The sequence below is a fragment of the Ursus maritimus genome, unplaced genomic scaffold, assembly GCF_017311325.1.
Source record: "Ursus maritimus isolate PB19 unplaced genomic scaffold, ASM1731132v1 scaffold_17, whole genome shotgun sequence".
NCBI classification, from domain to species: domain Eukaryota; kingdom Metazoa; phylum Chordata; class Mammalia; order Carnivora; family Ursidae; genus Ursus; species Ursus maritimus.
In genome coordinates this window covers 40,085,795-40,155,851 of record NW_024424119.1, presented here as the reverse complement: position 1 = coordinate 40,155,851, position 70,057 = coordinate 40,085,795, and the positions used below count along the sequence as shown (strand labels likewise).

The following is a 70,057-nucleotide window of genomic DNA, read 5'->3' as shown; positions in this document are numbered from 1 at the left end:
CAAAAGCAGCCCCCACTACAACAGGCACTTCTACCGTATTGGTTGCAACAGCAGTTCATGCGTATCGATAGTAAGTAGCTGAGAAGGAATGCTTTCTGAAGTTGGGTGTGGAATACTGGGGTAAGCTCCTGTCTTTTCTCAATAAGCCTCTGTTGGTGAAAATGAGCTACACAGTTAGACTGCAGAGTCCTTCCATAGGCGGAGGAACAGTAATGCTTTTTAACATTTCAGTTAGAGAATTCTGCACATAAAACTTTGAAGAGCCATTGTCTCGTGTACTCTATAGGAAGTTCTTGCACCCTCAACAACTGCCTTCCTAAGTGCTCACTCCACTGAGATATTATGAATAGATATTTAGAGAGTAAAGAAGTTTTATAAGAGGTTTAAATTGTAAACTGTTCACCTCTATCCTTTTCTTGAGGCTGAATTACAAGATCCCCCACTTTTATGTTACAGAAGACAAACCTGGTTTTACTTAGTTTAAGGAAGTATTAATACCTATTATTTTTCTTGCTTCTGTAGCACAAATGGTCAGTATGTAAAGCAGGGCAAGTTTGGTGCTGCAGTCCTGGGGAATCACGCAGCCAGAGAGGTGAGAATGCACCCGTGTCTCGTGTACATTCAGGTGTCCCAGATCATGCCGATGAGCTAGTTTTTACCTGGAGACATTGGGCGCCAATGTCTCCTGTGTCAGAGGATTAGAATGATTGTTCGTGTTGAATGTGAGTTTTTAACGTGAGGTACGTAGTAACATTTACAGTCACATCTTGCTTACTGTTGTGCATTAAGACAAATCCAACCACGCAAAATCTTGAAGTTTGACCTTTGTGATATGGTACTAAAGACTTTGGAGAGTTTTAGAGTAAACGGTTTACCAAGGACGTCCCTTCGTTAGGTAATGAAGAACACTTAGTGTTCTGCTTGGAGTAGTTTGTCTTTATGCCTGAATCAGTGACTGGTGTTTATCCTTTGAAAGCTTAACAGTGAGGTGGGCAGTGGATCACAGAGCATACTATTGGTTTGGGTCAAAAAGAAATGTGGCTAGAAGTCCTGAGACTTGATTGCCTTATGTGGGTTGTATCTAGCTTCAGATTCTGCTCCAGAATGTTGTAAACATTTTTGAGAGAAGCCTAAGAAATTCTGGAATTTCAAAGGTCCAGTGAACTAAGGGCCACGCTCCTAAGACACTCTGAGACACAGATAGGATGACCTGTTCAGGGTAACTAATGTAATAGACAACACTCATTTGTATTAAAAACAAACAAACCCGGGGCACCTGGGTGGCGCAGTCGTTAAGCGTCTGCCTTCGGCTCAGGGCATGACCCCGGTGTTCCGGGATCGAGTCCCACATCAGGCTCCTCCGCTGGGAGCCTGCTTCTTCCTCCCCCCCCCCCCCCCCCCGCTTGTGTTCTCTCTCGCTGGCTGTCTGTCTCTGTCAAATAAATAAAATCTTTAAAAAAAACCACAAAACAACAACAAACAAAAGCCTTAACTGGCAATTTGGAAACACATATAAAAATTGTGGGACTAGAATAATGAACCCCCCAGAAACCCATTCCTAGGCTCTGAGAGTTATTACTCTTATTTCGTCTTAATTCCAGCCTGTCTTCCTTCTCCAGCATACAATTTTAGATGCAAAGACTTCAGTATATATCCCAAGGATTTTTTCCCGTAACATAACCATTATGCAATTATCACCTAAAAAAACCCCACAGTAATTTTTTGATCTCGTTCACTACCAGCTAGTGTTCAGATTTACCTGATTGTCTCTTTTTTCCAGTTTTTTTTATTTTTTTTATTTTTTATTTTTTTAAAGATTTTATTTATTTATTCGACAGAGATAGAGACAGACAGTGAGAGAGGGAACACAAGCAGGGGGAGTGGGAGAGGAAGAAGCAGGCTCCCAGTGGAGGAGCCTGATGTGGGGCTCGATCCCATAACGCCGGGATCACGCCCTGAGCTGAAGGCAGACGCTTAACCGCTGTGCCACCCAGGCGCCCCTCCAGTTTGTTTTAATCAGGTCTAATAAGGTCCATACATTGCGATTGGTTGCTATGTCCCTTAAATCTTTTATTCTCCCATCCAGAGGTAAATAATATCTAGTTGTCCCTGATTTTGTCATGTAGTAGCCATCCATGATTATTATCTGGTTGTACTAATTCATTAGGAGTTGCCATTTGGATTTTAAAAATCTGGTATCAGGACTTAAGCACCCTTCACCACCGGTAGGAGGTAGTAGGACGTGACAGGCATCAGTTCCCACTGCAACAATGATAAAAAAGATAAATTTGCGAAAATTATATTTAAAACTCACTGGAGAGCTGTGGAAATGATGAGGACTAGATGAACTAAAATTTCAGAGAGGGAAAAGCCAACGAGCTGACTCTTTCCTTTCCTTGATTTTTTTGCTGATATGATGCCTAGGAGTGGACTAAGCATCAGGTATAGCCCAATCCAAGAGGCTACTGGGGGAAAGAGACACTGGCAGAAACTAGAGGAGCTCCAAGCACAATATTGGTTTTTCCCCTTGAGACATTTGCAGAGTTCTGGGATGGTGCAGAAGTCCAGGGGCTATGCCAGAAAGGCAGAGGGAAACTTCTGTCATCTTGTGGTGCACAGGAGATAAAGTCCTGCTATAGGGTTGGTACCTGTAATAAGCAACGCAACAACTTTCCTCTCAATACATTTGCTAGATTTTGAACATCATGGGGAGGAGGCGAAAGAACTCAGCTGAGGGGGTGCCTTGGTGGCTCAGTCGGTTTAAGCATCTGACTTTGGCTCAAGTCATGATCTCAGGGTCCTGGGATTGAGCCCTGCATCAGGCTCTCTGCTCAGTGGGGAGTCTGCTTGTCTCTCTGTGCCTCCCCCCACTCCTGCTCACTCTCTCTCTCTCTCAAATAGATAAAATCTTAAAAAAAAAACAACAAACTTCAGCTCAGAATCTCTGATGGGCAGCACTTTCAGGACCAAGGAGTCAGAGAACTTCTAGGCTGTCAATCAAAAGCCAGGGAAGATAATACTTGAGAATAGGGGACAGCCCAGAAGTGAACCAACTCTTGCTAAATCTATTATTCTTCCCCGAGCAGTTCAGTCTATGATCAGATTGAATTGAGGTTTCAGCCCCTCATTCTATCTGCCTAACATAGGATGGGGAAAGTCTTTTCTGGTGCAGGATTGTATATGAGCTGCCATAGTCCTTCCCTCCCTACTGGAATGAATTTTAATCATTTGCTTTACTATGATGGTGTGTGTGTGTGTGTGTGTGTGTGTGTGTAGTAAATATATATGAAACATAGTATTTGCCATTTTAACTATTTTGAAGCACACAGTTCAATAGCATTAATTACATTCATGATACTGAGTAATGATCACCACTATCTTTTTTCACTTTTTCATCACTCCAAACAAAAAAATCTGTAACCTCTAAGCAATAACTTCCCATCCTGCCTTCCCTTATCCCCTGGTAATGTCTAATCTACTTTTTGTCTTTATGAATTTGTCTGTTCTTGATATTTCATATAAGTGGAATCACAGTATTTGTTGTTTTGTGCCTGGCTTATCTCAGTTAGCATAATGTTCTCAGGATGTATCCATGTTATAGCATATATCAGAACTTCATTCCTTTTTAGGGCTGGATTATATTGCATTGTGTGTATGTAACACATTTTATGTATCCATTCATCAGTGGATGGACACTTCTGGTTATTTCCACCTTTCAGCTATTGTAAATAATGGTACAGTGAGTACCTATTTTGAGTTATTTTGGGTATATACTAGAGGTGAAATTGCTTTGTCAAATGGTAATTCTATGTTTAGCTTTTTTTTAACATTTTATTTATTTATTAGAGAGAGAGAGAGAAAGGGAGCACAAGCAGGGGGAGCACAAGCAGGGGGAGCAGCAGTCAGAGGGAGAAGCAGGCTTCTCCCTGAGCAGGGGCCTGATGTGGGACACGATCCCAGGACCCCAGGGTCATGACCTGAGCCAAGGACAGATGCTTAACTGACTGAGCCATCCAGGTGCCCCTGTGTTTAGCTTTTTGAGGAACTGCCAAACTATTTCCACAGTGGCTGTACTGTTTTACATTTTCACAAGCAATAGATGAGGGTTCTGATTTCTCCACTACCTTGCCAGTGCTTCATTATTTTTCCTTTTTTAAAAGTGGCCATTCTAGTCAGAATGAAGTGGTACTTTTTCTGTGGTGTTAATGTGCATTTCCCTAATGACTAATGATGTTGAGCATCTTTTTCATGTATGTGTTGGCCATTCATAGAGCTCCGATCACCCTCATACCAGTGAAAACACCAACAAAATAGTTGCTAATTACAGTAAAAGAGTAAGGAGGGCCAAGATGAGAGGAGATGAAAATGGATAGTGAGAAGATAGAATTTAAAACCTAAGCTTTAAGGGATCAAGTGAGTTTTGAGTTTTATGCCTCTTTGAAGCAAAACCCTTGACATCTTACTGCTGATTTTGTATTTCCTTTTAACTTGTTTTCTTTTTTTTTTCGGCTGACCTTTACTTGAGTACAGTATAGGATTCTTCTTTATATCAGTCAACAACAGTCAGTTACTGTTGCCAGGATTCATCTGAACTTTGAGCTAATGGTAAGACTTCCCATGTTGGAATCACCAGCTCCTTTGGGTTGGGTTTATAGGAGATTGATCTGTATGTACCTGATGGACATTAGATCTACGGTTTCAGCCCCTGGACATCAGAGTGAATATCTTAACAGAGCCTCTCGAAAAGGTCTCTTGGCAGCATTCTGGGAAACGGGGTGGTTGGTGGAGGGTAGGAGGGAAGGAGAAAGTTCCCTATCTCTCTCTGGGTCCACCTGAATCAAGGCTCTTCTCTGTGAATTTAAGCAGTCACATTTTTACACTCTGCTACCTGTCGTTGAGTAATCCCAACATTTCTCCTTTCCCCAGGTTCGGCCCAATAACTATAGCACTTTTTATGATGACCAGAGACAAAACTGGTCCATCATGTTTGAGTCAGAAAAGGCTGCTGTGGAGTTCAATAAACAGGTAATACCATCTTATTCTTCTTGTGAAAGGCCAAACACTAGCCTGGATTTCCCTTGATTTCAGGAAACTGTATGGAAAATTCATAACCTGCTATATTTTGTTAGTGACAAACATTAAAAACCCACTAAATTTGTCACTTGAGCTTATTGTATTTCAAGGAAATAATAGGAATACTTACTGAAATTCCTTCAAAATGAGACTTTAAGAGAAAAAAGGCTTAATGCAAACTTCTCTAAAACATTTTCCACTTCATAAATTATCTTAAGGAATTAATAAAACTATCTTTTAAAAATAGTGTTTTAAAAGAATTTTTACAAAGTTAAGTGATCCTTGTAGAACATTTAGAAAAGCATTTTTTTAAAAAAATCACTTGAAATCTTACTGCCCAAAGTAACCACTATTAATGTTTTCTTTTTTTCTATGTGTAATGTACATGAATAGATATACCCCTTTAAGAGTTCAATATCTTGCTATATATTTCTTTTAACAATGTATAATGTGTCTTTCCTCACCTCATGAAAAATTATTTGAAAACATTTTTGAAAGTTGCATAGTATGAATGTTCCTTAATTTATTTAACCATTCCCTTACTTTAGACATTTAGATTGCTTTCAGTCTGAAATAAATGATACTATAGCAAGTATTGTTGTATATAATTCTGTGTCCTTCCCCCCCCCCCCCAATCATTTCCTTGGGCTAAATTTCTAGAAGTGGAAGACTGGGTCAAAGAGTCCAAATATTTCTTGGTTCTGTAGACAGTTTGGCATACTACTTTTCAGAGAGTTTGTACTATATCACATTCATATCTGTTCTCTCACTATACTTTGTCAGCATTTAGAATTATTATTATTTTTTTAAGTCTTTCTTGCTTGGTAAAAAATGACATCTCATTGTTTTAGGTGGCATTTATTTGATTGCATTAATGAAATGCAATCTTTTAAGAAAATGAGTAGCAAATTTGTAATGTAGACCATGTTAAAAAAAATTGATGGTAAAGTAAGTATTCACGAAGATGTGTTTGACTCTTTTGTCTAAGATTTGTGTTAGGATGATATGACTAAGTATGTAGGTTGTGGACATGCAAATCTGGGAATGTAGCATGGTTTTATAAAGGGCCTTTTTTATAGTTTATTGTCTTTAGAAATGCCTTCTAAAATTGTTCTAGAAGCTCTCCTTTCTTTCATGGGTTCCCAAACACTGAAACGGTAAAATCCTTAATAGTAATGCTAGCTAATGGTTGTTGTGTACTTACTGTTATTTGCCAGGCACTGTGCCAAGGACTCTATTTGTATTAGCTCAGTCTTCGTAACTACCCTAGGAGATATGCAGAGTTTTTAATCTCCATTTTATAAAATGCCTGTATGACATAAGGTTCACAGAAGTTAAGTTATTTGGCTGAGGCCACAAGTTAATAAGTGGCAGTGTCCAGATCTATATCCAGACGGTCTGACTCCAAAGCCTTACTGTTAGGCACTTTGATTCCTGGCAAGATTACTGACTTTGGAAAGGTTTACTTCTAAACATGTAATCAGTTTTGTTAATGGATACCACTGTTTGGAAAAGAGCATTAGCAATAATGGAGTGAATATTTACTGAGCTTAAACTAAGTTTATGCTGCTTTGATTTCATCTTGCAGGTGTGCATTGCCAAGTGCAACAGTACCCCCACCCTAGATGCAGTGCTCTCCCAGGACCTCATTGTAGCAGAGGGCCCTGCTGTAGAAGTTGGAGATTCTTTGGAAGTGGCCTATACCAGCTGGCTCTTTCAGAATCACGTGCTGGGCCAGGTAAGGAAATGCAGCCTGCAAGTTCATTTGTAATTGAAATAGCACGAGGACTATTTATATGTAAGATATTATTAGTATGAATTGCTGTTGTTGGCAAATAGAAATCTTTTAGGAACTCTGCTTTGACTGTTTTGGGGGCATAGTCCTGAGATGCTAACAGGTTAAATCTGCTCAGTGCCACTTTGTCTCTTCTGTTTAGAATGGAAACCAATTTCCTAAGTATCATTTTTGGTAATTGTTCATGTGTATGTCTTGTCCTCCTGTATTAGTTTTAAACTTGAATTTATTCTTATGGGATTAGGTCTTAAAACTTTTTAGAACTTCCTCACAGTTGTTTGTTTTTTGTCTAATAGATACTATAAATAGAGTGGACTTGTGTTTTAATATCCTTAAGCTCTCAAAAGTAGTATGATATAGAAAGAGCTTTAGACTATGAGTCAAAAAAATGTACACTCAAGTCCCAATTTAGCCATGATGTGAGTGAGCCTTTCTCTTCAGGTCTTTTAAGAACTCCCCCAATATATTTGACATTCCTTATTCTGAGAATACTGTGCTAATCTGTATTGACTATTACATGATTGCTATTATTTTTGAAATTGGCTGACCTCATTTACTTTGATCAAATTACAGGTTTTGGACTCTACTGCTAACAAAGATAAGCTGCTTCGCCTAAAATTGGGGTCAGGAAAGGTCATCAAGGTACAGGCATAACTGTGTTCTTATATGGCTTTATCAGTTGTGGTGGGGTTAGATTTAATTTGTAAAATTTCTTTCTTTCCTTTTTTTTTTTAATGTTCCTCCATTTGTCTCTGGTTTGCATAGTTTCTTTTCTTTTTTTTAAGATTTTATTTATTTATTTGACAGAGACAGAGACAGCTAGCGAGAGAGGGAACACAAGCAGGGGGAGTGGGAGAGGAAGAAGCAGGCTCCAAGCGGAGGAGCCTGATGTGGGGCTCGGTCCCGGAAAGCCGGGGTCACGCCCTGAGCCGAAGGCAGACGCTTAACGACTGGCCACTCAGGCGCCCCTAAATTTGTAAAATTTCTAACCTGGGTGTATTTTGTGAGTCTGGAAAGGATTGGTTAAAAAGTAGGAGGAGAAAAATGTGTTACATTATCTGGGAGATTACTTGGGAAGTTTTTACCTATGAGAATATATTGAAGATAGGGACATTTGTTTAATCCTTACCCTTTCTTTTTCATTATGTGACTCTGAGGAAATTATTAAATCCTTCGTGTAGCCTAATAGAGGAAGAGACGAAACTGTTTCTTCTAGAATTGTATCATAATGGGTGATTCTTACCTGTCTGAGATGCTTTGAGTCAGCACTTCCCAGTCATTGTGGGAAGCAGCCACCACATAGCAAGAGGAACACTGGAATTGGAGTCTGAGGACTTGGCTTCACGTCGTGAAGCTTTTCTTTACCAGCTGTGCAAGTGTTTTATAGAACAGAGAGTATTTTACACATGTGGGGTATCGTCACGTCAGGACGTGTCGATGCTCTACGAAGCACTCATTGGCGAAAGTACTCATTGCCATTTTGCAGGACAGAAAGGTTTTCTTCATAGCTTTGTTTATGCCTTCTTTTCCCAGAATCTTTTGGAGACTTCTTCTTGCAGGAGTTAAGGCATGACCTTTGAAGCTACACAGACCTAGTGTTGCATCTTGGCTTAACAATTTACCAGTGATCTAATCTTGAGCAGGTTGCTTCACCTCCCTAAGCCTCAGTTTTCTTACCTGTAAAATGGAGATAATGCTCCTACCTTACGAGGTTATTTTAGGGATTAAACAACATAATGTAAGTAAAGCACTTACCAGAGTACTTGGAAAATGTTATTTCATGAATGGTAGCTTTTATTTCTCTTTTAATACCATTGTCCTATCCTCCAATTTCTCTCATCACCTAAGATAAGCATATTTCATCTAGCCCTGGATATGCTGGCTTTTACAAGGGAATAGAAGCAGTATTCTAGATATTCTTATAACCAAGGGGGGATTATAGTTGAATTTGATGTCTCTCCAGAGGTCTAAACCTGAAAGGATTTAGGAGGAGAGGAGCCTAATATCGGGGATTTCATTTTGTCTTATGAGGAGGCTTGTGTCCTGATGAGCTTTTCCTCTTCTCTGATTCCTGAAGGCCTGGGAGGATGGGATGCTGGGCATGAGAAAAGGAGGGAAGCGATTGCTTGTCATCCCTCCAATCTGTGCTGCTGGCTCTGAAGGGGTAATAGGATGGACTCAGTCGCCGGACTCGATCCTGGTGTATGAGGTGGAGATTAGACGGGTGAGTGAAATTGTGCTGTTTTGTGTTTGATGAGTCCTTTTTGCCATTAAGTAAAATGAATAAATATGTTTGAATAACAAATTCAAGGACTTTCTTTCTTTCTTTCTTTTTTTAAAGTAGAAATGGTGTAGTTGGAAAGGGCAACAGCTTTGCAATCTAAAGACCAAGGTTTATGTCCTTCCTGGCGCACTATTTAGAGTCTAGAAGAGGTGGTGACTGAACAAATCATTTTTCTACACTAACCTTTTTATTCTGTCTATAAAATAGTGATTCCTACCCAATGCACTTGCCTTTGCTTTAGTAATTCCATGGCTTATTGTATTGCTGTGTTCACGTAAGTATGCAAAGATACCTGTACGTAGATAGAGATACATAGTTTCCTCCTTCTGCCACATTATTTGTCATAGTAAAAACTGGAAACAACTTAAATATCCATCATTAAACAACTGGTTAAGTTATGGTCTTTCATGGAGTAGACTTTTATGCAGTTCTTACAGAATATCCAAAATCTATTGTTAAGTGAAATAAGCAAGTTGCAAATCAGTACATATAGTATGATCTCTTGTATGTGTATACAAATACATGTGAACATATAAAAATGCTTATATACAACTAAATATATAAATATATTTACAGTCATACACATATACATATTTGTATATCTATACATATATATGCCCATATATTCATAGAAAATTTCTGAAAGTGTTAGAAGAAATGATAAAAAGCATCTTGGAATGGTAATGGAGTTCAGAAACTTTTTCTTTTTTATATTCTCCCCTTATTTTCCATTAAAAAATGTTATCAAGATATGTATAATTTTCTACAATAAAATTTGTAACAAATTGTGGTTAAATAAATTAACGCCCCCCTCCAAAAAAAAAAAAAGACCTTGTTTGCTTTACACTGTGTTTGTTAGGTCTAAGTGTGATAGTGGTTGTGACTATAAACTACAAAATACAATACAGAAAATAAATACTATAGTTATCTTTATTGTGGCTATTGTTTCTGCTGCAACCAATGATATGCTTTTCTCAGTGGCTCTTTCCTAATTGAACACCCTTATCTCTGCTGGGTCATTCCAACCTTCTTTTACTCATGTGCTTGTAGCTGCCTTTTTCACAGCTTTTATATTCTGTCTCAGTTTTCCATTGAGTTTGAGGAAGTCATGATGGTTTTAGATAACAAACCAATTTGAATCCATCAAGACTGGCATTTTGTAACCATAAGGCAAAAATACGTCATTGCTAATGGCAAGATTTCATTCCTTTTTTATGGCTGAGTAATATTCCATTGTTTATATGCACCACATTTTCTTTATCCATTCATCAGTCAGTGGACACTTGGGCTGTTCCATAGTTTGGCTATTGTTTAAATTGTTGTTTTTTTGTTTTTTTTTTTTTAATTTGAGAGAGAGAGCGCACGCACAAAAGAGCACAAGCTGGAGGGAAGGGCGGGGGTGGGGGTGGGGACAAGCAGGCTTCCTGCCAAACATGACCTGAGCCGAATGCAGGCACTTAACCGACTGAGCCACCCAGGCACCCCTTGGCTATTGTTAATAAATTGACATGCTTATTAAATTGACCAGTCTGTTACAGAGTGATAATACCCAGTGTGATGAGTGTCGAGAGAACATTACACACTACTTGTGGAGTATAGAGTAGCTTACCCTTTGTGGTGTGAAATTTAGTGGTATATACTAAAAGTCTTAAAAATGAACATACCTTTTCTCCCAACTGTTTAATTTCTGGGAATTTATACTTTGGGAATGATCATGTGCAAGGATATAGATAGAAAGTTATTCATTGAAGTATTGTTTGTGATGTGACAGGAAAATTATCTAACAACCAGGAATTGGTGAAATATATTTGGTAGCAGCATAGGTATTTAAGACTTCTGTCCCCAAGATCTTTTAGAGACTTTTTTCCTGTAGATAATGGCAGGTTTGGACATGACCCTTGAAGTTAGACATAATGTTCATTAGTTACAAGTGATGTAGATTAATACTTAATAACATGGAAATGTGTTACTAAGTGAGTGAGTGAAGCAGGTCACAAAACAATATGACCCTTTTTTATTAAAAAAATATACAAACACACACACAGACATAATATAAGTGTGAAATAGTGCATCCCAAATTCTAGCCGTGTTGCATCGTGGTTGGATTGCAGGTGATTAATTATTATTGTTGGCTTATCTACATTTTCTGATTTGCTACAGGGGAACAGATAATGACTTGTGTAGTAAAGAATAAGTAAAAGAAAGGAGGGTGGAGAGGGCAGGGTGCCTTTTTTATAGCCTGTTCCACCTGTGGTTGATCGCTCCTTAGGTCAAGTTTGCCAGAGATTTGGGCTCTGACGGGCACAGCGTTAGTTCGCGGGATTCTGCGGCCCCTTCTCCCATACCAGGTGCTGACGGCCTCTCTGCTGACCCTGTTGTATCACCACCCACATCGGTGCCTTTCAAATCAGGGTAAGATCCTACAGTTGTATCATGTTCTTTTATTGTCCATAAAAATGATCCTTAGAGGGCTTCAGAAATCGGGATGGTTGAAAACTAAAATAATTTTAAATAATTGGGAAAAAAATGGAAGGAGACAAATGGGGAAAATACTAGCATCAAGATTTTTCTGACAAAGGATTAATATTCATAGTCTTTAAATGCACTAACTTGGGATGTATATGAATACCTGCTGAGCTCTGGAAGAAAGTTGGGTAAAATGTATAAACGTAAAATATATACCCAAGGGAAAAAATGAAAATAATAAGAATTTGAATGAAAAATTACTCATTTTCACTAGCTGTCAGAAATGAATGCAAATTGAGGAATGGTTACAATTCTGTTTCACAGCCATTGAATTGGCAAACATTTTCAAAAACAATTTGTTTTCCCGCATAATCAGGACTCATGATTATAGATTTGGGATTTTTTTTTTTTTTTACCTCAGCATATGTCTTACTTGGTTTCAGGGAGCCGGCCCTTCGTATCAAATCTAACTCCCTCAGTGAACAGCTTACAGTAAATACAGTGAGTATACAAGTCTGTCTCCCTCACCCCCCGTCTACTGAGAAGGTCATGTGCCTTGGGGTAGGGTAGGTTAGAGACCAAAAAAAAAAAAAAAAGCTACTTTAGTAATTTCCCCTTACTGGGGAGTTCCTATAAATTAGATGGGGTTCTACATGGGCAGACCTGGGTTCAAGTCTTTATTCTTGTAAACTTGTGGCCTTGAGAAAATTATCTACCTTTTCTTTTTTTTTTTTTTTTTTTTAAGATTTTATTTATTTATGTGACAGAGATAGAGACAGCCAGCGAGAGAGGGAACACAGCAGGGGAGTGGGAGAGGAAGAAGCAGGCTCCCAGCCGAGGAGCCCTATGTGGGACTCGATCCCGGAATGCCGGGATCACGCCCTGAGCCCAAGGCAGACGCTTAACGACTGCGCTACCCAGGCGCCCCTATCTACCTTTTCTGATCCTCTGCTTCTTCATTATTAAAATGAAAATAATTCTCACAGCCCCTTTTGCAGGGTTCTTGTCATATGTTCACAAAGCATGTAGGCTTAGAGCCTACATTAAGTATGACTTCATGAAGCAAGAAAGTTTTTATACTCAAGAGATATTTATGAGATTTAAATGAAATAATGCGTGTGGAGTGTTTAGTATTGTGTCTGGCATACTGTAAGAGTTCAGTTAACATTAGCTCTTATTATTATCATAATTACTGCCAACACTGCATACCTTCACACTTTCATTCTCTTAGATGAAATCTGCACTAATTCACCAGCTAGTTGACTTTGAGTTGGTCTCCGTGTTTTCCTAACTGTAAGATGGGAAGACCAGCATACACTTGTAAAATTTGGATTTGAATGCCTTGGGAGCATGTGCGCTGCGCTTTGCTGCTGCCCTGCTTGATTCGTGAAGGCATCTGAGTTGGCTGCATGAGCGTGAGATGAAAGCCCTGTGGCCTTCACCTACCACGTTGAGAAACAGGATAATTGCTTGGAGTGAAATTGGTGGTTACTTTCTCTCCAGCCCTAGTTTACTTGTTTATATTCAGCCCAGCGCAGGAATTATTAAGCAAATAATTGCTCCGGTATGTGTAAGAAGTGATCTCCGAAACCCGGAAGGTTAAGCCAAAGAATTAAGAAAATTAAAAAACTATAATCTCAAATCTTTGAATAGTCACAAAATTTCTTTAGTATCGGTTCTATGATACTTCTAGGCAGAGCTACATTTGTCACCTACTTCTAAGCTTCTGTAACTTCAATAGACTAGTGTGTCTCCAACCTTTAAAAAAAATTTTTTTCTTTTTACAGTTTTTTTTTAATTGAAGCAAAACTCACCATCCTTTTCTTTTCTTTTTACATTTAAGTTTTTATTTTTTGTTTTGAATAGGTAATTACATTCATAAGTTTCCGTTATTAAAACAATGTAACAGGGTATACATTAAAAAGACTCACTTCCACCCCTCCCTCTGTGTACCCCATCCCATCCCACTCTCCTTTTAGGTAACTGCTTTTCTTAGTTTCACATATATTCTTTCAGTGTTTCTTTATGCAGATGGAAGCAGATAGGAATGTATATTTTATTTCTCCCTCTTTTCACAAAATATAGCATAGTATATATATTATCTACCATGGCTTCTACATATTACGGTATATATATATATAACAGTATCTTTCTATGTTAGTGTACAGAAAGCTTCCTTTCTTTTATTTTCTGTAGATTGCAGTATTGTGTGGTATGGTTTATGTAACTAGTCCTCTTTTGATGAACCCAACTTTCTTTGATTATGTGCTTCCAATCAGTCAAGAAAAAATGAGTACACACTCCCTGTATATATATCTATTTATAAATTATATACATAAACTACTGTCCATCCCTGTAAACAAGCTTAATGTCTTATGTTTCCACAGCTTAGAGGTAATTCCAAAATAGAGATGATGATCATCTCTCTTTTTTTAAAGATTTATTTATTTATTTAAGAGAGAGAGAGTGTGTGGATGTGCGCCTGCGAGGCTGTGGGGAGGGGCAAAGGGAGAGAATCTTCAAGCGGACTCCCCGCTGAGCTTGCAGCCCAACACAGGGCTCCATCCACAACCCATGAGATCAAGACCTGAGCCGAAATCAAGAGTCAGACTCATAACTGACTGAGCCACCCAGGTGCCCCGTGATCATCTCTTTTTATACCTAGTAGGTCATCATGTATACCCTCAGGGGTATGTCCTCTCCACTCTGAAGGCTGCACTTTGGACCAGTTAATGGATACAGAGGCTTCTAGCACAGGGGCTATTGTGTAGTCCGTGCCAAGTCAGAGTTGAATGAACCTGAATTTGGAACAAAGAGCTCCTGTTTCCTTCTTCCCCTAATCGCTTCTGAATGTCTGTCTGCTGCATCGCTCCCAGGGTTTTCAGAGGGTACTGTCATTTAAGATGCCTCCCTCCCTTGATCTGTACTTAGTTTTTCATCTGTGTAAAATGAGAAGAATTATGCCTGGTGGGGAGACTTGATTGAAATGAAGTAATACATGTGGAACCACCTTGTCCATTCCAACATATAGGGGATTATTTTTATGGCTATTATTAATTGTGATCCATGTATGCTTCTTGGCAAGAAATTGTTTATTCTCATTTTATAGAAGAAATGGTTTCAAATCTCTATAGCAGGGGGACTTGTTGAAGGGTTTGATGTAAGAGCCAAAGACATAGAGCTACAGTATTGAGCCTTGATTATAGTGATTTTTGTGACTTTCTTCTTTTTAGAATCCTGATACAGTCAAAGCCAAGTTGATCTCTCGGATGGCTAAAATGGGCCAGCCCATGCTGCCCATCCTTCCACCACAGCTGGATTCCAATGATTCAGAAATCGAGGTATGACCCCTCGGCTGTGTTAGAATGAATAGCGCAGATGTTTCTACCTCATGTTTGCTTGTTTGAGATTACTACTTTTTCTGCCTGTAACCCAGAATCATCATGTAGAAAGCTTATATTTAAAATGGTATCGGTTGGTATTGGTACATGTGTTTCCACTGTGATTAGCACTTCCTCCGAGAAATGGAAGCAATCCCACTCATCTGCCTCAAGAATGGGAATTTTTAAGTAGTCCATATATATAGCCTTCTACTAGATTCTCTACTGTCAGTAAAAATCACACTTTGGGCAGCATGGTGTCCAACCCATAAAAGATGCTCAGTTCGTATTGGTTGATTGAATGTTTAGATTCTCTTGGAAAGGTTGGTTCCCCCCGATGTTAGCTGTTACTGAAGATCGCACTGTTGCGTCTCTCGGCTTTGTATATGGTGTGATTGTTTTGAAGTTCAAGAATTTTATTGCAGTGAAATCTGTCGGTTTTTTCCCTTTGTTTTTTGCTTTTGACATTATGCTTAGAAAGCCTTCTCACTTTCAGACATTATAGACATCACTTGTGTTTTCTGAAAATAATATTTTGTATTTAGATCTAAAATTTTAATCCGTATGGAATTTGGTGTATGATATGAGGTAGCTCAGTTCGAACTTAGTTCCTTTCACATTGGTTAGTTCCTTATTGAGTAAAATCATCCTCTCAGTTGAATTGAAACACTTAACAGAGATTAACGGAGATTGATTTTTAGGATTCTTTGACTTTGATGTAAAACAAAGTAAAGGTGATGCTCCTGAAAAAATTTTCTAGCATAGGCTTTATTTTTCATAATTTTGTTTTATTTCTTCCTGGAAAAGCTGTAAGTAGATCTAACATTTTAAAGGAGGATAGGATTTCTGGGGCCTCTTGTTACAGGATTGATTTTTAGCTGCTTCTGGAAATTAAATTTTCATAAGGTAATACTGTTATTAAAATTTTTAAGTGCTTCTTATTCATTGTAGAATGATTTAAATTACAAAGAAAAAATATATTTAACAAAAAGTGCATTCTTCTTTTTATCTTATTGCTTTGTAACCTGATTTTTTAACTTAGTATCGTGAATATTTATGTTAATACCAATATGAATAACATAAATAATATAATTAATATAAGTAAATAAAGCAAAGCATTATTTCCTTTAAAGGCAACTCAGTGTTCTGTTAGATCGATTTATTATTATTCCTTTCATTTTGTTGTTAGACATTTAGGTGGATTTAGAGCTGCAGCGATATAAAACTGCCATGCTTTTCCAGAAATGCATAATGCGTTTTTGAGAATATCAGGGGGGCAAAGGGAAGTTCTAAAGTAAAAGAATGTCAAAGAGATTTCAGCCTTTGAACTGTAGGATAGGAAGTCACAGTATATTGTGCCCCAGGTTTTTCTTTTCCTTGTATGAATTGGGAAGATGTTTATAGGATAACTTTGTTTAGACTATACTACAGTCCAACATTGCTTTGACTTTTATGAAAAGAAAGAACGGGGAAAAACACTCTAAAACCGCATTATCCAAAAAGCACGGTAGTGAGGCGCAGTGAATCCTGCCCTGTCTGATTTTCATTGAGTGCCTTCAGGTCTGTGGGGATGATTTGGCAGAAAAGAAGAGGCTGCACTATTGCCTGGCTTCCCTTGCAAGAGGCCTTTCTTCTGTGGGAACAGACTGGTCAGGTTTAAGGTAGCTGCTGGTTTGGAAAATGATACATTCTGGAGAGGAGTCACTTTAGCTGCTTCAGTCAGTAAAACATCAACAACTTAGGACGTTAGAGGGAATTAAATATACTTAATTATTTGATATGATTTATAGGGAGAAGGGATCTCCCCACAGCCCACACCCTGAACTCTTGCCTTTCCTTCTTCTTTGCCTAAAAACACTGGCTGTAAGCAGGTTTAGGGTGGACAGTCAGCCTCGGTCTCCAGCTCAGGACCCATATACATAGTCACCAAAACGCTTGTTCCTGTTTCAGGATGTGAACGCTCTGCGAGGAGCTGCGCAGCCCGTGGCAACTCCATCCCTGCAGCCTGCTCTTCAGCCGGCGCACCCCACGTTACCGCCGATGACCGCACAAGGTAAGGGCCTCTCTGGCTCTGCAGCCTGGAACTGAGTTGGCGCCAGAGTTAGCATCCTGGCTGCTTAAGTTGTTGGGCTGCATTGTTTTAGTACTGAGCTGGACTAGAGTGTAAAACTTGTCAGTTTGTCCCTGGGTAGGGCGTTTTCAGCCCCGGAGATGGATTTGGTCTGCGTGCTTTGTCTCCTGCTGGGTGGCATTTCCCGTTTCAGAAGCGCGCACTCTGCTGATGAGACACTTCCTGTGTGTGATTGTGCACTTCCTGTCCACCGATGGGACTGTAGGTCTGAGTCCCATGTGCCCGAGAACCCCAGGTTCATTGTACTAGCGTGTTCGTGAGACTCCAGTAGGGTTGGTTTTGGGAGAGCAGGTGAGGAGAGTGGTCAAGTCCGAAGCATGTTGCAGTATGTCAGGTTCTAGTCCAGACTTTAACAAGAAACCAGAGTAAATACAGTAACAGCTTCTTGCTTTATGGTAGCACCTCAGCCATCTGTCTCTGGCCTCCAAGCGCCGTCTCCTGCCTTAATGCAAGTTGCCTCTCTCGACTCGCACTCCGCTGTGTCTGGAAACGCCCAGTCCTTTCAGGTAACAATGTTTTTAAACATATCAGTTATAGGCTGTAATTTTTTAGGTTCTAGTCAGTCTCTCTTCCGCCTCCTGCGCGGTTTATGCAGTAGCAGTTCCCCACACCAGAATTTGTCATTTCCCTCCTTCCTGAACCAGCGCTATCTCATCTCTAAACCAGACCAAGGAATACCTCCCTTACAGGTTGACGTAAAGTCAAAAGGCAAGAACAGGCAGAGCACCGGCACAAGGCCTGGCACATAGTAGAGGCCCAGTCAGTGTTTGTTTCCTTTCCTTTGCACACATGTCTCCTTGAGGGATATCAGTGCAAGTCCTCTGTTCTTGTCTGTGAGAGCTGATAGGCTAAGATTCTGCACCGTACATAGCAACGTTGTAGGTTGAGGGTGTATGGAAAATATAGCTGAACTCTGCTGTTTATCTTCCAAAAGCGATCTCTTAAAGCAGGTTTTTTTCTGTTTTCGCAGAAGGTAGTGGCAGCAGCCTGTCTGCTTCTGCTGTTTGCCAGCGTAGTAGACTCTTTCTTCTGCCCTGACACATTGGATGGGTAAAACATACTCCCAAGGATAAGAGGGCCTCACGTCCTTGGTGATTCTTATTGGAAGGGTGGGAGTGATAGTGAGCGGGCTATGCCCCATTGGGACAGGGCGTATTAGAATTAAAAAAAGTCCCACCATGCCCTCTCCCTACTCCCTAGTGGACAGTTCTATCCCATAGACTAAGATTTATTTATTTTTTTAGTATCTTTCCCTGGAAATGAGCTGGATTTCCTTAACTCTTTTAAATCATCATTTAAAAGAAAACTGCTGTTTATTGAGCATTACTATCTGCTGGGTACTTAGTTTACCAGCTGTGAGGAACTTTACCTATATATCACTCCATCTAGTCCACACAACAACCCTGAGTGGCGTTACTGTTTTCATCTTATAGTTGAGGTGACCAAGGTTCAGGGGGAAATGAGAGCTCTTGATCACAAGACCATCACAATCTTGCAGGGAAGAGGCATTCTTTGGAGACCCGTGGATTTATTTTGGAATCTCAGTGAACACCTGTCCTTTGATCCCAGTGAAAACTCAGCCAAGTGTCTTTATTTGTTTATTTTTAAAGATTCTATTTATTTATTTTTGTGCGCATGCAAGCACGAGAGAGAGAGAGAGAGGAGAGAGCGTGCACGCTCACGGGAGGGGGGGCGGGGAGGCAGGGGCAGAGGAGAAGCAGACTTCCCACTGAGCAGAGAGCCCGAAGCAGGACTCTGTCCCGGGACTCTGGGATCATGACCCAATCCAAAGGCAGACGCTTAACTGACTGAGCCACCCAGGCGCCCTCAGCCAAGTCTCTTCAGATTTACAATTTCTTAGACCATCAGTAGGCCTGACAGCTGGGAACTGAAATCCTGCTTGATTAAATCATAGTGCCAGAGGACTGGGGAGCGACCTGAGACAGCCTTCCCTCGCTGTCTGGATAGGACTTCAGTGACCGGGCACCACTGGATAACGCAGAGAATTCTGCTGCCTTGCCTACCCAGTACCAAATCCCATCTCCTCTGTCTGCAGCTTTAATAAATTTGCGTCTCCTTCCAGTTTAATCTCTTTATTCCATCAAAGACAGATTAAGCAGCAAAGAGAGCCGTGCATATAACTTGGCGTTTTCTCAGCCCTATGCAGGTATGCAAGCCTACGCTTATCCCCACACGTCAGCTGTCACCTCCCAGCTGCAGCCTGCCCGGCCCCTGTACCCTGCTCCACTCTCTCAGTCTCCCCATTTTCAAGGTAGGCCGTGGGCCCTCATCGTCTTATCTTCCACTCTTGCTCTGCTCTCCTTCCTCCCGCCCTCTTTCCATTTTCATTCCAACAGATCTCTACTTTTTTTTTTTTAAACAGCTTTGTTGAGGTGAAATTTATGTATCATACAATTCACTCACTTTAAGTGTATAACTTAAGGATTTTTTCAGTAAGTTTACAGAGTTGTGCAACCTTCACCGAAATCTAATTTTAGAACATTTACATCTTCCCCCAAAACTCCCTCATGCCACTTTCTGTTTTGTTTCTTGCATTTTCTCTCGCCAGCCCTTTTCCGTTGCTCTGTCAGTGTGGCTCTGTAGAGTTTCTAGAAAACAATAAGAGAGTGAAATGTTGGGGGAAATTGGGAGAAGCATGGTAACTGCGGGTGTTCAGTATCTCAAATGAAAGCTACTTTGTTAACATTTTTAAATTATGGAAATCGTATGCTTTTATAAAAAAGTCAACACAAAAGAGTATAAAATGAAAAGTTACTCTTCTCCACCATTAACACCCCCCACCATAGGAAACTGTTGTTAACAGTTACTTGGGTAACTTTTCAGATATCTTTCGTGCATGTACAAGTGTGCATAAAAAGCACACTGACATAAAAAACAAAACAAAATGTAATTTTGTATAAAAACAAAATAAAATGTAAATAGCTGGCATGCTATTCTACCTTCTTATTCTGCAACTTGTCTTTGGTATTAGGACAGTGGTAGGAAGGAGCCAGTATATCCTACAACATAATTTGTGGTGCCAGATTGCTAAGGGTTTCATGGATGCTACCTTTGTCTGGAAACCCTGCCACTTCTCTGTCTGGGAGACCATCAAATCTATCACCTCTGTGAAACCTTCCCTGATTCTTACCATCCCTTCTTCCTCTGTTCCCACAGACATAACTGATTATGTGTCACCAAAGAGTTAATCTTGCTTCTCTTTGTGCTCCTTTTGTACCTGGTACATGGTCCATTTTTTGCACTTAAAACACTCTGTCGTAATGATCTGTTTACATGTGAGTCTCCCCACCAGACTGTGAGCTCGCCAAGGGCAGGAACTGGGTTTCATTCGTTGCTGAATCCCTGGTACGTGGTACAATGCCTGGCATGCAGTCGGACGAGTGTAGAAGCAATCTGAGCTGTTGGTGCTCTGGCAGACCAAAGTGGGCATCCTTGTGCCCTGGACCAGACCGTATCCCTCGATGCATTTTGCAGGAGCAGAGCTTACTTACTGTTAGCTTTGGAGACCTTTTGCCTCTGTGTCCTCTACATCTTCTCTGGACAGTGAATCACCTACAGTATTTCCTACTATATTGGGATGTTAATTTCTTTCTTTCCTCTGCTGAAAGAACTATTGGCTTTTCCTCATACAGTACCCTCTGCTCCAGTTCCTTAAGGTTCTTTTTGGCTTATGTCTGTTTAGGATCCGGTGACATGGCTTCATTTCTCATGACTGAAGCCCGGCAGCATAACACTGAAATTCGAATGGCAGTCAGCAAAGTGGCTGATAAAATGGATCATCTCATGACGAAGGTGAGTGAGTCAGGGTTGGGGCTGTGTTGAAAGTGGGGGAATCAACAGGGGGTACAAGCAGGGAGCTATGAGGGCTATAGGTAAACTCTTTCTTGGTTTCCTGTATTCCTAGTAGTTAGTAGTTATTTCCCTAGAAGGTTAGTTTTTAGTTTGGAATCCAGTTGGCAGAAGAAAACTCTGGCTTATGTTAGAGATTATCTCAGAAACTCATTAGGCCCTTCCAAAAAGGGGTCAGATCTTGGGTAAATTATATTTCTCCATTTAAAAATGTCTCTCAAGGCCCTTCTGTCCCCATGTTTGTAGGTTGAAGAGTTACAGAAGCACAGTGCTGGCAATTCCCTGCTGCCTCCCGGCATGGTGCTTACGATGGAGACAAGCATGATTATGAGCAATATCCAGCGTATTATTCAGGTGAGAGGGATCGAGAAGGGAGCACAGCCTGGAGGTCTTGCCCCCTTCTCTCCCAGGATGTGCTACCTCTGAAACCTCTGCTGCACAGATAGAGAGCATGTGATCGGTGCTACACCGAGTTGGGAAATTCTGGAAAATCCATTATGGCCTAATTTTGTCTAAGCGACTTATCACTGTAGAGTCACAAGGAAACATTTCTTTTGGACCATATTTTAGAATTTTGCTTTATTTTATGGCCATTTATATGTTTAACCTACAAACCTAGTGATTTGTATCCATCAGATATGATTTGATGTTTTAAATATTCTATCTATGTGGACATAAGTTCTAGTTTTTTATCTCAAAATTTGTAACAGTGTTACCTATCAGTTCAAGTTGATTCCCTTATATCTGGCACTTTTCTTCTAAAAACTTAAGTTATACACTGTATATTTTGAATTCAGGAAAATGAAAGATTGAAGCAAGATATCCTTGAAAAGAGCAGTCGGATAGAAGAACAGAATGACAAGATCAGTGAACTAATTGAACGAAATCAGAGGTAATGACAGGTACGGGGCACTGGCTAGAATGGACAAGGTTTCCTTTGTAAATGCCCAAGTTAGATAAACATGTTTGTTTAGGGTAGTTTTATGTGTACTCCTACTATTTCTGTTTCCTGCCTGTCATGTGAATTATTGTTTGTTTTCCGAGAGGCATTCCGGTAGAAAGAGCACAGTAGGCTGTGACGTCAGGCAGACCTGTGTTTGAATCTTTTGTTGTGTGGCTTTGGGTATTTATTCCTCCTGGCCCTTTTTTTTTTTTTTTCTCATCTGTAAAAGTGGTGTTAATACTTAGAACACTCTTAGAAAATACTATCAGCTCTTTTCTCTTCTGTGTGGGCTATTTCATCAACCAGAACTTCACCAATTTCCATATAAAGCCCATTGTGTAATTTTTCTAGATCCTTCTGAAGATTTTGGCGGGCCGGGGGGGGGGGGGGTTGTGGTGTGGTCAGGGGAACATGTTGTGGCAAATAGCATTTCACTTAGAAAATCATTCTTCCTTGTTTCTCTTTTCTAGTGTCTCTTGTCTCCCACATGGCAGGGGGAGGGGGCTAGCGGAGGTAGGTGAGGGGAAAAGCGATTTCTTTTCTTCTCACCTCCCCCTTTCCGTCCTTCATTCCTCCTCACCACACATGCTTCCAGTTCCTTTTCTCTTCATTATGCAAAGCAATTCGTTTCTGGCCCAGGTACCTACCTCCAGATTGATTACTGCAGATCTAAGGATAACAAAATGCTTTCAGATTTTTTTTTTGAAGGTACAGAGCAATGTGCAATAGGACTGAATGTGCATTGGTTGTGTCTGGTATACATTCGGTGCTTGATAAATGTCTTTTCCCCTGTTTCACAGGTATGTTGAGCAGAGTAACCTGATGATGGAGAAGAGGAACAACTCACTTCAAACAGCCACAGAAAACACACAGGCAAGAGTATTGCATGCTGAACAAGAGAAGGTAAAGTAACTAGGGAGAGAAAAGCCCACCAGGATGTGTAGAGCTAAGGAGTGGTCCTGTGTACGTATTTATCAATCTGCTTTTCAGCAAAAACTTTTGCCATCATTCAGAACAGAACTAGAAAGCTTCTAACAGATTTTTACTATATCCACCATCCAGACTTCTGTTTTATTTTCTTTTATAAAGATTTTATTTATTTATTTGCCAGAGAGAGAGAGCACGTGAAAGTACAAGTGGGGTGAGTGGAAGGCAGAGGGAGAAGCAGGCTTCCCAATGAGCAGGGGATGCGGGACTTGATCCCAGGACCCTGATATCATGACCTGAGCTGAAGGCAGATGCTTAACCGACTGAGCCACCCAGGAGTCCCCAGACTTGTTTTAAAGTATGCTTTGCGATGAGTTGACTCAAAAACTATCATTGATCTTAGTAATTTGGTTAAGGTGAGGATTACATTGTTTATTAGCAAATAAAATTTATTCTCTTGACCCAATCAACAGAAAATTCCTATTATGCCTTGTAACAAACACTTCAGTGAAATTTAAGATGGTCTAGCTTATTCCTTCATCTGCATCTGCCAGAGCATTTTAAAGTACTGCTGTCTGGCTTCAGTCCGTTCAGAATGAGGCATTTCGACCTGTTCCTGGAGTAGCTCTAAGGAAGACTCTAGTGGGTCTCGGGCTGGGCTGACGCTCACTCCTCCCATCGCTGCTCCAGTGACACCATTTATCTGGAGTGGAGTCCTTCTAGTTTGTGCTACTGCTCCCCAGCTAGAGATCTTGACCCAACCATCTACTGTTATCTCAGAGGTTTAAGAAATAGTTTATATTTTGTATTTGCTTTTTTCCTGAACACTTGAAGAATTGAGTGGAATGCACTTTATAACCCATGGAGTTTACTTACTTCTCACAGTCCAGTAATGCCGAGGATTCCTCACTTGTGTCTCATGCTATTATTATTCTCTGTGTTCTCTTAATCATAGTGTCCTGGGAAGAAATAGCTCTGACCCCTTACCCTCCAATGAGCAGTGCCGTGCCCTGAACAGCCCCGTCCCGGCTTGACCCCAATCCTTTCTCACTGCTACTTTCCACCATCCCTTGTTTGTTGTAGCTGACTCCTCCGGCCTGGATCAAGGTCAGCAGCCTGTGATGCTGGCTTCACTGAACAGTACTGGAGTCACTTCACTGTCCGTTAACCTTACTTTTTACTATTTCTCCTTCCTCTACTTTTATTTTCTTGCTCTAATTTTCCTTTTTTTTTTTTTTTTTTAAACCCGTAGGCCTGGCAGGGACACCCGAATATATTGTTTGGTTGAGCCGTTAGACCTGTTATTCGGGTCTAGCATGATTACTAGAACTTGTTCTAGATCAGTGGTTTCCACACACTAGTGTCGCTGCCGCAGGATCACTTGAGGTGCTTGATTAAAATACATATTCTTAAACTTCACCTTGAGATTCTAATTCGGCATTATGTAGCTGAGGGCTGAATCTGAACTTTTCAAAAGCTCCTTTTGATTCTGACGCACAGCTAGCTAGGACTTGCTGCTCTTTCTCTTTTGCCGCGGTCTCTGGACATGGCAGCTGGGCGCCTGTGTTTTTTAAAGATTTTTTTTTTATTTATTTATTCGACAGAGATAGAGACAGCCAGCGAGAGAGGGAACACAAGCAGGGGGAGTGGGAGAGGAAGAAGCAGGCTCATAGCAGAAGAGCCTGATGTGGGGCTCGATCCCATAACGCCGGGATCACGCCCTGAGCCGAAGGCAGACGCTTAACTGCTGTGCCACCCAGGCGCCCCTGGGCACCTGTGTTTTTAGGAACTTCACCATGTGATTCTCATTTTGAGCATCAGTGGGGGTGAGTGTGTGTGTCCAATAAAATTTTATTTACAAAACCAGGCAGCAGGCCAGTTTGGCCTGTGGGTCAGAGTTTGCCAACCCCATGAGTTAGCTTATTAATCCACCCACATGATTCTTTTTTTTTTTAAGATTTATTTATTTATTTTAGAGCACATGCGCGAGCAGGGGAAGGGGCAGATGGAGAGGGAGAGAATCTCAAGCAGACTCTGCACTGAGCATGGAGCCCGGAGCGGGGCTGGATCTCATGACCCTGAGACCATGACCTGAGTCAAAATTAGGAGTCAGACGCTCAACCGACTGAGCTACCCAGGGCCCCCATATCGATAAACAAAAATGGTTGGCACAGTGCCTGGCACCTTGTAGATGCTGTGTCTGTAATAGCAGAACGTGCAGTAGCAACAGCGGTGAGAACAGCTGTGATCTGTTAAATCCCCACCAGGTTCTAGGCGCCGTGCTTCCCACGCATCTGTCTGAGAGCATTTCTGGGCTGAGTAGCGCTATGCTTGATGAGCTGGCTACCAGGGATCACACACCTCGCTTGGCTGCTGTGATTTCAGTGAAACTTTGCAAGGCTCGCCCCTTCCTGCTTTCCTTTTGCTCCACTTCTTTCTTGCATGACAGTTGTCCCTGTGAAGGCTGTCCTCCTAAAGGGAGATCATCGAGGTCCTTTCATCCCTGGAGACAGCTCTCTGCCTTCAAATGCAGCTCAGAGAGTTTTGGCTGAGCACTCAGTGGACATTTGGTGAACAGAATTCATTTTTCTCTGTGGCGGGGTTAGTATTTCCACACAAAACCCTGGACTAACGGAAGAGCTATTGGAGGTCACCTGGTTTGACCTTCCTGTTTTATAGAGGTCAAACTGCGGCCCAGAGAGGAAGCCTCACTTCCAGTCAGCTGTGTCCTTTTTCCTTTTGTCAGATTGCCGTTTTGCTTAGGTACCATTTTCCTGCTTCTGACTTGAATGCTCCTTTTTATTTTTTTTCTGAACTCTTGGTTCTCCCTGCCTTTGCTTTCCTTTCCTGTTTACTTGTCCCTTCGCTATTTTCTCTGTGCACACAGGTGTGTTTGGGTGAGAGTATTACTTGTCATGCTTCTAATAGGCCTTTCCGAATAAGGCCCTGAGATAAAAAGAGCTTTTGAGTGACCTTTCACTCTGCTTGTCCTTTGGTGAGCGAGGGACACCCATCCCACTGCCTCCCCTCCAGGGACCTTCAGTCCTTTCAGTGGTCGTAGCCGCTGTGAGGCCTTGTGAGTGGCTCTCGCTCTGATATTTGTGAACTCTAGAGCTGCAGACAGACAAGACGCTCTCTGGTGCTGTGTGAGCTCAGGTCCCATTAGGCCACGTGTGGCAGGACAGTGACTAAAACTTTTATTCTGTTCAGGGCAGATGAAAACCCCTCTTCGCATCTGGAAGTTCTAGCTGCCATTGTCCTCTGTGTTTAACAGGTAAAAACCTAAGGCTACTGAACAGCAAAAATAAGTATCTTAGAGCTCACTCGAAAGGTCGCATACTGTTAAAGAAAAAATTGTTCAGACACTTCCTGAAGCAGTAAAGAGGACTTTATTCAAGGCTATTGCAGTACGAGAGAAAGACTGGGCTCCACTCCAAATACAATAAGGGCAGATGGGGAATTTGTAGCTAAGGAGGGGAGTGAGAGGTCAGTGCTGGAAAATTATTCGGAGGAGACCTCATAGGTGGGGGGATTTTTGCTAAACTGACCTAGTAGGATTCTTGCTAATGACTGGCCAAGGACTGGGATACCAAAGGTCAAGGATGAAGAACTTGTTCAGATATGGGGGGGAGGGGTTCTCTCTGAACGGACAAAGCAGGATTCTTGCTGAAACTAGGCTGGGCAGGCCACAGACGGGATGGGAGGCCAAGGTCAGGGACTCAGAGGAGCCTGACTAAAGTTTGGTCAAAAAGAGTCTTTGTCAGTGGACTTTCAGATACTCATTCATAGCCCGTTTCTTTTTATTTTATATACACTTTTTTTTTTTTAAGATTTTATTTATTTATTTGACAGAGATAGAGACAGCCAGCGAGAGAGGGAACACAAGCAGGGGGAGTGGGAGAGGAAGAAGCAGGCTCATAGCGGAAGAGCCTGATGTGGGGCTCGATCCCAGATCGCCGGGATCACGCCCTGAGCCGAAGGCAGACGCTTAACCGCTGTGCCACCCAGGGGCCCCATACACTTTTAATTTGCTTTATTTCTTCACGTTTAGGAGAGCCAAAATACTAGATTTTAAATGGAAGCTAGCAAACCAATAAAGGCTTTGGAATGTTTAAATCTGCAGGGGCACAGTGACTAGCCTAAGAAGGGACAAGTGACAGAAAGGAGACAACTGTAAATGCACGTCAAGTAGAATAGCATAGGAGGAGTAATGGGAGCAGCAGCATAATAATGTAGGAGAGACGGTCCAACCCCATAAATACTTGTGTGTCCAAGTATTTGGACAGTCAAGACTGTTCACCAGTGGAGCAACTGTTCGCTGCCTTTCTTGTTATCTCATTTCTCTTTGTTTTTATGGGAGCACATCAGTTCAGGTGACAAGAATATGGTATTTGTCACTTGTTTACGATTCCGTTTTATTCACCATCCCCTTAATTGTCACCCTTACCACACAGAGTATCATTAGAGGGTTCTCCAGGGAGTCACTGTGGTTTCATCAGATGTTTCTTGAGAGCATATAGCTTCTGCGAGGCCAGGACAGAGCACCATTTGCAATACGACAAAAAACTGAAGTGTTGCTGTCTTTTTTAGCTCTGTTCTTCCAAGAACCCCCAGAGCAGTTACCCTCCGATGGCTGAGCTTTCCATCATACTTCCATGGGTAGTCAAGACCATTAGGGAAAAACTACAGACTCAGACGTTGATTGCTGTTGAAGGCATCCAGTTCAATTTTAAAATATCCCTTTCTTATTAAGAAAAATACACGTGTATCCTAGAAAAGTTAGCAAATGGCAGGAATACCATTTCTCCTGTATCAGATCGGTAACATTGAACAGGGGACTGTGGCTCTGTCACAGCACCGTTCTCCATAGCTGCATACGGGATGCATGTATCAACATTTGCTTAAGCAAGTCCGTTTTCCAGCATTTTTTTTTCATTCTTTTGCAACTGTAAACAATCTGCATTGAACATCTCGTAGCAAAAGTTTTGTAAGTTTGCACAGTGCTTCCTAAGGACAGATTTCTGCAAGGGAATGCCTGGGTCAGAGACTGGGCACGTTTTGAAGGCTTGATTTTGGCTTCATGCAGGTTGAGCATGCCTTAGCTCCCTTCCTACCAGTTCAGTCAGCACAGAGTGTGTAAGGTTGGGCCATCACTTGGAGACAAGAGACACCCATGTTTGAAGTGGCGTCGTACTTTGTTACTATTCAGGCCAAGGTGACAGAAGAGTTAGCAGCCGCCACCGCTCAAGTCTCTCGTCTGCAGCTGAAAGTGACTGGTCACCAAAAGAAAGAAACGGAGCTGCAGATGGAGCTGACCGAAAGCTTGAAGGAGACAGACCTCCTTAGGGGCCAGCTCGCCAAACTGCAGGCAGAGCTCTCAGGTACGTCCTTGGCAGAGGGGCGGGGACGTTCACCATTTAAACCTAAGGAATTAAACGGAAGGACACCTGGGTGGCTCAATCAGTAGAGCGTGGGACTCATGATCTCAGGGTTGTGAGTTCAAGCCCCATACTGAGGGGTAGAATTTACTTAATTAAAAAAAAAGAAGACTGGAGCGCCTGGGTGGCTCCGTCAGTTAAGCGTCAGCCTTCAGCTCAGGTCATGATCCTGGAGTCCTCGGATCAAGCCCCGCATTGGGCTGTCTGCTCAGCAGGGAGCCTGCTTTTCCCTCTGCCCCTCACTTCCCCCCGCCCCACCGCTAGTGCTCTCTCTCACACACTCTCTGTCTCTCTCCCAAATAAATAAACGAAAAAAAAAAAAAAAAGAATTAAACTCTGTCCTTTCTTCAAATCCATTTGCCTTGATGCTCATGAAGTTTGTGAAGGACTGAGGCAGAAAGGAAAGTAGACCGGTATAAACCTGCACCATCGCTTGACATAAAGGGCAGCTAAAGAACCGACTGTTCATCTGCGTTTGATCAGTGACCACTTTCCCACCTTGGCGAGTGTTGTCCTCAGTGTCTTTGGTACTTGTGTTTGGCTCATAGGCCTGGAAGAGTTTAATGTGTTCTTCTAACTCGTGACTAAGTGGAAATTTAAGAAAGAAGTGCTTCCTGTAGCGCCTGTATCCTTCCTAGAGGGTGGATTCCAGTCCTTCAGCCTGGCAGTCGAGGTGCCTCCAGCTTGGCTTACTTCCTCTTATGTTGCTCAGTTCATCTTGGCTCTGGACATAGTAGCCAGCCTGCTGCAGCTTCAGCCCATCCTGGGGTTCTGGTCTTGCTTTTTATCCATGCTCTTCTCTGGACTTGGTGTGTCCACTGTCACCAATATTTGCCTCCAGTTCTCCAAAATCTCTTTCAGAACATTTGATGTCCTTTAGAATCCTTTACCTCTGAGTACATTGTTATGACCATTATCAGAGTTAGCCTCAAATCAGCACTATTTATATGTCTGTATTCCTTTCTAGAATGCAAGCCTCTGGAGGACAAGGATGGTGTTTTGCTCATCTTTGCAAAGTCCTTTCCTCCAAGTTAGCATTAGTTCAGTACCTGGCATGAAGGTGCTGCTGAAGACAGGGACTCGAATAGAAGAGCTGTGAAGCCCAGCATGTTGATTCATGTACCCTGGTAGATAGAAACAAGTGTGAAAGACAGATGAGGCCAGGGGCAGGGTGTAGCTGGGCAGCAGCAGAATTGGGAAGAAGCAAAGTTCACTTGCCTGAAAAGAGAGCTAAAAACCCTGATGTCAGTCAGTAGAGTGATACCTTAAGGATAAACCCTTCCCTTTTAGAGCATCATCTGGGTGCACCTGAGGGACAGTCTTAGATTTGAATGTCGTACAGGTGTCGTCTTTTCTGCTTTTGTGGTACCCTGTGACAGTTACCCCAAAAGCGCCATAAGGGTCTCAGAAGTTTTCTATACAAACTTAATTTGGACGTGTTACATTTTTAAGAAATATTCTAAGTAGCTTTATTTGAGCTTTTTTTTTTTTTTTTTTTTTTTTTTGGTGTTTTAAAAGGAAGCTCTTGGTAGAATGTCCCAGCTACCAAGAAGGATGGAAGTATCTCATCAAGATGGTGAGACAGGGCCTGGACTAATGCTAAATAAAGATCTGTTCAGTGTGTTAGGCGGTGGCTGAAATGGGATCGTGGCAGTGATACATTTCGAAGGTGGTTTCAGATGACTTGGAATGTTTCTTTTTCATTTTGTGTGTGGAGAAGGGGACACACACATACAGACGGGAACATGGGTGGGTGGTGGAGTTGGTTCCTGACCTGCTCCACCTTTTGCTGGTCAGTGAGGTGGTGCTGAAGGGAGGGAGGGGAAGGCACGTACGTGGTCGAATCGGGAGGCCCCGGGGCGCAGCTCGGCAGGAGCGGCTGGATTGCCAGGTGCCTCTGCGGCTCTGGTTCTGCAGCCAGTCTCTCTGCTGTTGTCCCAGAGCTCCAGGAAACCTCGGAGCAAGTGCAGTCCAAATTCAAAAGTGAAAAGCAAAGCCGGAGACAACTGGAGCTCAAGGTCACGTCCCTGGAGGAGGAGCTGGCTGATCTTCGAGCTGAGAAGGAATCTCTGGAAAAGGTAAGTTCTGCACCCAAGGTTTCTCTGTTGGACCCAAGTGGCCAGGATTAGCTGTTGAATAAATGTTTTTACTTTCCTTTAAAAAATGACAGTAGTATGTACTCATTGTAACAAATACAAATAATGGATAAAAGTATGAAATAAAAAATAAAATTTTTTTCCTGTCTAATCTCAAGCATTAGAGATAACAACTATAATGTATGATTATCCATGCAGTTTGTTTTCTGTGTGTATAAAACGTGTACACACATATTTGTGCATACCTATATGTACGCTGATCATTTTTAAACTGTAATAGGATCACGTTTCATGTTTTTGTTTTTTTTTTTTAAGATCATAGACATTGTACTAATGAGAATGAGAACTTTCTGGGATGCCTGGCTGGCTCAGTCAGTAGAGCGTGTGACTCTTGATCTCGGGGTTGTGAGTTCAAGCCCCAAGTTGGGTGTAGAGATTGCTTAAAACTAAAATCTTAAAAAAAAAAGAAAGAAAAGAAAACTTTGTTATTCCTTTTAACTACAGCATGGTAGTCTAGTCTGTCGTGAGGTTATACCATAACTTATTGAACTACCTACTGATGGGTGTTTATGTTTCTGTTTTTTCGTAATTTCAAGCACGTGCTATATAACTATTTTTTGCAAATTCACTTGAGCATTTCCATAAAATGAATTGCTTGAATTAGAATTGCTGGATCACTTTTTAATGTCCTTTGTCTTCTTTCCTATTGTGATATTAGTTTGATTTATAAGCATTACTGAGGGTATTAATCCTTTGTCACTCATAGATGTTACAAATATCACTTAGTATTTATAGTATCTTTTGTTGTGGTAAGTTTTTTAAAAAGATTTTATTTATTTATTTATTTGAGAGAGAAAGAGCATGAGAGGGGGCAGGGTCAGAGGGAGAAGCAGACTCCCTGCTGAACAGGGAGCCTGATGTGGGACTTGATTCTGGGACTCTAGGATCATGACCTGAGCTGAAGGCAGTCGCTTAACCAGCTGAGCCACCCAGGCGCCCTACTGTGTTAAAATTTTAAGGTCAGCCTAAACTAGCCCCATTGAACAAAGTGGGTCTTTCTCTCTGTTCTGGAACAGTTTAAATATGAAAAGAACAAACTATTTCTGAGATTTCTGTAAAACTCTCTAGTAAAGCTTTTGTGGCCTAGTACCTTTTTAGGGGATAAATCTTGGTCTACATTTTCAGTTTCTTCTATGACTTTATCAGGGTTTTTTTTAAACCTAATTCCTTCTGATTTTGGGGGGCTGTTTTCACTTTTTCATTGTGAGAGATACCACTACAGTGACCATCCTTGTACCACAGTCTTTGTGAACATGATTTATTGCTTAAGATAAATCATAATTTGTGGAATTTCTGGATGTATTTTGAAAATCCTTTCACGGGACTGCTGAATTGCCATCCAAAGAGAACACCCATTTATTTTCCTACTAGCAAGTATGAAAGTGTCCACTTCTCTGTACTCTTACCACTGTAAAGATGTTCCCCATCTCTTAATAGAATGGTAGATAAAGACCTTCTTGTTTTCCTTCTTCTTGTCACAATTTTTGTCACTCAGTAGCCAAGAATGCTAAATATAGATGAAAAATTAAACATCGAATTGTTTCCGGAAGGACCCAGGTCAAAAACTACCACCATTGTCACCATCTTCTGCGTTTATCCTCTGTAAAACAGCTAGAGCTGATGATGGTTCTCTTATTCCTAAGAACCTCTCTGAAAGGAAAAAGAAGTCCGCTCAAGAGCGCTGTCAGGCTGAGGAGGAGATCGACGAAATCCGCAAGTCCTACCAGGAGGAATTGGACAAGCTTCGGCAGCTCTTGAAAAAGGCTCGGGTGTCCACAGACCAAGCAGCTGCAGAGCAGGTAACGGGAAACTGAAGCACTTTGGAAACGTGCCTTTAGGCACATTATTGTCCTTGAAAAAAGGGATTCCAATTGTCATAAGGCCAGAGTCTTCAACCAGCAGACACCATCCTTCAGGCCCATTACCATCCTTGAAGAGAAGGGATTTATTTAGGTAATCAGGCAGGGAAACCGGGGATGGTGACAGGACACACCTGGATCTCTAGTTCATTTGAAGAGACCTTTTTCCTCGTAAGTTCATGAATTCATATTTGTGTGTCTGACTGTTGCGTGAATTGGTGCTCTCAGTTTAGTCTCCTTTGGGGACTTTGACAAAACTGTTTCGCCTGAACCCATAGAGTTTAAGGCCCAGACTCTGAGAAGATCACAGTATGGCCCTGTCTTCTAGCCGACCTGTCTAGACACTCACCCCTTTATCTGGTTGGAGTAGCTTTAGAATCCTGACCACCAATGACATCTGCGTACCTATATTAAAAAAGCACATTTACTTTCAAAGTAATCAAGGTCATTCAAATAGTTGTGTCCCTATTAAATCTGGGCTGTTAGCTTATTCTTTTTGCCTTAGGAAAGAGGGGCTTCCCTAGATGCGGCTGTGCCCCCTGCCCTCATATATGCCCTCTCTTGGCAGCTGTCTCTGGTGCAGGCTGAGCTGCAGACCCAGTGGGAAGCGAAGTGTGAAGAGCTGCTAGCCTCCGCCAAGGACGAGCACCAGCAGCAGTACCAGGAAGTGTGTGCGCAGAGAGATGCCAGCCGGCAGAAGCTGCTCCACCTTCAGGAAAAGGTAGGCGTTTCCCTGGGCCAGACAGCTTAGGCGGCCCAGTTAAGTTGAGGCCAACATGTTGGGTCGTGTAAATCCTTCTGAACCGAAAAGATGTTAATAGCTTGAAAACCAAACCATGTTTGTTCAGCTCTCCAGTTTATCAGTAATCTTTCATGCACTGATTTTGAGAAGACAGGTCCGTGACCTAGAAAAAGAAAAAGCAACACTAGTGTTCTAGAATGTGTTTAATTCCATTATTTGATCATTTATGAAGCAAATATTTATTGAGTGCCAGTGGTAGTCCAGATACTGTGGTAGGGAAAGGGCCTACAAAGAACTCTGCCCTCAAGCATCTCACAGTCAAGAAAGGGAGACGGAGAGAAACAAAGATAAGCATGAAGCAGCTGTGAGGCCCAGAAGAGGAAGTGCCTGAGGGAGCAGAGCTAAGAAGGACCAGTGTAACGTTGGTGAGGAGAAGTGAGATGCAGAAGATGGCAGAAGGCCCCGGGCAGAGGCACGGAGGTGGGGCGGGACCTGGGTATGGTGGGTCACTGGCATGAAAGTGACAGAGATGGAAGATGGTTCAGGGTCATGGTATGAAAACGCCCCTAGCTGGAGGTGGCTTCCTTTCCTTAGAGTATCTAGTTAAAAATCTTTGACTCAAAGATGATGAAGGCCATCTTGCAGGTGAATAGGCTGCTTCTAATGGCCAGATTTCATATGTGTGTGTCACTGGACTCATACCCTCCTTTTTCATCATGCTCTTGAACCTGATTAGGAACAAGGCAAGTGACCTCGGTGGGGAAGCGGAGGTGAAGTTGTGAGTTGAGACTGAGAGATGAGGAAAAAGAATGCCCTGAGTGGGTGGGCCTGGGGTGGGGGGTGTGTGGACACCAGCAGACCTACCTGAGGTTAACACTGGATGCTTAGGATAGTTCTCGTCCTCCCAGTGTCCCGACTTTCACCTGGCAGTCTGGGCTCCCGAGGCCACAGCCGCAGTCTGTTGTTTTGCAGTGTCTGGCCCTCCAGGCCCAAGTCACGGCCCTGACAGAGCAAAATGAACAGCACACCAAGGACCTGGAGACCAAGCCCCACATGTCTGGAGTTGCGGCTGCTGCCACTGACCCCTCAGAGAAGGTGAGCGGGTATTTCGAAGAAGCAACCCAGGTCATATCAAGGGACTGAATGTGCTTATCAGGCCTTCAGGAAGAATGTGGCCAATTTGTTGTGTTGGTAGCTTTTTTTCTGACTTTAGTGGTATACCATTTGTCTGACGTCAGTAAAGATTAACTCTTTGGAGCCTATCACTTTGGTGACAAACCCCAGAGGCCCCTGTCTTGAGGTTTTTGACCAATAAGGGAAGTGTCTCTAAATCGGCACAGTGAGGAATGTGCCCAGCATCGGCTAGTACCAATCCTCTTAGCCCACGGCAGCTCCCGCGGTGGCTGCAGTGCAAGGAGGCATCGGTAAACATGGGCCACAGCTTGCCTGTCCTTGATAACCCTTCCGCCAAATGCTGTTCCTTATTTAACATCGCCCTCTCCACAGAGACAGCCTTTGGCATCTCAGTTCGTGACCAGCTGTGGCGCGCGGTACAGGACCCAGAGGGCTTCCTTTCAGCCCTCCAAACCCCTCTCTGGCATTTACATGCATCGTTTAATCACTTGATTTGGGCAGCATAGATTTTGTTTTCATCTCACATCTTCATGCAGGTCAAGAAGATCATGAACCAGGTGTTCCAGTCGTTGCGGGGAGAGTTCGAGCTGGAGGAATCCTACAGCGGCAGGGCCGTTCTGGGGACCATCATGAACACCATCAAGGTACGGCCAGCTGGTGGTTGTTTCACCGAAGTGGGAACCTTGTGGCTTAAGGGCCTTCTAAGGAATCATAAATCAAAAAGGTATTTAAGACCGTTGCTTAAGGATCAGGATAAGTGGAATGACTCTCATCTGGAGAGACGAAGGCAGCGTCCAGTGAGGAGGAAAGCAGGCGTTCTACCTGCATGAGCAGGTGTGCTGTCAGGGAGCGAAGAGTAGGAGCGTCTGCTGTTTTCCTGTCGATGAGCGTCTCCTCCTCCTTGGCTTTTGAACAGATGGTGACTCTTCAGCTGTTAAACCAGCACGAGCAAGACAAGGGACAGAGCAGCAATGAAGAGGAGGAGGAGGAGGAGGAAGAGCAGCCCCAGACACCTTCCCGGGAGCACTCGGTCTCAGCCAGTTCTCCAGCGCCCCTGAGTAGGGAGTCACAGGAGTCCCCTCTGGTGTCGTCAGAGCAGGCAGTCCAGGAGGCTGTCCCCCTGCCTCCCCAGGCCCTCCCTGCTCCCCAGGATGAGGTACAGGGAAGGGAAGGGGAGCCTGCAGAAGCAGAGGTGCTCTCAGAGAGAAAAGGTGATTCCCTCCCACCCGAACTGACTTGTATCCCCTCCCAGAGACCTCTGGGGCCCCCAACTTCAATTCCCCCACAGCCTCCGGGCCCTGTGCTTGTGGACTCCGAGTGTGAGGAGACACTTGCTGCCAGCCCACTGGAAAATGCCTGCGTTGGGGAGCCAGAAAGCTCCACGAGACTGTCCCTGACTTCACATTCCATGGAAGAGGACCCACTAGCCTTGGGGCCTGAAAGTCCAGGAGAGGAGCCTCAGCCTCCAGAGCTCAAGAAGGATGAGGATGTCGCTAACTCCACTGCTCCCTCTGAGGAGCGAGAAAACACAGAGTCAGGTTCACCAGCTGTCGGAGCAGCAAGTGGACCCAACCACTGTTCTCAGCGTGCCAGGTAGGTCTTCCTGAGCAGAGTTTCCAGGACAGGGCAGCTATATGTGGAGGCTGTCGCTGGCTTTCCCAGGACTGGTAACTCCTCTTCAGAGAAGGACTGTCATATTCACTTATTCATTCATTCATGTATTTATTCAATAGTAGCTACTAGGTAAGAGGCTCTGTGGTCAGCAGTGCAATAGGGTGGTAGGCAGATTTGGTTCTTAAGGAGCTTGCAGTCTAGTGGGGAAGACAGACAAATATTTATGTATTATAAAAGTATGCTTAAAAAAAGTTATTATAATAGAGAATAAAGGGGGAGTTATTCTTCTTTAAGATAGAGTGGTTAGGGAAGAATTCTGAGAAGGTCATGTTTAAACTGGGACCTAAAAGATGGAAAGGAGCCTTCGATGCCAAGATCGGGAGGAAGAGATTGCAGAAAGCAGGCACAGCACATGAAAAGGCCCTGTGGTAGGAGGAAACATGACTGTCAAGGAACTAGGGAAGGCACAGTAAGTAGGAGAATGGTGTTAATCTGAGATTGGAGAATGAAGTAGGGACAAGACATGTGAGATTTTGTGTTACTCTTAGAAGTTTGGATTTTAGGTACTGTGAAGAGCTATTAAAGGAATTTAAGCAAAAAATGACATGGCCTAATGTATTAGTTTTTAAAGGTCACTCTGGCTGCAGGTCATGGAGGGCGTCAAGAGTGCTAGGAGGCCAGCGTGGAGGTGGGAGGAATCCCTGGGCGATTACCACTGCCGTTGGATTCTTTCTCCAGAGTTGGTGGGCCCTGTGGCCTAGAGCAGGAACAGGAATAGCACCTTTTTCTATGACTTGATTTTCTTGATTTTTCCTTCAGAGTCTCAGGGGATGAAGAAGATGAACTATTTAAAGGGGCAACTCTGAAAGTTTCAAGGCCCAAAGCGCAGCCTGAGGAGGAAGATGAAGATGAGGTGGTAAGGAAATCCCAGGCACTGGCCAGTCCTCACACCACCACCCGGGGGCCCTTCCCCGCTGGCTCCGAGAAGAGGAGTGGAGTCTGTGGGTGGCCCGCGCCCTGGGCTCTGTGTGCAGCGCCCTGTGGGAGCAGGCGTGGGGCTGGGAGGGGGCAGCTCGGTAAGCACAGTGGGGATGGGCAGATACCACTTTATTCCTGAAAAAGGATCACAATCTCTGTCCATGCAGGAATGATTTCTACTTTCAGTGAAGGAAGTTGGGCTGCTTAGTCTTGCCTTAGAATGCTAAGGCCTCAGGTTCCCTCAGATCTGCTCAGAGATTATGTCTGTTTTACAATCGGAAGGGACTTTGAAGTTCTTGTCTTATATCATTATTCATAGACAGACTGAGGCTCATAAAGATAATTTACCTACAGCCACAGAGGGAGTTAGTGGCAGAGCTAGGACAGAAACCCCAGGCTCCTTCTAAGACCACCTGTTTCTGGGCCTTTCCGTGTCCTCAGCCTGCTTTCCAAGCTGCTAGCTTGTTTTGTCCTCATAACGTCCTGGGCAGAAAATGGGTTAAGTGCCGATAGCATGACCTCGCTCTACAGAGCTTCAGAGTGACGGCCGGAGGGCGACTTGCTCATGGAGCCTGGATCAGAGCCCCGATTCTTGCATCTGTTGTCCCCACGTGCGAAGTTAGGCTGTCACTGGGGCATTTGACTGCTCTGATGGGAATGTCACTAGAGCGAAATGTGGGTGGAGAACAGAGATCAGCTTCAAGCTCAGCCTGTCCCAAGGACAGAAATGTGAGGTGACTGGGGGCACATTTTTCTCCCCTCATGTGCCAGCCAGAGTAGGCTTTGCCTTTTGCCAAAACATTGGGGAAATGGCTGTGGCGGAGCGAGGAGCTGGCTTGTGTGTGCCAACGCCCTCGCCTCTTGCCTGCGCTCCTCTGGGGGAAGTGCGCCATTTCCTCCCGTCGGCCTTTCTTCCCAAGAATTAAATTTTCATTCAAGAATTCTGAATGTGAATTCTGCACTTAAAAATAAAAACAAGCAGTGAGTATCCCAAGTGGCTGCCCTAAATATAGTTGGAATGTTTAGTTAGCAGTATATTACTGGTATTAATATGAATACTAGCAAGTTAATTTCTATTTCTGGGATACTCTGAAAACTTCACAGACATTCTAATTTAATACTCTACTAATCCAGTGAGGATTTTGTCCCATTTTATAGAAAAGATGACAGGCTCAGCGAGACTGAGTAATATGCTCGAGGTATACTGCTAGTATATGCAGAGCCAGAACTTCAGCTGCAGTAAAACAGAAGCAGTGGGCCACCGTTTAATTCACTACTGTCAGAGTTTAAAGATCCTTTAGTCGATGCCCAGAGAGAGGTACAGGTCTGTTCCAGGGACCCCTGACCGCATCATGCTGCCTTCTGTTTGGCCGGCTCTGTGAAGACCAACCCTGGGCTAGAGTAGCTCAGAGCAGGGGATACTCCGCGTGTGCCTTTCTCCAGCGTCAATCCCTGCTACCCCTGTGGGACCTGTTCCCCGCCGATCCAGAAGAGAAAGGTCAGGAGCTCAAGTCATGAAAAGTGGGGGAGAGTTTCCTCCATGGCCTGTTAATCTCCCTTTTCCTACTACCTTGTGGAGGGAGCGAGGGAAGGGCCAGTGAGATCAAAGGTGTTGGGGGCTGTGGCCCTGTGCTCCTGGGCTTGCTTCATCTCTTGGATTCACCACTTGGTAATGTGGCCAAGCCTCTGAACTCCACTCCTCACATGGTGGGGTCACGTCCAGACCAGACAGGCCACCATAGGCCACAACGTTTCTTCAGATGGAGCTGTATTCTTTCCAACCTCCCTTCGTCTTGCATCTTCTCTCTCCCCCTTAGGCTGCTCTGCTTCTCTCTTTCTTCCTCCCACTCGCATCTCTCCTCCATCGACCCTTCTTTTCCCACACGAAATGTGTAAGTTACTGCATGAGAAGAAACCTGTCAAATCACTACATGTGTTGACAATACAAATAAATCACAAAATTAGCCAGTGTTGGTCATCTTGTCTGTGTGTGGAAGATTGCCTCCCTTCTCTGCCTGCTTGTCTCAGCTTTATCTGGAAGCCCAGGTTTGCTGGCCACAGGCTTAGTCCTTTTGGTAAAACCCTAACCAACACCCTCCTTCCCAACCTGGAGCCAGGAACAGGTGTCGGTTCACATCACCTTACACAGGCGGGAAGGCCATCTGGTGGAGGGACAGGTGAGGACTGACTGCTCTTTCCTGTTTTGTCAGAGCATGAAGGGACGGCCGCCCCCAACACCCCTTTTTGGAGATGATGACGATGACGATGACATTGACTGGCTGGGATGAAGACCCGGGAAACTGGTGCAAAGGTTTCTCTACCGACCCTTCCCTAAGCATGATTTTGCACAGCCAGCCCTGTGTCTAGACAAGCCACAGGGTGAGGTGAAGGTGAGCATTCTGAGGACCGCAGTGCACATACCTGAGTTAGCCAACTTCTGAGCTCCCCGCCCGGCTGGTCCGAGAGGAGTGGGAGCCTGTCTTCACAATGTTGGGGTTCTGCCTCAGAGTCCCCTTGGGAGGAAGGGCTGGTGGGCTGCCTGCAGCCAGTCACCTACAAGAATCCTGCCCTCTTCCAAGCTTTTTATTCTCTTCACTAACTCAGACTGGTCTGCCTCCTGATGCTCAGTTGTGTACCAGCAACGGGAACTGTCGTCTCGGGGGAGGTCTGCCTGGAGGAACCTAGGGTGGACCGCGCTGTCTAAACCCGGGTTCAGTTGACAGCTTTGCCTGCAGTCCTGGGACATGTATCTTTTCTCTGCCTTAATTCTGATACAAGAGGTCAATGAATATTTGAAATTAACAAAACTAAAATAAATGTCTGCAATGAAACTCGCCTCAAGCTCTTGGGGAGAAATCGAATTCGGTTGTAAGGCTGGCTGTGCTCCTCTCTGGGAATCTCCGGGTAGGAGTTGGAACAGACTGGGGTTGGTTAACATGCATGAAACCACTGTGGCATACTCCCTTTGGCACCTAACCCTGGACCTCAGGCTTTCAAGAAAGGTCACTACTCTGCTGTCCCAGCTCATCCTAGGCACACGAAGGCTTAGGGCACCATGGTTATCTGAGAACTGGCTGTATCGTCCACTCATTCTGGCACACTTGGTCGTCTACCCTAGGAAGCCCTGCACAGAAGGTGGCAGGGTCCCTGCATTGCGTTGTCGTTCGTCATGGCACATGATAGATTCTTCACTTGGAGAGCAGCTTCCATTCCCTCTGGACTCGGGGCCAGGACGAGTACAGAGAAGAGTAGTAAGAAAATATCTGTGGTCATTGTACTTATTTCAGGATTTTCCAAAGACCATACAACCAATCTTCAAAAAGGAGAATAATTGTAATAAAAATATTCCCTGGTTTAAAGTGTTTCTAAGAGAGGAGCCTGAATTCCGATGGCCTGACCCCATCCTTTGTGAAAACAGATCCTTTGTGAGCCTGTGTGCCATAAGTGGGGCTGGGAGGCAGTAAGAACCACTGTTCACTAAACTTTGTTGTTGGGCACTTTACACAGACTGTCTCATCTCTAGCAGCTCGGCTTGCAGAAGATACCCCATTTTATAGAGACCAAGGCTTAGAGAGTTAAATTAACTTATCCAACGTTACGCAGCTAGGAAGTAGGAGAACGAGACTTCAGATCCTGGCCAGCCTATTCCGGAGCCTGGGCTCTTGTTCCCAATGGTGGCATCCATCACTGAGTTGGGGGGAGAGGGACAGTGGTGCTTGTCAAAATGCAGGCTCCTGGGCCTCAGCCCAGATCTCCTGAAACAGAATCTCTGCCCCGTTGTGGTAAAACACACAGCATGGGCTTTTCAGCCCCCACTGTCTGCATTCACAGCCTCGTGCCCCGGGGTGCTGTGTGGCCCAGGCCAGTTACCCCGTGAGCCTCAGGCTCATCTGTGCTAATGAGCAGACGGGCCTGGCTCCCTGGCACCGCAGCCTAGCCCAGCCACTCACGAGCTGGGTGGCTTTATTTAACTTCTCTCTGCTTCCACTCCCTCTTCTCTAAAACAAGGACGAAGAGTTTCTCCCTGGTTGTGAGGGTAAATGAGTTAATATTGTGAGGTGCTTACAATACTGCCTAGCACATAGCACTAGATAGGTGTCTGCTAAATTAAAAAAAAAAAATTCAGGTAGAGAAAGTGCCACCTTTTGTGACTTGGCCATGAAGAATGTTGAAGCACTTAATAGTCTAACCAGCTTCTCGAAAGCATAGATTTTTTAAAAAGCCCTCACACGCGTTACCATTGTATCAAACCGAAGAGGTGGCCGATCACCCACGAAAGCGCTCATGTCAGCAGTGCCCCAGGGGAAGGAGCGTTGGCTGGTCAGGACACATAACTGGATACGTTAGGCTCCATCAGCAAGACCACACTGGACCCTGCAAACCCTACCGCCTCCCTCGTGACATGGAGCAGCCTTCCAACTGGCTGCTGAGGCGGGGAGGAATACTGACAGTGTCACATATTTTCTGTTGCAGTTCTCACTGCAAATTCAAAGGTGGTTTTGCTGTATTTTTGCTGCTGCCCTCAGGGAGAGAAGGTGCTTTGCAGTCCACGTGGCAGCTAGTTGTTCTCACAGCAGGCAGCCCCCAGTCAGGGCTTGGTGTGTGAACGTGAGAATGACTCTCGGGGAGTCTAGGTTGTGGGGTGCCTGCCTGAGGGCACAGCGTTTCAGGGCTGGCTTCCCTGAGCACAGAGTTGTCTTCCTAGCAGATGGACAGACTCCGTCTTTGGACAGCCCTCCTGCTAGCACTACCAGCTGCATTCGCCCCCCTCAGCTCCTGCAGTGGCTACAAGGGTGGCGTGTGCTTGCTGTGTCAGCAGAAACCCAAGAACGGTCACAGATTGTTTAAAAATAGTATTTATTAAAACGTCTATTTCTTTTTTAATTCCCAAAGCTTAAGACTCTTTCATCTAGCCCGTGAGGTACTTGAGCAGAGACTTTCCAGTATCCAGCCATGATGCTCTCTCCCTGGGTCTCTCGTTTGCTTCTCTGTCAAGTGAACTATCTGGAGAGTCCCATCTAACTCTACGTGTAATGCTTTGGTTTGACTGCTTACTGCCTCCTGAGTCAACACTCCCCGTGGCTTACCCAGTATTTCCAGTGAATGAACGGTGTTTTCCCACCAGGTGAGATGCGTGAGCAGTAAGTAAGAACTAGAGAAAATGAAGTACTGAATATTCAGTGCAGTTCTCTGTTCTGCATAAAAGGAGCAGGATAAAAGGGAGCACTGGGGTTCTGAAAAGCGCCCAAGCACTTCAAGCCATTAGACTGCCTTCCTCCCACAGGCAGTGCTGTCTGATGGGAGCAGCTCTCTATCCAGAGGATAGGTCAGGAGCCTGGAGAACAGTCTTGCTTCTCGGCCTTGAATCTGTTTGTTACGCCCCACAAGAAAGAGACAGTTCCCAGCAGACGCAGCCATCCATCAGGAACCCGAGGAAGTCATTTCGCTAAAAAATGTTGTATTCATGTGCAAAATTGCGAACCAGGGGTTCAGTGGGAAAAATGAAAAATCTTACTTTGTAACCGTGATCCACAGAACAGACCATCTTTATGTGTCTCAAAGGCAGAAATGTGAGGAAAAGGAGCCAGCTCGGTCTCCATCCCTCAAAGACAGAGGAGCTCAGGAAGTCCAGTGGAAGGTGCTCCTCTGTGTAAGGCACAAATCACGAGGGCAGAAGGGATGCAGCTTCCATGCCCTTCGTCACCCAGAACCCATCTCCCTGGCTTGAAGATCTTTGGAAATTCTTAATCTTGAGTCACAGAGATAAGTTATCATGGGCTCAGCAGCCCTGTCTGCAGGTTCTGGTCTCTCCAGTCTCCCTTGGGTCACAGCAGCCTCACTAAGACACAAAACACCCCTGCCCAGGCCCCGTGCAGGCTGGCTGAGGACAGAGGTAGCTGCAGGGGCCTCCGAACTCCGGGCAGCAAAGCGCTGGCTTCAGCAGAACGTCTCCAGGAGCTGGGAGCGAGGTGAGGAACAGCCATCAGAAGAAACGAGACATGGGGCTGGAAGTTCAGTGTCTGCAAGAGGGGGCCCCAGCTCTCTCCAGCCCCCAGTGCCTGCCTAGCCCTCACCAGCTAAACCATGCTGAGAAGCGGGTAGGCTAGGTAGTAGCCCACAGCAGAGCCGATGATCACGCCGAAGAAGATCCACGTGTTGTACGACATGACAGCCAGCATCATGAAGTAGCCTATGACCACCTGAACAACATGGATTAGAGACTGGCCAAAGTGACAGAAAAACCACCTAGATGAAAAGGAGAGTCACGTTAATGTTGGTAATGAGCTGGTGTCAGGAATTAGGGCAGCTGAGTTATAGGACCACCTTATTTATAATTCGTGTGTTTGACCCAGAAGAGATTTCTTTCTAAAGAGATACATGAGAAACCACGGACTGGGGACAGGGTCTTGTACAAGGAGCCTTGGGTAATCACGTCTCTACTACATTCAGCTCTGAGCTTCCTGGCATCCAAGGCAAAAAGTGAAAATGAAAAGACCTGCATTCTGTCATGTCTGATAAAGGATAATACAAAATCATCAGTAAGGCAGGTATGTTTTTCTTTCTGAATCTGCTGTGGGAGGCAGTATTACAATGGAAAAATCAACTCCCAGCTCGGCTCCTTACTAACTGTGGCTTAGCACAAATAACCTCTCTGGACTTAAATTTCCTCATCAGTAAAGGAGGAATAAGAGTACCTCCCTTGCAGGCTGGGTGTGAACAGCAGAGACGCCTGTGTGAGGAACAGGCAGGCTCAGGAGGCACGGCTGGAGCTGGAGAGAGGGCAGGCGTGAGGGCAGGCGGGGGACCCCACACGGCTGCCTTACCAGCCTGGGATGGGAGGGCGGGAAGCGGGAGCTCCCCCGCAAGATCGGTCCTCTGCTGACAGCAATCCTTACTATCTGTAGGGACAGCTGCAGATTCCATCCTGGGTTTGGATGCCTTAGTGACCTCAGAAAGGCTGCTGAGATTTGGAGGAGGACTGGGTGGACACCGCTGTTGCTGGACTGAGGCCTGCAGCAGAGTTCTGAAGATCCGGGCCTCCCGAGTGGCCGTTCGTAGAGCACTGGCCTGGGGTCAGGAGACCCGAGCTCTAGCTCACCTCACTGCTCACTCACTGTAAGCACTTTGGCGAGTCCTGGTCCTTCCCTGGGCCTCAGTTTGCTTTCTGTGAAGTGGGGATCATGCCCTCTGGGCCCAGCCTCTTTCTCAGGGTGAATGTGAGTATGCTGCCATTCGCCACACACTGTGCCTGTTACCTGAGGTGGGTTCTGCTGACCGGGGCTGAGTCTGAGCCCAGAGAATCCTGGTCTGTCTCCTCAGTGAGCTGGATGGTGGGGATGGACATGCTCACTGCAGCCTGGTAGAGCAGCTTAGCTTTGCCGACCTTGATGCTTTCATACAACACGGCCAGGAGCAGGACCACCAGCACCGAAAGGGCCATGCCTGTCAAACGAAGCTGAGTCGCAGAGACCTGGCCAGGCAAGCACTGATCCCCTTCTGGCAGCTTCCAGCTGGGGCTGGGGATAGGTGGCAGCAGAGCGCCTCCACCCGGTCCCTCTAAATCCATTCTCTCTCTCTTTCTCTCTCTCTCTCTCTCTCTCTCTCTCTCTCTCTCTCTCGCATCTCCCCACCCATGGCCCACCGGGCTCAGAACTTCGCTATCTCTTTCCCCCTCCAGCTCTTTCTTGGGAGGGATGGCCTATTGGGGTATGGCTTTGAGATCAGGAAGAGAAGCCAGGTCTGGAAAAGCCAGGGCCTAAGGGTGAAGAGGTCACACACCACTGCCTCCAGCGGCTCCCCCCCCCTTCCCTGCCCCGCCTCAGGCGGCACAAGTCTCTGTCATGACTTCTTGTTAACGGAAGAGCATGTACAGCAAGGTCCTGAGTAGAGTATGTATAAAGAAAAGTCTAGAAGGAGGGAGATACAGCAAAGGAGTCATAATTACCTCAGCAAACTAGGATATAAGAGATTTTTATTTTCTTCTCATCTAATTTTTCAAAGTTTCTACTGTGTGTATTGCTTTTATAATAGTGGAAAACACTACTAAGTTATTTTACAGAAAACATGCAGTGCTTACGAGAGCTGCTGTAAAATTAGCGGCTAATTGCTACTTCTGTTTTACAAGACGAGGAGCGATACTAAACAGTCCAGCTCTAGTTATTTTATTGGGCTCCCAGGAGGAAATATCTACAAAAGATGCAGGTGGTATTTTAAAATATAAAATTACATGTAATTACATGCGTGTGGTATGAATTCAACTGGGACCAAAGGGTATACAGTAGAAGGTAAGTCTTCTTCCCAGCCCAGTCCCTAAAACCCCAGTCCTCTCCCTGGAGCCTTTTCCTATCCAGCTGTCCGGGGATACCCGCTGTGGGCATCACCCGTGCGGTCTTCCGCATCTGACGTCCTCCAAGTACACCTCGTACAGAGGTTCCCCTCCGTTCATGCACATCTGCCTTATTTCTGTGGCTTCATAGTATCTGCGATACAGTCTGTTGTCCAAGGAGGGGCCACCTCACCCCACCCCACGTGCTCTTCCTACAGTGTCAGCACCCCTGCCATCAAGGGTGGGGTCCGTGTCCCCTCCCCTTTAGGCTGAGACCTTTGTGACTTCCTCACCCAAGCAAGGTGCAAGTGAGGCTCTGTAACTTCCAAGGCTGGGTCTTAATACTCCCATGCACTTCCACCTTGTTCTCTTGACACACTCACTCCTTGGAAGCCAGCTGCCCTGCCACAGGGAAGCCCAGGCCATAGGAGACGCCATACGTAGGTGTTCGGCCAGCACCCCCCACTCCCGCCTCCGCCCGGGAGGTCCTCACTGACAACCAGCAGCAACCAGGAGACACAGGCGTGACAGGCATGAGGAAGCATTCAGGAGGACTCCAGTAGCCACTGTCTGACTACACCTGCATGAGAGGCTGTGAGTGGGGACCGCCTCGCTGAGCCCAGTCAACGCAGAAGCTCGAGAAGGAATACTACAATGACTGGGCTTATGGGGTCGGTAACCCACGGATGACCATGATTTATTTCATCAGCACCTGCAGGGCTAGGCACTTGGGCCGTTTTCCGTCTACTTTTAAGACACAGTTACTTAAGTTGAAACAAAACTATGTCATGAGTCCGGGCCCAGCGTTGCCTTTTCAAGTCAAAGCAATACCATTCTCTTGCAAACTGGTGTTTCATTTGAGGTCCAGCTGGCAGCAGCTGTTCTGGGCTTCTGAGCTGATGCCGGACATGGCAGGAGGTAGGTGCTAGGAGGGTGCTAGGAGGCAACAAGAGGCCCCAATCTAGTTCTGGCTCTGATTCTTACTTGCTATGTGACCCTGGACGAGTCTCTTCCCCTCTTTGGGCTTCAGTTCCTTCTCGTGTCACAGAGGCAAAAGCTGTATCCTTGGCCTCTCTGGGCCTTTGTGACAGTCAGTGAGATAATGGAACCTTTGTGATGTGAAGAGCAGTGCTTGCAGATGGAATTATAAATGCAAAGTTCCTGCTCAGTGTTGACGTAAGAGGAGTCAGGCTCACTTGCATATCCACAGAGTCCAACACTAAAGGGAACCCAGGCTCTCCACTGCCTAGAGCTACAGGCTTTCCAAGCTACAAGCCTAGGCTTTCCAGTTCGTACCTGCAGGACTGTGGACACTCCAGAAATCAAACAGAAGCACCACCTCATCGGAGAAGATGAAATGCATCTGAAAGAGAAGGGAATTTGCATTAAAGGGGGCTTAAGGCAGTAAAAGTCATGGTCCCTAATGCTCTCCAGCAGCCTCCCCTAATGGCCCAGAGGAACAAGGGCACTGGTTTTAAGTGCTGGAAGGGCCATTAGTGGTCATCAGGACCAACTGAGGCCAGACACGGCAGGGACTTACTCAAGGTCCCACAGTGGGTCAGCAGCAGAGCTATAACTGAGCTGGCCCTACTCAAGGTGGACGTGAGGTATAGGGGGTACCACCCAGGTCAGTGTTCTCAGGTCATGCTGAGATGTCCCCTCTGTGCCCTCCAAACCCAATGGGGAAGCACCAGACTGAGAAGTGACTGCCTCTCTTTCCCTTGGGGCCCCAGTCATTTTGCTCTGGCTGTGTGTATCATGGAGGGGCCAGGGGCAGCTGTCTCCACTCATTCATTAAACATTTGCTGACCCCATTCTGTGCCCAGCATTCTGGACAAAGGTTAACGTCTCTGCCCTCAATGAGCTCCCAGCCTTATAGAAAGAACACAGGTGGACGCACTGACCGTGCCGCACCAATCTGAATGCCCTTCTCAGAGAGCGTCTTGGCCAGCCTGTGGCTCTTCATACATCACCTCATTTCACAACCGTCTTCTGTGTGACAGGGACAATCAGGCCCATCATATAGAAAGGAAGACTGGGGAAACTAGGCTCAGAAGGGTTAAGTCATTTTGCTGAAGGCCGCAAAGCTAGAAAGCTGGTAGAGCTGGGATTCAAAGCCGGGTCTAGCTGGGTGCCAAAGCGCTGTGCATTCCAGGATTCTATGCTGCCTCTCGCTCACCAAGAAAGGCGGACAAGAAGGAAGCCGGCTGGCGATCCTCAGTACCCACACCACGCTTAATGACTCCGTTTGGCAAGATTAAAGCCGGAGGGATTAATGGGAGTTCACCGTCTCAGAGAAAGAAGGTCCCCTCTCATCACCAGGTAAACAGAACCTCAGTCCGCAGCAGCGGCTTTGCTTCTCCCGCTGAGGAGATCCTGGAGGAGCGGGATCGGGTGATAGAAGCCTTTGCCTTTTAAGGCAGGTATTAGAATCCCCAAGTGTCAGAGCTAGAGTGTTCTTAGAAAGTTCTTTTTTTTTTTATTGTGACATAATTGACATGTAACTTAATATTAACCTCGAGTTACAACATGACTTGATATTCGTATATTGTGAAATGACCACCACTGTTAAGACTACTTAATACCCATCACCACACAAAGTTACAATTTTTTTTCTTGTGATGAGAACTTTTAAGACCTACTCTCTCAGTGACTCTCAAACATACAATAGGGCAGCACATCGCCGGGACGTTATTAGTTTTCTCCGAGGCTTTTAGTCCCCTGGCTTTCAGTTTTTTTCTTTCTTTTTTTTTTTTCTTGGCCAGGGATCACCAGCAAATAAATTCTTCCTTGTAACGCCACCATATAAAACCAGGGCTCTGAGTGAAGAGGGGAGAGCAGTCCGAACTCTGCTGAAACTCAGTGTGAAAAACATGGGTCTGGTCCAGCTTGGCCCCTCTCTACCCCCATATCATTTCCAGATGGGGAAAATGAGTCCCAACAGGGGAAGAGATTTGCCCAAGACCTCCTGAGAAGAAAATGGAAACCTACGCAGTTATTTAAAAATCATGTGGAAGAATTCTAAAATAGAAATAGCTTCTTATTCCCCCAATGTGAGAGGGGTACTTGAATGTAAAAGCTGAAACAGGACCCAAAAAAGTAGGAATCATTTTGAGTCCTACTATCCAGAGACGTCCCTTGTTAAGATTTCAAAATATAAGCATATTTGTTGATGTGGCAAAATGTTCACGAAAGACGGACAGGCGAAAACAAGTACAAATCATCCTGTGAAACTCCATCTACACGGGAGTTACGCTCATTCAGCTTCAGCAGAAGCCTCGAGCACCATCTCTGGTGGGGAAGGTGGCAGGTGTTGCACCATGCCCCTTCTCGGAGTTCACTCAATAAAGCAGTTGGCATGACTGGAATGGCCCCAACGGCTAGTTAATCAGAGAAGTTCCCTAACTGGCTTCCTTCTATCATCCTTGCGCCTGGGCCAGCTGTCTCAGGGGCCTCAAACAGCTTTTGCTGTAGACTTGAACACCCACAAAGCAATAAGAGTAATTCTGCTGACAAACATTGACGTTGGTTTTGCTGGGGGTGCAGATGCTGGAGATAGAGAGACGGATGAGACAAGGCTTTGGGCCTCAGGGAACTAACCATCTGTTAGGGGAGAGGGAAGGGAACAGATCATTACAACAGGGTGAACGCAGTCAGTGAGACGGAGGCACAGGGGAGGCCTCCTGGGGGTGCTTGGGAGGATGCCCCCTAGGAGACCCCTAACGCAGCTAGGAAGGCAGATGGCTAGGACATCTTCTGAAGCAGGAGGAGCAGGAGACAACCAGAGGAAAACGGACAGTCGAGTATGTTCCAAGCTGGAAGTGCCCAGACAGTAGTTCCACCTGACTGGGGAGTGAGGAGTCCAGGAAGGACAAAGGCTCACCTACCCTTGCCTTTTTGCTGGAGAAAGATTCAAATCAGCACACCCTGACTTGGGGCTGCATTTTTCAATAACAGGGCCCTGTGGTCAGATTTGTAAGAGGCAGGGCCCTACTTTTGTTTCCGCACTTACGCAGAATCTCAGCCTTCAGCCCGAATCTAATTTATCTGCGCCTTCTTCAGGGCCCCACCCTGGGTAGGGAGGGGCTGTGGTGAAGAAGAGAGCAATCAGGAACTTGTTTTCTTCTTTATGTTCCTTCGCATTTGGGGTTACTTCTACTTTGAGAAGAGCGCTGTCATTTATAAACCCAAGAGTACAGGGGGAGGTTAAGGTCCCTGTCCTGCACCCCCTGGCTCAGGAACTTTTCACAAGCTCTTCTCATCTATTTCCCCTTTTAGAGGTCTAGAAGGAGGTGGGGGTGACCGTTTGACTAAATGACCAGTATTGGCTTCCTGTATCTTAAATACTATGATATTCATGGGATAAAGAAAACTATGAATTCTTCAAAGACCAAAGAGTCTTGCAAGCTGTCATCCTCTCCACCCAGGTGAATTCTGCCTAAAAAACCAGTTTGTCTGAAACGCCGCTTCCTACCCAAATGTAGGGAGGATGGAAAGCAGCTGGGTCTGAGGTGTTCCCCGCCCCCCGAGATTCAGACCACCAGCTCGCCAGGACAGGGAGCCGGCCCTGGGGCGTGTGCTCGGTGCGTGAAGTGCACGATGGGGGCCTCCCGGAATCTCCCCCAAGTCACTGCGCCCAGGGCAGGGGACCCCCGGCAAGTCTGTCTTCACCCACCGCGCCCCCGCTGCTCGTCGGGCCGGACTTGACTCTCAGCAGGAGGCACGAATAAGGGAAAACCCCATAGCCAAGCCACCGCCGGCTCCGCCTCCCGCGTCCCCTCAACCGTGCTCCCGTCCGCCCTCTCCGCGTGGCCGCTGTCGGCCGTGCCGGCACTCACCTTCGAGGTGAGCGCGCCGGACTGGCGCCGGGACCGCTGCCGCTCGCTCGGGACTCCTCGCCCCGAGTCCGTCTCGCCGCCGCCGTCGCGGTCGCGATCCGGGCCGCGAGGTCACGTGGTCGGGGCGAGGCGGGCGCGCGGGCGCCTGGGAATTGTGGTCCCCGCGTGTGGCCTCACTCCCCGCGGCCTGGGGCGCACCCACCCCAACGGAGCCAGCTGCGCGCCAGCCCGAGGTGCGAGCGCAGCGAGGGCCGCCTCCTGCGCTCCGTTTGGCCCCTTATCTCGTTTTGTACTTGACTTGTCTTTGCAACTTGTCTTGCAACTATCACGACAAAGTTTATTGCTCTTCTAATAAGCCCAGCGAAACTTAACATGTTGAGTGAAAAATTGTCAGGTCCATTCTATGGACAAAATAGCAACACATTAGGAGTAAATTAAATTACGCCCCGGGGCTTGAGTGTAGCCATTCTTTTTCTATCTTTCCCAATTTGGTAAGCAACAACCAATACACAGTTTTAATTTTAACTTGTATTTCTTTGATTACTGGGGTGGTAAACTTTTTTCTTATTGGTATCTCTGTTAGTGTGTTGTCTGTCCATTTTACCCATCCAGTTTTGGTGGCTGGAGGGGGAGACTTTTCTGGTGGATGAGTGACCTTTAACAGTATTTCATTTTTAAATATACGTAGCAACCGTTTGCCAGTCCTCCTGTGGGAAAAGGGAAACCTCAGAGAAACTTTGCCAGAGACAGTAGTAGGGGGGGGACTCGAGCCTGGAGTATGACCTCAGTTCAAATTCTGAGCCAGCCAAATATTGGCTATATGGTTCTTTTCTTTTCTTTTCCTGCCTTTTCTTTTCCTGTCTTTTCTTTTTAAGATTTTATTTCTTTGGGGCGCCTGGGTGGCACAGCGGTTAAGCGCCTGCCTTTGGCTCAGGGCGTGATCCCGGCGTTATGGGATCGAGCCCCACATCAGGCTCTTCAGTTATGAGCCTGCTTCTTCCTCTCCCGCTCCCCCTGCTTGTGTTCCCTCTCTCGCTGGCTGTCTCTATCTCTGTCAAATAAATAAATAAAATCTTTAAAAAAAAAAAGATTTTATTTATTTGACAGAGAGAGACAGCGAGAGAGGGAACACAAGTGAGGGGAGTGGGAGAGGGAGAAGCAGACTTCCTGCCAAGCAGGGAGCCCAATGCAGGGCTCTATCCCAGGACCCTGGGATCATGACCTGAGCCAAAGGCAGACGCTTAACGGCTGAGCCACCCAGGTGCCCCTGGTTTTATGTTTCTAAGCCTCAGTTTCCTGGTCAGTAAAATGAAAATAACAGAATCTATGTGATCGGGGTGTTGTGAGGCTTAAATGAAGACGCGTATATTAAATTCTCAGCACAGACCCTGGCAGTGGGAGCTTGCTCAATAAATAGTGGGCCTTGTCATCACCAGCACAAATGCTTCTGGACAGGAAGCTGATTGCAAAAGGTCAAGACGCTTGTTCAGGGTCACACAGCTTCTAACCGCCTCAATCTGAAGGATAGTGGAGGTTAGAGGGAAGTCAGAGATAGGAGCAGCCTCGGGGAAGAATATGGTACTGACACCATAAGGAGGTCTGGGAGCGAGGCCTGTGGCGAGGGAGGCACTAGCCCATGGAAGAAATAATGGGGAGATGGGCTTACAGATATTCTTGAAGCATCTGGGCCCCAAGAGCTTGGGAGGGATTTGGTGATTTAGGTGTAATCATCTGGGGAAGTAGGAGTAAGATTTGACCTTCACACAAGCAGGCTCTCATGCACTCCTTTACCCTCCACCTCCATCCCCCTGTAGAAGGATTGACAACACAGCTTTGTTCATTTGACTGTTTTTGTTGGCTTTGTCACAATCTGATGACCTTCACACTTAGTTCTAACTTCCTCATGTGTGTTATGCTTATCACACTTTGGCCCCGAAGTTCTGAAGTGCCACTTTTCTTTCTGAGCCACCAGAGACTCCCCTCCTCTGGCCCCCAGGCAGAGAATTTGGTGCCAACCACAGAATCCCAACTCATAAGATCACACCACAGTGGCCCAAGCCTCTGTCCATGGCAAGATTCTTTCCGGATTCTGTGCTTTGACAGTCCCTTCCTCCTGAGGATCAACAAAGAGCCCACCCTTGTCTTTCCAGCACACACGTAGAGCCCCCAGACAGAATCCTCAGTCAGGAAAGACAGTGCTGCCTTGGGTGTCACAGAGATCCACAAGGGGACCTTTAACTTAGGCGCTCAGCTCAGCCGTGGTCAGTTGGTGGAGGGGAAGTCTAACCAGTCATTTCTCCTTCTGACACTCAAAAGAGGAACTTGAAGTCTCATGAAAAAACTGCATGCACAAAATGTTATTCCTGCAGAACATCTGACCCTGATGTGCAGATAAGGCTGTGTGACCCCAAGAACGCCACCATCCCTCTCTGGGCCCCACCAAGGGGTGGGATGGATGATCGCTAACTGTCCCTTCACATGCCGATGATCTGCAGTTATAAATGAGCTTGAGGTTGGAACCCTCGCTTTGTGGCTAGGACTTTGTTGTTGGGGTTGTTCTCAAGTAGGCCCCACACCCAACATAGTTTCAAACTCACAACCCATGTTCTACCGCCTGAGCCAGCCAGGCACCCCTATGGCTAGGACTTCTGCTTGTTTTCCATGTTGCTCCACTCAGCTGGCCTCTTATGTTCTGTCACAAACCCTCTATTACTTTATGTTTATGCTGTGAGTAGCATTCCATACCTGCTTAGTGGGACACAGGGAGAGTCCACACAGTCAAGGCTGGTCAAAGTGTGTGTGTGTGTGTGTGTGTGTGTGAGAAAGAGAGAGAGTGTGTGTGTGTTCATGCGTGTGTGTGTGTGAGAAAGAGAGTGTGTGTGTTCATGCGTGTGTGTATGTGAGAAAGAGAGTGTGTGTTCATGCGTGTGTGTGTGTGAGAAAGAGAGTGTGTGTGTTCATGCGTGTGTGTGTGAGAAAGAGAGTGTGTGTTCATGCGTGTGTGTGTGAGAAAGAGTGTGTGTTCATGCGTGTGTGTATGTGTGTGAGAAAGAGAGTGTGTGTTCATGTGTGTGTGTGAGAAAGAGAGAGAGAGTGTGTCTTCATGCGTGTGTGTGTGAGAAAGAGAGTGTGTGTTCATGCGTGTGTGTGTGTGAGAGAAAGAGAGAGAGTGTGTGTGTTCGTGCGTGTGTGTGTGAGAAAGAGAGAGTGTGTGTTCGTGTGTGTGTGTGTGTGAGAAAGAGAGAGAGAGAGTGTGTGTGTTCATGCGTGTGTGTGTGTGTGTGTGTGTGTGTGTGTGTGTTTATGTAGTGGACTTTGTGTTGGTGAGACTGGAGAAAGCAGGATCCAGGCCACGAAGAAGCCGAAGGCCATGTTTAAAGTCAAGAATTTATTCAGGGACAAAGGAGAGCCAGCAAAGGGTTTTTCATGTACGCTTTTCTCCCTGCATTTCTCCCTTGTCTTTCCTGAATGTCACTCTCTTGGTGAGGCCAACCCTGACCGCCGTCTTTAAAACTGCCGTCCCGCTCACCTTCCCTGTGCTGCTTACTCTGCTGTATGCCCCCATAGTACCTATCACCTCGTGACATGCTGTTTAATTGGGTTATTCCTTATTCCTTTGTCTCCACTCAAACAGATCCAGGGGAACAGGGATTTCTGTATTTTTGTTCAGGAAGGCACCCCCGGTTCCTAAAAGAGTTCCTGTCACAATGCAGACTGTTAATAAATATGTACTGAATGAATGAATCCCAGCAGGTTCATGGTTTGTGTTTCATTGCTTCAGAGGAAGGAAGCGGTAGAAACCCAAGCAGCCTGTGAGACATGACAGTTTTGTTTCCCACGAGAGTTTGGGTGGGTTTGGGGCAGCTTTTGGCAGAAGTGAGAAAATAATTTATGGAGAAGCACAAGGAAAAGCAGGGCTGCCCTCCCCCCACCCGCGGAATCCCTCAGCCTAGAAGAGGGAGTGAGAGCGAGGGCCCAGAGCAAGGGGCCTCTGGGCCAGCTTTTGGCAGACCCAGGAAGAAGCAGGGTGGGCTCAGCTGGTCACACCGAGGTGCAGAAGCACCTCCACCGCCAGGACAGGCCTGGAGGGAGGGAGGAATGGGAGTGACAGATCATGGGTATGGGCTTCCTTTTGAGTGGTAAAAATACTCTGAAATTGGATAGTGGTGGTGATTGCACAACTTTGTGACTACACTAAAATTTTATACCTTATGATGGAAGAATTACGTCTCAAGAAAGTTTTTTTTTATATATATACTTATTTATTTATTTGAGAGAGCGACAGAGCGGGGGAAGAGGCAGAGGGAGAAAATCCTCAAGCAGGGCTCGATTCCACAACCCTGAGATTATGACCTGAGCTGAAATCAAGAGTTGGACACTTAACTTCTGAGTCACCCAGGCTCCCCGAAAGTTGTTATTTTTTTTCTTTAAAGACAGGGAAGATTTTATATATTAGGTCTCTCACTTTCAGGGCTCTGAGCTATTAAGTATAAAAACCCCTGAATTCTCTGAGGCCACCATGTTGTGAGGAAGCCCAGGCCACATGGAGAGGCTAGCTGCACATGCTCCGGCCGGCGGCCCACTGATGTCCCAGCTGTCAGCTGGCATCCGTGAGTGAAGCCACCTTGGAGCTCCAGCCCCGTCAAGCCTTCAGATGACTCTGGCCTCAGCAGACATCTTAGTGAAGTTGCATGAGAGACTCCAAGCAAGAACCGTCCAGCCAAGTCCTGTCCCGCAAGATCTCAGACAAAATAAAATGGTGGTTTTAAACTCGGGGGTAATCTGTTAAGCATTAATAGAGAATGGGGACCCTTATAATCCAGCTGATTCCCCTTCATCTCTTGGGGTCATTTAGTGGATGTGAGGTGACACCAGGGGTGGGGACTGTCCTTAACATTTGCTTTTTCTGCAAGTTTCTTTTTTTTTAAGTAATCATTTGTTTAAGAGTGTGTCTTGCCGCCAAAGGCTTTGAGACAGCTCACAGACAGTCAAGAAAAGATAGAAAATAAGTGAGAGACAAATTCACCATGATCAGGGGACAAAAGCAATGAAGTTCTCCAGAAGAGCCCATGAAGGGAGTGACATTAGCACTGGGCACACCGAGATTGCTCACCAACCAGCAGCTGTGACAGGGTTGTGGGGTAGGCCTTCCAGGCCCTCTCTGGGCCTCTCCAGCAAGGACTCTCAGGGAGCATCAGGGAACATGCTAGGAGGAGTCACATGTGGGAGGTTATGCCCGGTCTTCAACCCTGGGGCCCTGCCCCTTCTGGGGGTTGTGAACTTTGACTCTGGGCCTGGTTGTTCTGAAGACTGATGGTCCAAGCCCAAGTTCCTCCCTGCCTGAGACATCTGTCTGCTCAGGCTCTGAGCTTTGTCTTTGCTCTGGAACTTGACCCTGCTCACCCTGGGTCGTTGAGCATGTAGAGGGCAGCTGCTGGGGGTTCCTGCAGCCTGTTTCCAAGTTCACAGGGAGCCAGGGCTATGCTGACTGTCTTTCTCTCTGCTGGGGCACTTCTCATGCTGCATCCCCAAGGCCTCGCCACCCCCCATTCTAGTAGAGATCCTCAAGGAATGCAGGGTGAACTCGGTGCCTCTGAACTCCCCATTCATCCCCTTCTGGTGGGTCTGAAGCCTGCTGGGATGAAGGAGGGCATGGGCCAGCCAGCCTACCACGAAGGGGGTATTAGTTTCCTAGGGCTGCTATAAAAATCACCACAAATTTGGTGGCTGAAAACAACCCTCACTGACTCTCTTACGTTTGGGAGTCAGAAGTCTGAAACTAGTTTCACTGGGATGAAATTAAGGTATCTCTCGTTCCCAAGGCTCTAGGGGAGAGTTCTTTCCTTTTCCTTCCCAGCTTCTAGGGCTGTGCTCTTGGATTCCTTGCCTGGGGGAACCTTCCTCCATCTTCGGAGGCTGAAGGGTTGCGACTTCAAATCTCCCTTCGCATCTCACCTTGCCTTCACTCTTCTGTGTCCAGCCCCCTGCTTACCTCTAAAATACACAGTTTGCAATTACGTTTAGGGTCCATCCAGACAATCCAGGGTAATCTCCCCATCGCAAGATCCTTGATTCAATTCTGCGTGCAAGTCTGCTTTGCCAGATAAGGGAACATTCACAGGGGCCAGGAATTAAGACCCGGATGTTTTTTTTAGGGCCATTGTTCAGCCTATCATAGGGCTCATCAACATTTATAACTTTCCTGTTGTCTAGAAGGGCCTTTAGCCAACCCAGATCAAGGAACAGGACGACAGACAGATGAGAAAGAAAAGACCGGTTTGTTTGGGCCTCTTTGGGAAGGGCAGTTCTGTGCTGACCCCTTCATTCTCGAAGCCAGGGTTGAGGAGGGGAACACCGCCGAGAATTCTCAGGCACAGGCTCCCTGCTCGACTTCATGGGCACTCTGACCTGAGTCGTCCTGACAGTCTCCTCCTTCTGCCATGAGGCTGTCCACTCCAGCTGCCAAGGACTCCCAGGCCTGGCACCGCTGCTTCCTGCAGGAAGACTATGGGCTTTGAGAACTTGCCATCAGAGCTGCATGGAGCTCGGAGGGCCAGCCCCTCAGACCGTCCCACATGTGTCAGAGCCAAAGTATGAAAAACAGAGCTGTCCACACCCCACTCAGCAGATGACAGCAGATTCATAAAATGCTTTTTTAAAAAAATTGTGGCAAAATAGCATAAAACTTGCCACCTTAAGCATTTTTCAGTGTTAAGCAAATTCACATTGTTATGCAGCCTATTTTCAGAACTTTCCATCTTGCAAAACTGAAACTCTACCTGTTAAACAACAGCTTCCCATTCCTCCCCCCAGCCCCCTTCAGCTCCTGGGAATCACCATTCTACCTGCTGTTTCTGTGAGTTTGACTACTCCCGATAGATTATATAAGTGAAATTACACAATATCTGTCTTTCTGTGACTGGCTTATTTCATTTGTCCTAATATTCTCAAGGTTCATCCATGTTGGAGCGCATGTCAGGATCTCCTTCCATTTTAAGGCTGAATAACATTCCATTGTGTGTACATACCATATTTTGTTTATTCATCTTGTCCATGGACACTTGGGTTGTTTCCACCTCTTGGCTATTATGAACAATGCTGCTTTGAATGTGGCTATACACAGACAAATGTTTTTTAAAAGATTTTATTTATTTTGAAGAGAGAGAGAGAGAAGCAGGGGGAGTGGGAAAGGGAGAAGCAGGCTCCCTGCTGAACAGGAAGCCGATGCAGGGCTCGATCCCAAGACCCTGGGATCATGACCTGAGCCAAAGGCAGACATTTAACTGACTGAGCCACCCAGGGGCCCACAAATGCTTTTTAAAAGTGAGTGCGTATCAAGAAACTGACCCTGCATTGTCAGTACTTATGGAAAGAAAGTGTGAACTGACCCCATCTCTCTTTCCCCGTGGAGGGCCCATGCTGGGTGCAGAGTCCTGAATGTGTCCCTGAAAATCTCAACTTAATCCTGACTGCACATTATTTTCTAATCTTAAGGGAAGATTAGGCAAAGTAAGTTTTCAGCTTGTGTGTGGAAAGTTTCCTCTACAGCAGGTTTTCTCCCCTTGTTAAAAAAAGGAAAAAACCTGGGGCGCCTGGGTAGCACAGTCGTTAAGCGTCTGCCTTTGGCTCAGGGCGTGATCCCGGCATTCTGGGATCAAGTCCCACATCGGGCTCCTCTGCTGGGAGCCTGCTTCTTTCTCTCCCACTCCCCTGCTGTGTTCCCTCTCTCGCTGGCTGTTTCTCTGTCACATAAATAAACAAAATCTTAAAAAAAAAAAAAGGAAAAAACCTGATTTTCATCCCCAGTAACCTTAAAACAAGTCAGACAGCAACATCTTGTTAATATCCACTTGTTTATCTACTATGTATATTTTGGCCCTTAATGGATCGTAAATCAAATGATCACTTGATACTGGAGGAAGGACCCAACTAGAAAAACCATTCAGATTTGTTTACCTTATCTCTGGTAGTATAATAAAGTATTCATTTGAAACAGATGAAATTGCTGACATCGAATGACTTTTAACTCCCTGGATAGCAATTTCACACCGGTCAACCAATAGGGGAGCCAATTGCTTGTATCTGGTGGGGAAGGGAGCCAGTGGGAGACAAACCTTTTGGCTTTGACTCGATTGCCTTGGGAGAGACCAAACTGGTTCTGTTCTGATATAGTAAAAGTTGTTTTTCTGCCTGGGGGAAGAAGGTGGGGGTGGGAGTAGGAGGCAGTGTAAAGAGTCCAGCTCTGGTCCCAGTCTGAAGCAGCAGTGGTTAAATTATGCATACCCATCAGGAAATGTCTTTGAGGGGCTCCTGGCTGGCTCAGTCAGTTAAGTGTCTGACTCTTGATTTCAGCTCGGGTCATGATCTCAGGGTCATGAGATCTAGCCCCACGTCTGCTCGGCAGAAATTCTGCAATTCTCTCCTTCTCCCTCTCCCCCTCCTCACCTTGTGCACACACTCTTCCTAAAATAAATAAATAAATCTTAAAAAAAAAAAAACACGAAAAAAGAGGCATCCAAATCGGCGAAGAAAAAGTCAAACTCTCACTCTTTGCAGATGATATGATACTTTATGTGGAAAACCCAAAAGACCCCAACCCAAAACTGCTAGAACTCATACAGGAATTCAGTAGAGTGGCAAGATATAAAATCAATGCACAGAAACCAGGTGCACTTCTATACACCAACAACAAGACAGAAGAAAGAGAAATTAAGGAGTCAATCCCATTTACGATTGCACCCAAAACCATAAAATACCTAGGAATAAATCTAACCAAAGAGGCAAAGAATCTATACTCAGAAAACTATAGACTACTCATGAAAGAAATTGAGGAAGACACAAAGAAATGGAAAAACATTCCATGCTCATGGATTGAAAGAACAAATATTGTGAAAATGTCTATGCTACTTAGAGCAATCTACACATTTAATGCAATCTCTATCAAAATACCATCAAGTTTTTTCACAGAAATGGAACAAATAATCCTAAAATTTGTATGGAACCAGAAAAGACCCTGAATAGCCAGAGGAATGTTGAAAAAGAAAAGCAAAGCTGGTGGCATCACAATTCCAGACTTCGAGCTCTATTACAAAGTCGAAGTCATCAAGACAGTATGGTACTGGCACAAAAACAGACACATAGATCAATGGAACAGAATAGAGAACTCAGAAATGGACTCTCAACTCTATGGTCAACTAATCTTCGACAAAGCAGGAAAGAATATTCAATGGAAAAAAGACAGTCTCTTCAATAAATGGTGTTGGGGAAATTGGACCGCCACATGCAGAAGAATGAAACTGGGCCGTTTCCTTACACCATACACAAAAATAGACTCAAAATGGATGAAAGACCTAAATGTGAGACAGGAATCCATCAAAATCCTAGAGGAGAACACAGGCAGCAACCTCTGTGGCCTCGGCCACAGCAACTTCTTCCTAGACACATCGCCAAAGGCAAGGGAAGCAAGGGCAAAAATGAACTATTGGGACTTCATCAAGATAAAAAGCTGTTGTAAAGGGAACAGTCAACCAAACCAAAAGGCAACTGACAAAATGGGAGAAAATATTTGCAAATGACGTATCAGATAAAGGGCTAGAATCCAAAGTCTATAAAGAACTTATCAAACTCAATACCCAAAGAACAAATAATCCAATCAAGAAATGGGCAGAAGACATGAGCAGACATTTCTCCAAATGGCCAACAGACACGTGAAAAAGTGCTCAACATCACTTGGCATCAGGGAAATACAAATCAAAACCACAATGAGATACTACCTCACACCAGTCAGAATGGCTAAAATTAACAAGTCAGGAAACGACCAATGTTGGCGAGGATATAGAGAAAGGGGAACCCTCTTACATTGTTGGTGGGGATGCAGGCTGGTGCAGCCCCTCTAGAAAACAGTATGGAGGTTCCTCAAAAAGTTGAAAATGGAGCTATCCTATGATCCAGCAATTGCACTACTGGGTATTTACTCCAAAGATACAAATGTAGTGATCCGAAGGGGCACGTGCACCCCAATGTTTATAGCAACAGTGTCCACAATAGCCAAACTATGGAAAGAGCCCAGATGTCCATCGACAGTGGATAAAGAAGATGTGGTTTATTTATATATGAAGGAATATTACTCGGCCATCAAAAATGAAATCTTGCCATTTGCAATGACATGGATGGAACTAAGGTATTATACTAAGCAAAATAAGTCAATCAGAGAAAGACAATTATCATATGATCTCACTGATATGTGGAGTTTGAGAAACAAGGCAGAGGCACCTAGGGGAAGAGAGGAAAAAAATGAAACAAGATGAAACCAGAGAGAGAGACAAACCATAAGAGACTCTTAATCTCAGGAAACAAACTGAGGGTTGCTGGAGTGGAGGGGGCTAGGGGGATGGGGTGGCTGGGGGATGGACTTTGGGGAGGGTATGTGCTATGGTGAGCACTGTGAGTTGTTTAAGACTGATGAATCACAGACCTGTACCCCTGAAACAAATAATACATTATATGTTAATTAAAAATTTAAAAATTAAACAAGAAAAAAAGGAAATGTCTTTGAGACACAGCTCTATCCCTTTGGTTCTCTCCGGATAGGGAAGGTGAGACCCCAGTGGCCCATCAGCATCCCAGGAGGAAGCCCTTCGTACCACATCCATTCTGAGCAGCCTCCTTCCTAAGAGGCAACATGCCCAGACCTCAACTCGGCCGCTGCTGATCAGGGCTCAGGGGGCTGGACAATTAACGCCATTACTATCTTCCTTTGGTTGATAATCCCCACATACAAACTCCCTTTTTTACGGGGTTGGTATTAAGGAATGCTTAATTTAGCCAAACAAAAAGTGAATATAAACTTGGCAGTAAATAGTTGAAGCCCCAACAGTGACTCAGAGGCAAATTCGAGGAATCAGATAAGCAGGTCCTACTTTACTTGTTCCCTCAACAGACACCTTGCCCTGTTCGGGCCGCAGGTATTGCAGAGAACCACGTGGAGGTTTGTAGGTCAGGGAGGTTGTTTTTGTTTGTTTTTGCTGTGAGCACCCAGAGGTCCAGAGTGTTCTGTCCCAAACATGCCCGCATGTCCCCTTCTGACAAACCACACGAGATTGGTGGGGAGAGGTCAGCAAAGCATTGTGGACGAGGGGCCGCCTGTATGTGTATGAGGAGTGGACGTGTGTACGGTGAGTGCGTGTGTAACTGTGCATGTGTGTTGGGAGGATTTGTGATTCTGCGCTTGCGAGTTGGAATGAGGGGGCGAGCCTGAGTTTGCGTGAGCTAGCATGTGAGCTGAGAATGCGGGTGAGTGCTGGAATGGTGTATGCGTGTGTGTGCGGACATGCACGTAGGTCTATGCGAGCGTGGCACTTCCGGTGAAGGGGGAAAGGGGAAGGGGTGCCTGCTGACTGTGGGCCATGAGACACCCCCCCCAGCAGGGAGGTCCACGTGGGTCACAGATGCTGCCAAGTAAGTGGGCAACCCCTTACTTGTAAACCCCAGGGCTGCTACTGCTGCCAGCCAGAGTCAGTGTTGATTTTCTATGTGCTTTACTAACCCCAGGACTAGTCTGTCTGGGTCCTACTCTCATACAGCTCGTGAAATTCTCCACCCATTTCTTGGTGCCCTGAGACACACCTCTCTGCAGACCATCTCCATCTGTAGGTCCCTGCCTGGTTTGCAGGGGGGACGGATGAAGGTGTCACCTTCCAGAAAGCTGCCTACACATTTCTGTATAAATGGACTGAGCACATGAGCCGGGTGGAGGGGTGACCTCACTTGTCTCTCTAGTCACAGAGGGGTAGCCATTTCCAGAAAACTATCATCAAAGCTCTAGTCAATCCGAAGGAGCAAGGATACAGGTCTTTTTCCTTCGGGGAGATAAACAGTAGTGGACACTCACCGCCCCGGACTGAGACTCAGGAGGCCTGAAGCCAGATTGTCTTGTCTATTGCCCTCAAAACTCAGGAACGTCATTTCCCTCCTCTGGGCCTCTGTTGAGGAGAAAAGATCGTCTGAGCACAGAATCTCTAGATTTCCTTCTTTGGCCAAGTTGTTAGCACACGGAGTATCGTAATGATCTGTCAACTTGTCTCTCTCCCCAGCTCGAATGTTGCTATAGACCAAGGGTTGGTCTCCCCTCCTCCACCCCACACAGTTCATCCACTGAAGCTCTAACTCCCAGTGTGATGGTATTTGGAGGTGCGGCCTTTGGGAGAGAATTAGTTTTAAATGAGGTTATGAGGGTGAAGCCCCTGATGGGATTAGTGTCCTTATAAAAGGAAGGAAGACCAGGGCTCAAGCTCTGTCTGCCCAGTGGAGACACAGAGAGGAGGCAGCTATCTGCAAATCCGGAAGTGGGCTCTCACCAGGACTGGAATCTGCCAGCACCTTGATCTTGGACTCCCCGGCCTCCGAAACTGCGAGAATAGACACCTGTTGTTTAAACCACCCAGTCTATGTGTTCTTTTATAGCAGCCTGAGCTGAGTAATACAAACGTGGGGTTTTCTCCTGGATTTCAGGGCCTGCCCGAGGTCCTGGCATATATAAAGGACGGCAGTAACAGCGGTGGTATCTAACAGTCATTGAGACTTCACTCTGTACCTGATTCGATGTTGACCACTCCACATGGACCATCTTTTCTAATCAGCACATTGACCAATGACATGAATGTCATGCTGATCCCCATCTTTTTGGAGAAGCCATGTAGCTTGCTCGGGGCACACAGCTGGTCAAGGACAGACCCCAAGCAGTCTGATTCCAGAGGCCCCCTCTTAGGGGCAAACAAAATGGTCTTCCTTAGGGGACCTGTCAAGGTGCTCATAAGAGAGGATTAATTATTGCTGGAGTGAAATAAGGTGTTCCCTGCAATTAAATGTCCTCCTTTTCTCAGCCTGTCAAATCCCTTTTTAGGGCTCAGTTTCCCTGACACCACAACTGTCTTACGGATACTTCTTTTTTTTTTTTTTTTGAACAATATTTGGTGCTTTTTCCTCAATCTTGCCTTCGTGGTTATTGGCTTACTTCCTATCTGCTGATGGGCCTGTGCCTTGCTTGCTTCTGTCTTCCCAATCCACTACTTTTTCTTTTTTTTTTTTAAGATTTTATTTCTTTATTTGACAGAGATAGAGACAGCCAGCGAGAGAGGGAACACAAGCAGGGGGAGTGGGAGAGGAAGAAGCAGGCTCCCAGCGGAAGAGCCTGATGTGGGGCTCGATTCCATAACGCCAGGACCACGCCCTGAGCCGAAGGCAGACGCTTAACCGCTGTGCCACCGAGGCGCCCCATCCCAATCCACTACTTCTAGATGTTTCCAGGCGTTTGGTTAGGTGCTCACGCAGTGCTAAGTTGACTGAATAACAAAAGGCCAAGGCTCTCTTCTGAAAATGTTCCCAAAGTGACCATAAAATCAATATGTATAAAACCACTGATTTATAGAACCATGCACGCAGAAGAGAATGTGCGTGTGAGTAGAATTATGGGGAAAATACTTTTTCCTAAAGTGACTCTCACCCTTCCCTCCATTTTGACTTTCAAAAATGATGCATAACTTAACAAGTTATTGTTAATGTCTTCACCTAATGAGACATAATGTACGCTTTGGTGAATTTTGACCCATATATACACCTGTAAACCATCACCCCACACAAGATAGAAACACTTCCATCATCCTAAAAACGTACCTTGTGTCACCTTCTAGTTAATTCTTCCCACCACCTCCCTCTTGCCCTCTACAATCGTTCTGATTTTTATCGCTATTGTTTATTTTGTTTGTTCTGGAATGTCATCTAAATAGAATCACCTAATGAATACTCTTTTGTGTCTGGCTCCTTTTGGTAAACCTGAAGTCTCTGAGATTCATCCCCGTCATTGTCCATAGTTCTTTTTTTTTTTTCTTTTTCTTTTTTAATTGCTGAGTAGTGTTCCCCTGTGTGGATATATTATTTCCTGTCAATCTGTATTCGGGTTATATGAGAACTCTGATGTACAAGTAATTTTGTGGACATAATGCTCTCCTTTTTCTTGGGTACGTACCTAGGAGCAGAATAGCTGTGTCAGGCTGTTTTCTTTCCTACCCAGAGGTCCTTTGTAATGCTAGAAAAAAAAAAAATTTCCCCCAGAAATGGGACCGCTGAAATGGCACGTCATCGTCCTCGGGTCTGGGGATTTCCTGGACCACAAATGCTTTATGTTCTTCTAACTGGTGATGTTGACATGCTCTCTCCCAACACACCAGGCAGTATGTTCAGGGCTCAAAGCAGGCGTGGAAAAAAAGAGAGCAAAGGAAGAGCATGACCACACAGGACTGGAGAAGCTTCTCTGCGCATTTAGGGTTTGAGCAGAGCGATGGCAGACGCTGACATCCCTTGGTCGGTGCAGTCCTTTGGAGGAGCGGCTGGGACAGGACTCAGCCGGAAGTCAGCCCATAGTTCCGGTCGTGGCTGAGCCGGGTCCTCGCTCTGTGACGGTGAAGTCGCGCAACCGTCCTTGCCTCTTGGTTCCCTAGCTGGTACAATGGAGACGGAAGCCTTGTGAAATGAAGACAGACATTTCTTTGCACCCTGCACAGGGATGCTGGGAGGATGGGCGAGGATACAATCTAAGCGGTCTGACCTTGAGAAACTGTGAAGCGCGGTGCGCTGTGAGCGCCATGAGCAGAGAGGCGGGAACACACACAGAGATGGCTCTGTGCTCTGAGGATGGCACTCATTGCCACGAGGACCCAGCTGCCCCTCTCTCAGGGGACTTCCGGCTAGGTCAGCCACACAGTGACAATAACTCTTTGTCAGCTGCCAGCTGGACCCGGATGTCCCTCCCCCCACGGCATTCGGCGTTCGTTCGTCTCTGCGGAGGAGGGGGGACTGTCAGGCGCTTTATTCCTTTATACCCGCAAGAGAACCTTCCCCAAATCACAGCCACCTCCACACCCTCCCCACGGTATGCTTTCAACTTTATCACTGGTCTTTATCACCCACCTCATTCTACGGCCACGACTGCGGATAACGGAAGGGTGAATATCTTTTGAAAAGTCTGTTTGGGGGTAGGTCTAGCCAAAGACGTCATGGATAATAAATCTTAAATGGAAATGAAAGGCCAGCGCGGGCAGCCTCATATTAATAGCTGTATTTATTGAGAACTTGCCTCTAAGTGCTCACAAGCACCGTGTAAGTTGGGCACTATTCTCATCCTCAGTATATAGATAAGGAAACTGCGGTACAGTTTATTTTATTTTTATTTATTTTTAAAGATTTATTTATTTAGAGAGAGGAAGCGGGGGGGGGGCTGAGGGAGAGGCAGAGGGAGAGGGAATCTCAAGCCCACTTGCACATTAAGCACAGAGACCGACGCGGGGCTCGATCTCACCACCCGAGATCACAACCTGGGCTGAAACCAAGAATCAGCCAATCAACTGACTGAGCCACCCAGGCTCCCCTGAGGCACAGTTTAAAGAGAAGATCATAGGACCTTGGAAGCTGAAGGCACTACCACAATGACTACCTGGTCCCATCCTCTTGTCTCCTTATCAGTGAAATGACAGTGGGGACTGTCTTCCTTTAATCTCTGACATCTCTTCCAGGACTAACATCCTGTCAGTCCGTGTCTGACTCTGCAGGAGTCCTGCAGTGCCTCTGAAACTGTTCTCTCCTCTGTAAAATGGGGAGAACCATCCCCCCACACTGGTCTTCGCCACAGGGCTGTGTGACAGCATCCTGTGAAGAGCTGAGATGCCAAGTGTCTCTTTTGTCCCCTCAAGGCTCCTGAGCTGCTAGGCAATGGTGGGAACCTGTGACCAGTAAGAAATCAGGCCCTCCCTTATAGCTCCCCCATTCACTTCGTCCGGAGAGGACAGAAGAAACAAGAGAGATTATGAGACATTTGGGCCTGACAGCGCCTTGGGCTCGTCTTGTTAAATACTTTCCCATCTGATAGAGGGGAAAATGAATGCCAGCAAGGGTAGTGCTTTCTTCAAGGACCCCTAGAGAGCAAGGGAAGAGCTGGGGCTGCATTCCAGATCAGTTCTTCTAACGACATCAAGAGGCTCAGCGTGCAGAAGAGAATGCTGCATCACTCCCTCGGCCCCGTTCTCTGCCTGGGTTTGATTCCCGTTTAGCCACATTTCAAGTGATCAATCATCACGTAACAGCAGCTCCAGAAAAGAGGCACTGTTTTAATGGGGTTGGCCACTGGGTGGCGCTAGTGTTCGTTTCGCTCCGCCCTCGGGAGACGTCTGACTGAGGAGGGCCGCCGCCGCAAGGTAACTGATCACCCCTGTCCTTGCCTCATCCTAGGCCCACATTAGAAGACCTTTTGCAAAGAACTGCAGCTTGGCCCAGACACGGACTTCCCGGAGCATGGTAGGTGATCTCTCCCCATGGGCAGCGGGGCATTGGGCAGATTAGATGAGCCAGATGATGGGTTAGAGGTGGCATCTGGAGTCCAAGGCCCCCCAGTGCTATCGGGCTTCCAGGTGACACAAAGGAAAGGTGCTATTTTATGGTGCCCCGGGGAAACTTCTGCAGAACTTCTGCAGACAGTTGACAAAAGAGTTTGGATACCCAATCAGATGTTATCAAAGCTTTATTAAGAAAAGGCAGGTTATACACCTGTGACCCATTTCTTAAGAAAAGAAAAAAATTTGACAAGAAGCCCAAGGCTAAATAATCTAGTAGGAAATTCTAGATAACCATGAGTTCTCTGGAATTTTAGCCGTGAGGCTCTTTCTTGTGCAAGCCTTGCAAATAAACTTTAATATGTTCTTTGCTCTCTGAAAGAGGAGTACAGGAACTCATTGAAAATTTATTTTGCATCTAAGAAGACGAGGCCTACAAATGGAGCTTGCCTAATTTTACCCTAAGACAGAGTAGTCCATGGGAATTTCGTTATTCTCATGTGAAGCAGCCCAGGGAGTTTGTCATGAGCCTGGGTAATTATACCCATTTCACAGATTGTGTAGAAAGTGTGAATGAATGTTCAGTGTTGAAGCAAAGGACATGGTCCAGGACTGTGTCTGATTCTGATCTCTTCAGAATACTCTCCTAAGCTTCCTACCTATCAGACACTGATCTAGCATGAGATCCGAATCTCCAAAGGACAGCACAGCGGGAGCAAACCTGTACTTCTGCACTTTCGGAAGGTGGAGAGGGGCCCACTCCCCCATTCCTATACCACTTAGGGACCATACAGAATGACTTACCACCATCTGTGAAAGCAAGCAGTGTGAGGTCTTACCACTTGCCCTCAGAGACTCTTCTCTGAGCTTCTTGCATTTGCTGGGAGCCCCCGATCAAGCTGGGTTCTCTCTAAGGAGGCATTTTCCTTTTGTGTGACCCTCTAGGTGGGCCCAGGGTGGTGGTACAGCAGAGGGAGTGAGGGATGGCCAGGGATCTAGGGAGCAGGCTTGCCAAGGACCCAGGAGCACTGGTGGGAGAGCTGAGCTGGTCCCCAGCCTTGATTTACCACTAGAAGGTTTCCACCTGCCCACGTGCTTCTCCATTCCATCTACCCCACACCGGTGCAATGAGTCAAGACCAGCTCAGGATGTTTGAGGAGCCAGGAGGGTGAGGGAAAAGATATTTGAAGGCATGACCTCTGCTGGGACAGTTGACTTTGGTCGGTCTGAACTGAACATTCCCTGGAGATGGAGCTGCACCCTAGAAACAGAGGGGGTGTTATCACTGTCTGGACTGGCTTGACCAGTGTAATAAAGAATCATCACCTCGGCTTCTGAGACACTTTAGAGGTCAATGTTCCTTTTCTAGACTTAGAAAACCTGGATCCAAGAGCATTTGTCAAATAGGCACAGAAATTACATGCAAAAGGTTATGTCACATGTGCAGGGTCATTTCTTTAGAGAGAATCCATACTTTTCATCAGATTCACTAACAAGAAAACAGTCACAGTTCCTGCATGACAGGTCTCTGAGTAAAGGAGAGGGATGACCTTGGGGAGGTCGGGGGGTGTAGAAGAATCACTTTGACAATAGTTCTTATGGAAGAATGAAGTTCTGTTAGTTTTCTTATTGGAAAAATAGGCTTCATGGCAAGATAATGTAGAAATATTTGGGATTTGACAACCGCTTGGTGAAGCAACATGCTTTTTTGTTTTAAAAAAACCCCACTTTATGGAGGTGTGGTTGACATGCGCAAACCATATGGGATGTAGACAATGTGATGAATTCGGGATCAGCATACACCCTTGAAGCCATCACCGCAGTCTGTGCTACACATGTACCATCACCTCCAGAAGTTTCTTCCTGCTCAAATTCTTTATTATTTTTTGGGATATGAACTTTTAACCTAAGATGTAGCCTCTTAGCAAATGTAAAAGTATACAATACAGTATTATTAACTGTAGGCACTGTGCTGTACAATAGGTCCCTAGGAAGTCTTTATCTTGTATATTTGAAACTTTGTATCCTTTAACTAACACTTCCCTGTCCCCCGCCACCTGGCAACCACCATTCTGCTTTTGCCTTCTATGAGTTTGACTGTTTTAGATTCCTCATGTAAGTGATATATGTAGTATTTGTCCTTCCGTGACTGGCTTATTTCATTTAGCATAATGTCCTCCAGGTTCACCCATGTTGTCACAGTGGCAGGATTTCCTTCTTTTTGATGGCCAAGTAATATTCCATCGTATATATGCCACATTTTCTTTATCCAGTCAACCATCAGTGGACACTTAGTTTGCTTCCGTATCTTGGTTATTGTCAGTATTGCTACAATGAATGTGGGAGTGCAATATCTTTTGATATCCTGATTTCAGTCCTTGGAATATATACCCAGACATGGGATTGCTGGATCATATGGTTGTTCTAATTTTAATTTTTGGAGGAAATTTGTACTATTTTTCACAGCGGCTGCACCAATTTTCATTCCCACCAACAGTGCACAAGCCTTTACTTTTCTGCACATCCTCACTAATACTTGTTATCTTTTTTTTTTTATGATAGCCATCCTAATAGCCTTCAGATTATCTGTCTCCATTATGTATCTCAGAAGCCAGAGAAAGCCATTCCCAGGGAATCTGGGGACCCAGGGTTGGGAGTTGAGACCAGGTTTGATAAGAATGACATTTCCTCCCTCAGGCACTGGGCTGGGTGCTGGGCTGGGCCAAGAACAACCTTCCTGACTCCCATGAAAACTGTTGTGACCCCACCCAGGCATTTCATCCTGACATAGGAGTGAAGCCCCAAGCCCCAGCAGGTTTGGGCAGCTCACTAGGAAGCCACATCGCCTTGCTGGCCCTTCCCAGGTCCCGCAGTGTCCCAGACATCAGGTAAAGGACTGCACAGTGAACAACAGCATCTATGTCGTCACGCCGAGGCCCACGTATGTGAAACTTCTGCACCCTCCCTCTGGACCCAACTTCATTAAAACTGCGTATTTAAATTTCTGTATTTCTCTCTAGACTTTAAGATCCCAGCAGATAGGAAACGTGTTTTCTGTACCTTTATAACCCCAGGGCTTAGCACTGTGCCCAACACTGATTAACTGTTACCTGCCTTAATCAGAGGAAGGATGTGTCCCAATCCATGTCCCAGTCACAGGGGCATTAACTGTCCAAGGTTGAGGAGCTATTTCAGATCAAGGGGACTTACTACGTGTCCTGTACTACAGCAGATGGTGCAGACACAGAGACATACAGCAGGTCTCGCCATGTTATAGTTGGTGGTCTGGAGAGGCAGGTACTCATGTGACTATATTATAATGCACCAACACAGAAGTAATGAATTAGAGAAGCCCTGGGAAAGTAGTAACTAATTCCAACATGGGAGGGGGAAGGTGGGGACAAGAGAAAGCTTGTTTAATGCAGCAATGTCCCTGAGTCCTGAACACTGACCATAGACAGGCATTCCAGGAAAAAAAGCTCCTGAAGCAAAGGTATGGGGGCTTTATAAAAAGGAAAGACCACCACTGTGGCTCACAATAGTACTGGCATGGCCTAGGTGCTTGGTAACGATTTAATTTTGGCTGCCCTGCCTAGGACCCTGGAAGGCACTGATGTTAGTGACCTGATAGAAGCAGTGATGGCCTCTTCCTTGTCCATGGAACCCCAGGCAGACATCCCTTCTTCCACATCAACCTGGGAAGAGCTCTCTTGGAGATTTGTCT

At 45.5% G+C, this 70,057-nt stretch overlaps 2 protein-coding genes across 5 annotated transcripts in view; one reads left to right on the top strand and one right to left on the bottom strand.

Annotated features, from left to right (window-relative positions):
- FKBP15 (FKBP prolyl isomerase family member 15) overlaps positions 1 to 39,621 on the top strand; it is a 54,563-nt gene extending 14,942 nt beyond the window's left edge. The window contains exons 3-29 of one of the 4 annotated variants that reach the window (XM_008707975.2): positions 1 to 70; positions 523 to 592; positions 4,531 to 4,605; positions 4,927 to 5,025; positions 6,662 to 6,811; positions 7,442 to 7,510; positions 8,946 to 9,092; positions 11,422 to 11,564; positions 12,062 to 12,119; positions 14,852 to 14,959; positions 16,949 to 17,051; positions 17,529 to 17,635; positions 19,287 to 19,401; positions 20,833 to 20,942; positions 21,246 to 21,353; positions 21,797 to 21,891; positions 22,743 to 22,845; positions 28,079 to 28,250; positions 30,249 to 30,385; positions 32,107 to 32,262; positions 32,891 to 33,043; positions 34,037 to 34,159; positions 34,735 to 34,842; positions 35,115 to 35,354; positions 35,451 to 35,791; positions 36,632 to 36,728; positions 39,001 to 39,621. The exon at positions 1 to 70 is cut by the window's left edge and continues 15 nt beyond it. In XM_008707975.2, the coding sequence (XP_008706197.2) occupies positions 1 to 70; positions 523 to 592; positions 4,531 to 4,605; positions 4,927 to 5,025; positions 6,662 to 6,811; positions 7,442 to 7,510; positions 8,946 to 9,092; positions 11,422 to 11,564; positions 12,062 to 12,119; positions 14,852 to 14,959; positions 16,949 to 17,051; positions 17,529 to 17,635; positions 19,287 to 19,401; positions 20,833 to 20,942; positions 21,246 to 21,353; positions 21,797 to 21,891; positions 22,743 to 22,845; positions 28,079 to 28,250; positions 30,249 to 30,385; positions 32,107 to 32,262; positions 32,891 to 33,043; positions 34,037 to 34,159; positions 34,735 to 34,842; positions 35,115 to 35,354; positions 35,451 to 35,791; positions 36,632 to 36,728; positions 39,001 to 39,078 (3,335 nt within the window). In that variant the 3' untranslated portion in view covers positions 39,079 to 39,621. Of the gene's footprint in view, positions 71 to 522; positions 593 to 4,530; positions 4,606 to 4,926; positions 5,026 to 6,661; positions 6,812 to 7,441; positions 7,511 to 8,945; positions 9,093 to 11,421; positions 11,565 to 12,061; positions 12,120 to 14,851; positions 14,960 to 16,948; positions 17,052 to 17,528; positions 17,636 to 19,286; positions 19,402 to 20,832; positions 20,943 to 21,245; positions 21,354 to 21,796; positions 21,892 to 22,742; positions 22,846 to 28,078; positions 28,251 to 30,248; positions 30,386 to 32,106; positions 32,263 to 32,890; positions 33,044 to 34,036; positions 34,160 to 34,734; positions 34,843 to 35,114; positions 35,792 to 36,631; positions 36,729 to 39,000 lie in introns of all 4 variants that reach the window. The other 3 variants (XM_008707974.2, XM_008707973.2, XM_040631745.1) reach the window with 3 other exon arrangements.
- Positions 39,622 to 41,630: 2,009 nt separating this feature from the next.
- SLC31A2 (solute carrier family 31 member 2) lies at positions 41,631 to 50,100 on the bottom strand. Its single transcript, XM_040631744.1, has 4 exons — positions 49,955 to 50,100; positions 46,413 to 46,479; positions 44,047 to 44,233; positions 41,631 to 43,036 (listed from the first exon to the last, which is right to left on the bottom strand). The coding sequence occupies exons 2-4, from the start codon at positions 46,477 to 46,479 to the stop codon at positions 42,868 to 42,870; spliced, it is 423 nt and encodes a 140-aa protein (XP_040487678.1). The 5' UTR covers positions 49,955 to 50,100; the 3' UTR covers positions 41,631 to 42,867.
- Positions 50,101 to 70,057: the final 19,957 nt, after the last annotated feature.

Excerpts from the sequence above, each read along its gene's own strand:
- SLC31A2 (XM_040631744.1), bottom strand. The coding sequence starts at position 46,479 with ATGCATTTCATCTTCTCCGATGAGGTGGTGCTTCTGTTTGATTTCTGG. Across the intron at positions 44,234-46,412 it reads GAGTGTCCACAGTCCTGCAG|GCATGGCCCTTTCGGTGCTG; the intron begins GTACGAACTGGA and ends TTCGTTTGACAG. Across the intron at positions 43,037-44,046 it reads GTCAGCAGAACCCACCTCAG|GTGGTTTTTCTGTCACTTTG; the intron begins GTAACAGGCACA and ends CTTTTCATCTAG.